The following is a 72,089-nucleotide window of genomic DNA, read 5'->3' on the forward strand; positions in this document are numbered from 1 at the left end:
TTTGTGTTCCTTGAAGATATTTGAAAATCCTTTTGACTGCCTAAAGGTGTGATTCCTTTGGAATTGCTTGGAATCTTCCAACTATTCCTATTGCATGCATGATGTATGCTCAAGTACCTGTTAGATAAAGTAGACTGCCAATCATAGATCTGTAAGTTGGTTGATGTAATGCTGCTGATTCATCATTTGAGCTGAGAATGAATCCTGTTACCATTGGGGTACATACTGGTTTGGAATTTTCCATGCCGTATTTTTTCAATATCTGTTTGAGATATTTAGTTTGTGACAAAAAAATACCATCTTTGTTTTGTTGAACTTGTAGACCAAGAAAATATGTAAGCTCACCAAGCAGGGACATTTCAAATTCTTGCTGCATTACCGAAGCAAAATTCCGACTCATGGCTTCTTCATTGCGACAAAAAATGATATCATCAACATACACAACAACTATTGGCAATTTATTATTGTCAATATTTGTATATAGATTGCTATCAAGTGATCCCTTTGAAAAACCTTGTTGATGGAGATATTTTTCAAAACAGTAATACCAGGCCCTTAGAGCTTGTTTTAGACCATAGAGAGCCTTCCTAAGTTTTCATACAAGTTTTGCATCATTTCCAAGAATGAATCCATCCGGTTACTCAACATAGACTTATTCTTCTAAGTCTCCATTAAGAAAGGAAGATTTTACATCCATTTGGTATACTTTGAATTTCTGAAAACTAGAAAGAGAAAGGAACATTCTTATGGCTTCAAGTCTAGCAACAGGTGCAAAAGTTTGTTCAAAATCTATACCTTCTTGTTGAGCACATCCTTTACAAAAAAGTGTGGCCTTGTTTCTAATAAATTCTCCATTTTCATTCAGCTTGTTTTTGAATATCCATTTAGTTCCTATGATATTCTTATCATGAGGTCTAGGAACTAATTCCCAAGTATTATTCTTTTCAATTTGCTCAAGTTCTTCATTCATGGCCTTGACCCAACATTCATCTTTGCATGCTTCATTTATATTTTGAGGTTTGGTGGAGGATAGCAATGTTAGATAGCTTGAAGCTTCTGTAATAGTTCTTCTTGTCTGCACACCTGCCTCTTTTTGTCCCAAAATTTGAGTCTCTGGATGATTTTTCTGAACATACCTGGACGGAGTCTTTTCTTCTACTGTTATCTCTTCTTTTGGTGCTTCATTGGTTTCTTCTTCAGAATTAGTTTGATTTGATGTGGGAGGATAATCCTCATCTTCTTCATAATCTTTAGTTTTTATTTGTTTTGGATTTTTACATGCTTCATCAACCACAACATCAATACTTTCAACAATATTCCCAAGTCTTTTATTATAACATTTATATCCTTTCCTTCGGGAAGAGTAACCAAGGAGAATACCTTCATCTGCTCTGGGTTCAAACTTACCAGGTTTTTCATTAGTCCTTTTGATGTAATATTTGCTTCCAAAAACTTTTAAGTATTTTACAGTAGGGGTCTTACCATACCAAAGTTCATGTGGAGTTTGGGTGCTATTTACCCGAACATTTGCTTAGTTGAGAATAGTGACGACAACGAATGCAGCTTCACCCCAGAAGGTTGCAGGAGTTCGAGACTCATCTAGCATAGCACGAGCCATTTGTTGAACAATTCTATTCATCCTTTCTACCACTCCATTTTGTTGAGGAGTCCTTGTGGTGGAGAATTGCCTTTTTTATTCCATATTCTTCACAAAAGTCAAAGAATTCAACTGAGGTAAATTCCCCTCCTCGATCATATCTGAGGCATTTGATTTTGTGATCTGGTTCATTTTCAAACAAAGCTTTGAAGGCTTTAAACTTTTCAAATGCTTCCTCTTTATGCTTTAGAAGTCCTATCCAACACATTCTAGAAAAATCATCAATGAACAATATAAAGTATTCTTCTCCACGAGGTGACTTTTTCCTTGATGGTCCACATAAATCAGTATGAACAAGTTCAATAGGCTTACTAGATGATCCTTCCTTTTTAGGGAAGTGCGATCTGATTTGCTTAGCAAATTGGCATGATTTGCATATTATATTTTCTGGAATGCTGATATCAGGAAGATCATGAACAACCCAGAATCTGCATGCTTTTCTTATTTGAGAGAAGCTTAGATGCCCCAATCATCTGTGCCATAGCCAGTGTTCATCATTTTTTCATAGTTAGCACTATTGTTGTCCTCCCTTAAGTATGGATAAGTTGTTTGGAGTTCTTATAACTTTGATCATGGTTTCTCCTATATCAAGCTCACGAACAACACATCCATTTGATCGAAATACTACTTCATTTCCTTGATCACACATTTGACTGACACTCAACAGGTTATGCTTTAGACCATCAACATACATAACATTCCAAGCTTTAGATTTTTCTTTTAAGAGAATAGAGACTTTACCTTTTATGACAGCAGGAGTGTCATTTCCAAATGAGACCTTCTTTTCCTTATCTAAGGCATTATATGAATGGAGTTTTTCTTTGTCACGTGTCATGTGTTTTGAGCATCCACTGTCGATGTACCACTAATTTTCTTGTCCTTCTGCATACAAGGCTATACCACATCTTTATGTTTGTGGTTCTTTCTTTTTCCATATTTTGGGACTTAATGGAGTTTGCTCCTTCTGAGATGTTTGCTGAAATTTACTCCTGCATTCAGATTCTTCATGACCGAAGTTGTTGCAGATAGAGCATTCTATTTCATTTTCAAGAAGAGAAAACTTATTTTAGGACCTTTTCATGATCCTTGTCACATTCCTTCGTGCTTCTCTAGTCATGATGGTCTTGTAAGCAACACATTGAGCATCTTTGTGTCCAAAGTTATGACATGAAAAGCATTGACCATTAAAGAAGTTCCTGCGATTATTGAATCTACTGACTTGGTGATTGTAGTTTCTATTAATATTCATTCTTGAAGCAGATTGAGTATGATTTACTTAAGGTTGGTTGTAGCTTCTATTCATCCTTGAAGTAAATTGAGCCTGATTTACTTAGTGATCTGCTTTATGCCTTTGCTGACAATTGTCAAACTATTCATTGCTCTTTGCTGCTTCAAGATATATTTTAGTGGAGGTTAACGACTTCTGTGCTTGAGATGCTTCTTTAATATATCCAAGACTTGTCTTTATCAAAGGAGAATGCTGCACTTTGATAATTTCATTTAAGGTTTCTGATCCTTTAGCAAATATAATATTAAGAGCTTTTGTTTTCTCAATATCCTTTCTTAGACCCACAATTTCACATTCTAGTTTTTCATTGTGTTTTTCTCTTTCAGCAAGTTGGAATGTCAAAGTATCTATAATCATATTCTTTTATTCTAAACAGATTTTGAGTTCAGAGATTTCTTCATAAAGGTCAACTTCATCTGAAGCATCCAAGAAATCATCATCTTCAAAAGCCATCATAAGTCTATAACCATTACTATTTTCATCTTCATTACTAATTGATAAACTATCACTATCTTCAAGCATATAGTAGCTCTTCTTACTTACACTTTGTCTTCTATTCCATTTTTCAGATTCCTACCTTTATCAAACTTATCTTTATGAGGACATTTGGCAGCATAATGACCAACTCTTCCACAAGCAAAACGTTTGAAAGTTAGTTTACCTCTGAATCTTTCGGAACCTCGTTGAAGGTTCTTGACATAGTTTTCTTCTTCTTCTCCTTTTGAAATATGTCCTGATTCATTGAGTTCTTCTTTTCCTGAAGCTTTAAAATGCAGATTCTCTAAGATCTGATGGACCTTCTTTTCTCATCTTGAAAGAAGTTAAGATTATGTGCAGTTGTGTCATAGTAATAGTCTGAATATCCTGCTTTTCTTCTATGGCAGAAACTTTTGATTCAAACTTAGCAGACAAGGATCTTAAAACCTTTTCAACTAAAGTAACTTCTTTTATCTCTTAACCCAAATTCTTCATGCAAATAACAATCTCATCTATACATAAGAAGTAACTAGCTATACTTTCATCATTGTGCATTTTGAGAGTTTCATATTGAATTATGAGAGTTTGCAGTTTTGCACGTTTTACCTGAGAGTCTCCTTCATAGCTTAGAACGATTTTGTCTCATATTTCTTTGGCAGATTTTAGCTGCATTACTTTGAAAAATTATGATTGTGACAGACTTCCCAATAATGTATTGATAGCTTTGGCATTGGTTTCATATTGTTTTTTACCTACCACATCTGTAGGAATTGTTGATGGAAATGTATATCCTCCTTCCACGATTTCCCAGACATTTGTTCCAAGAGATTGAAGATAGGCTGTGGTTTTTACCTTCCAATAAACGAATTTGCTTCCATCAAAGATTGGTGGTATGATGGATCCCCCTCTTTCTTGATTACTCATGATGATGGATCTTCCTTCAAGCGATCAAGCTTCTTCTGAAGGACCTGCTCTGATACCAATTGTTGGAAATAATACGGAGAGGCGGGGAGGTGAATCAGTATTAGAAAGTCAAACAATTTTTCATTTCCATAATCATATTCATATACGCTACTTCAATTATGTAACTCGCATGTATACGCCACTGTGTTCAAGGAAACTAGCGTATATCCTGCAAATTTATGATTCAGTTAATTCATCATATGTTGATCATTAATCAGTGCATCAAAACCACATAAATAGTAACTAGGTGCAGTAAAAACAGAACAGACAATCACACACATAAACACAAGATATAAGGTGGAAACCCAATGTGGGTGAAAACCACCTGATGCAATCAGCTCTATCTTATTTTAATAATAAGAAACTTCTTTTTACAATTTTTGTACTGGTGCAGACTTATACCAGTACGTAAGCTTCTACCTGCAGAAGGCCACAACCTTCTCTTTTCTTCCAGGGACCACGTTTCATAAATTTTTAGACTGGATCCATCAATAACATCATTCAATCATCAAATATATCTGCAACAACCAATCTCCTTTGCACCAATCACAACTGAATCAATCAATCACTTTGACAACCCTTCTATCTGATCTTTAAGAATGCTGTAACCAGAATATAGTAACCAGAACCCAAGTCAGAACCTAAAACACTGCAATAGCAAACAGAATCAGCTAAAACATATTTTATAAGGTATATGCTACTTCCATGTCTATAACCTGCGTGCATATGATCTTTTCTCAAGGTGAACTTGTGTACAGATCTGCAAATCAATTTTAAGATGTATACATTGTTTTGATATGCAGAACAAGCATGTATATGCGCCTTTTCTAAATTGATCCTATGTACATATTTGTAATGATGATTTAAACATTACAACAATTCCAGACTTCAGTTATACCCAGATCATCATATTTACAGACTACAACATGCACAAGTTATTCAGATAAATGATCAAACCACATAAAGATACTTCACTTTAGGCCTTAAGGTCCTGACCCATCATTAGATCTTATCCTTCATTAAGCGCTAAGGTTCCTACTTGGTTGAGATCTAGCTATGCACCATAACCCAATAACCTATACACTAGATCTTGCTCTTAATCAAATATTCAATACTTGAGTGTCTTGGCCTAATAATCTTCCCCTCCTTCGATAGTCTTAGGCCTTACTCAATACCATGGAACAAAACCAATTAGGACCAATACCTTGGACCCAATACCTAGGGTCAATACCTCTGACCAGATACCTTGGACCAATACCATGGATCAAAATGGACCAAATAACTTTGACCAAAACATAGTTTTCGAAGATATACACGCCTTGCATTATGTGAAAGTGCATGTGTATGTATACGCGACTTGTATATAGTGAACCTGTATGTATACGTGGCTTGGCCAATGGTGAAATTGCATATACCTCTCTTTCTTCATTCTGCTTTGAACTTTGTACTATTAACCTGCTAAACTGTGATCTGTCATCTGAGTGAGTTGCCATCAAGGACAACACCTATGACATAATGCCAACAATAGTAATAACATAAGGGCACACAAATAACAATAGTGGGTTTCTATGGGGCATACTAATAATAATATGGGGACAATAGGGGCACAATAATAACAATAAGGGATACAATGACAATAGTAATGGGGGAATCACTAGTATTATAGGGGCCTAACATGCCCCTCTCCTTCCGAAAAGCATTGTCCTCAATGCTTGAGTAGTTTTGGATGCTTCTGTATAAAATTCTCATCATCCCATGTGGAATCTTCAGCGGATAAGTTCTTCCACTTGATGAGATACTCTGAAATTGATCGATTTCGTAGCTATCGAGTCCTTGTTTCTGTGACTGCTTCCGGTTCCAATATTATTTTTCCTTCCTCGTCAAGTTCTGGCCATATTGTTTGAGCTAGGAGCTTGTCACTTATAACCTTCTTTAAACATGAAACATGGAAAACTGGGTGCACTCAGAAAGCTGCAGGAAGCTCCAATTTGTATGCCATAGACCAATCTTTTGCAACACCTTGTACGGACCATAATACTTTGGTGCTAATTTATTATCCTTCTTAGCTTACTTGAGGGACATTTGTTTATATGGTTGTAGCTGTAGGAATACCCAGTCACCTACATAAAAACTTCTTTCTGTGACAACATGAGGTTATCCTTTAGGAGTTAGAGAACTTGTTTTTGATGCTCGATGTGATGTTCCACTGCTTGAACCTTAGCATTTTCTCTTAAATATGATGTGATGGATGGTGGATGATATCCATAAAGTTCCATAAATGGGGTCATTTTTGCTGCAGTATGGAAGGCAGTGTTATACCACCATTCAACTAGAGGCAACCATTTGACCCATTGTCTCTATTTATCATATACAAAGCAACGAAGATATCCTTCCAAACATTTGTTTACTATCTTAGTTTTCCCATCAGAGTGAGGATGATAAGATGAGCTATGAGCTAACTGAGTACTGAGACAAGAAAGTAATTCTGTCCAAAAATTTCCAGTGAAAATGGGATCTCTGTCGCTTGCAATAATCTTTTGGTTTCCATGTAGATTTTGAATTGTTTCCATAAATGCAGTAGAAATTGTATTGGCTTTAAATGGATGTGATAATGCACAAAAGTGTGCATACTTGATAAGTCTATCAACTACCACCATGATGACACTCTTTCCCTCAGACATGGGTAAACTTGTGATAAAATCCATTGAAACCTCCTCCCAATGCTGGTTTGGAATGGATAAAGGTTGTAATAAAATTGGGGTCCTAATTGTTTCAACTTTATTTTGTTGAAAAACCAAATATTCCACCACAAACTTTTGAATATCCGATTTAAGGCCATCCCAAAAAATTCCTTCTTAACCCTGTGGTAAGTTTCTAAAAATCCTTAGTGCCCCCCTAAGAGAGAAGTGTGCAATTCCATAATAATCTTTTGTTTGAGTTGGGAATTCTTACATAGGTATCAGCGATCTTTGTACCATAACAAATCATTTTTCCAGCTAAATGTATCAAATGTACTGGGGTTTTGTTGTAAATTGTGAATGAGTGCCCACACTTCTTCATCATTCTTCCATTCCTCCCTTGCTTCATTTATGCAATCTTGTTGGATAATAGAAATGGTGCACAACAATGCTTCCACATCCCCATATTTTCTTGAGAGTGCATCTGCCACAACATTTTGCTTCTCTTTTTCGTAGATTATTTCAAAGTCATAACCCAACATCTTTGTGACCCATTTTTGTTGTTCTTCAGAGGATAATGTTTGTTTTGAAAAGTATTTAAGACTATCATGATCCGTTTTTACCTTGAAGTGTCTTCCCATTAGGTAGGGTCACCATTTCTTAAGTGCATATAGTATTGCCAACATTTACTTTACATAAATAGTTTTGTGTAAATAATTTCCCTTAATTGGATGATTTTCGAAATAAATAGGTCATTCATCTTGCATTAAAACAACACCAATTCCATTTCCTGATATATCACATTCCACAATAAATGTTTTTGTGAAGTCTGGTGTAGCTAACGCTGGTGCTTGGCACATTGCCTCTTTAAGATGTTTGAATGCCTTTGTTGCTTCTAGAGTCCATGAAAATGCATCTTTGTTTAGTAATGTTGTTAGAGGTGCTACTATTATCCCATAATTCTTAACAAACTTGCGATAATACCTTGTCAACCTGAGAAATCCTCGTAGATGATTTATGGATGTGGGGATTTTCCATTCCTTAATGGCTTTAATTTTGCTAGTGTCTACCGTAACACCTTCATGGGATACAATATGACCTAGATATTCCACCTCTTGTACCCCAAAGAAGCATTTGGAGCTTTTTGCATATAATTGTTTCTCTTGCAATAGTTTGAGAACCCTATCAACAAGTTCAACATGATCCTTCCCAGACTTGCTGTAGATTAGTATATCATCAAAAAATACTAACACAAATTTTCTAAGGAAGGGTTTGAAAATGGAATTCATCAAACCTTGAAATGTAGAAGGTGCATTGGTAAGGCCAAAAGGCATGACCAAAAATTCATAATGACCATCATGAGTTCTAAATGTTGTTTTTAGAGCGTCTTCAGTCTTCATTATGATTTGATGATATCCTGAAACAAGATCCAACTTGGTGAAGTAAATTGATCCATGCAATTCATCCAATAATTCATTAATGACAGGAATGGGAAATTTATCTTTAATAGTGAGCTTGTTGAGCTCCCTATAATATGGACACATGCGCCATGATCCATCCTTCTTGTGCACCAATTCTACTGGAGCAGAGAAAGAACTTTAACTAGGTTGAATTATACCAACCTCTAGCATTTCTACAACCATACGCTCAATTTCACTATTTTGGGCATAGGTATATCTGTACGGCCTAATGTTTGGAGGAACATTTCCTAGAATCAAATGAATAGCATGATCATGATCACGAATAGGTGGGATTCCTTTGGGAGTCTCAAATACCTTGGAATGATTGTCCAAGACTTTTTGGAGATCTGGAGAAATAGATGATTTTGATGTGGGAACCTCTAGCGAACATAATTGTGCAATTACATCTTGTTGTTCCTTCTTTAGAAACTTTGTCATACTGTGAGAGTTGATTATCTTTCTCAGTTTCCCTGCAATAACCGTTAATTCAACCTCCTTTCCTTCCACACAAAATTTCATGAAAAGTTCTTGAAAAGTAAAAGCTATTGTACCAAAGGATTGTAGCCATTGGACTCCTAGTACAACATCAACACCACCCATTGGAATGGGAAGCATTCGGCTTTTCAATAAATTTTCTCCCATGGATAGCTTGATATTATGGCACTTTCCAAAGCATTTTATGGTTCCTCCACTTGCAATCATCACTTGACACTCTCATGCTAGATATAGGAAGCAATTCAATTCCTTTGTTATCTTACAAAGAATAAAATTACGGGTACTTCCCAAATCAATCAACACTATTACCTTTTTCTTCTTGATATGTCCTTCTATCTTGATAGTTTGAGGAGTGGTAATTCCAGCCAATGCATTACAATATATGGTCGGATTCATTTCTTCTTTATCTAGCCTTTGTTCTTGGAGTATATCCTCTTCTTTTGACATTTCTTGTTCCTTTTCTTCCTCCTCTTCACAATCTATGTAGAATAATTTCTTCTCAGCACACTTACGACCTTTAGTGTATTTTCTATCACAACTGTAATAAATCCCTTTTTCTCTTTTTTCTTCCAATTGTTGTGGTGTCAACCTTGTAGGTTGTGGAAGGCTAGGCGCAACAACACTTCCATCTTTATAGTTGTGAGTGGTAGGCTACTTGGTTGCCATAATTTTGCTTTCCATTTTTCTTGCTAACCTAAATGCCTTCTCCAATGAATGAGGTTCCCAAAGTTGAACCTCATGTTGGATATTATCCTTTAAAGTCCCTATGAACACATCAATCCTATGTTCCTCTAGAATATCTCTTACCCTTATGTTCAATTTTTGGAAGTCCTCAATGTGTTCCATCATTGAACCCTTTTGTTTGAGATTTATCAATTGGCTAAAAAAGGTGTTGCTTTTTGTATCCTCATAATGTGCTAGCATTTCTTACGTAAAAATTTCCCAAGTGAATTTGTTTATGAGAGCAAAGCCATCGATACCATACAAACTGATTTGGTTCTAAATATAAAGTTGCAATGCGTACCTTTTGTGTGTTTTGCACATTATGGAGATCGAAAAATTTCTCCATCTGTAGTATCCTTGTTCCGGGATCCTTGCCATCAAAATTCCTCATATTTATTTTTGGAACCTGGTGGGTCTTCAATCCAACATTAGAGTATATGAAATCATGATTAACATTTCTTTTGTTGTCATCATGAGTTTCCTTTACTACCCTTTCACCATTAGTGACCATTTCTTGTAGCAACTTATTCAAATTTATCTTCAATTCTTCCATCTTATTGTCCATGCCATTCATCTTAGCGTCCATGCCATACATCTTAGCTTCCCTGCCATCCATCTTAGCTTCCATATTAACTTGTGTGTCATTCATATTAGCTTCCAAGCCATTCAACTTGGCTTCAGTTACCTTTAGTGAGAGTGAAATTTGTTGTACTTGGTCTTGTAATTTTGATATATCATCTTGCATTTCTTCCTCTTCTTCACGAGTCATGCTAGAGATTTTAGGTTGTTTACTAGATGTTTCCATTTCTTTCTTCAGGGCATTAATTAATGCTAATAATTATTCACTATTCCCTTTGAATTCCTTCAAACTAATTTTTCAAACCAATCTTATGCAAAACTTAAAAAAAAAACTACACACCTTTTTTTTCACTTTGTAAGAGTTTGATATTGAATCTATTGTATCTCTATAATTGCGGATATCAAATATCTAAAATATCATTCTACAGTATCCCTTTGGGTCCTATTTCTAAGCTCACAAGTTTGATCAATACTGGATTCTCCAAGGAAGTGTTATGCCAAATCTCCCACGGTGACCTAATTATAAACTAGTTCAGTATAGCGAACTTGTACGATGTGACACATGCCTCTGTTTCGACCTTAGTACCTGAAACTAATACACAAAAAACTAAAGGCCATCCACGTTCTGAAACTTCTTACAAAATTTCAATATGATTCTCAAAACAAAAGTTATGACAATTTTCCCCAGGTCACCTGTTTGGAATGTAATTCGGGAGTCTGCAAAAACGTTAACTTCTGTAGATCATATCTCTGAAAATATAGCGTGACAAGCTCTAAAATTTGGACCCAAATTTTAGAATGATTTCATCTCAAGTGGGTTTTTTTGTAGCTTCTCAAACATCGTAGAAAAATGGTTATAGCGAAAATGTTATGATGACCTGTTTGGAGCAGCAAAACCCTAGAATCCTAAACTCTCATACCAAATGTTAGGAATCCAACTCACAAAAAGATAGAAAAGATAGATCAACGCCTTAGAATTTAGCCTCTTCAATGGGGAAACCTCCTTTACATTACACAAATCAACAATTCTTGGATGATTTAAATGACTAAACCTCCCTCCTATATATAGGAGTCTAAGGGGTCACAATATAATCAAGCCGACATAATAGTAATAACATAAGGGCACACAAATAACAATAGTGGGTTTCTATGGGCCATACTAATAACAATATGGGGACAATAGGGGCACAATAATAACAATAAAGGATACATTTACGATAGTAATGGGGGAATCACTAGTATTATAGGGGCCTAACAGAACAAGATTTATTTTTATCTGATTTAGCATCTTCTACTAAAATTTCACTTTTGTACTCTTAGATGTTGTTGAATGGATTGAAGATAGATCAATATTGCTGAAACATAATGAGTAGGATGTATTATAAATGGTACTTTTATCTCGTAATCCTTTTTACTTGTGTATTAAGCAATCATTTCTTTTTCAAATTATTTATGTATGAAAGTCTGAATTTTGATTATCATTATTGCACTTCTATATGATGATGATCTTTATTTTATACTGATTATATGAATAACTATTTAGGCGATATATTTCTCACAATCATTTTGCCTAAGTTTTTATACGAAACGATTATTGTTAAAAAGGATTGACTTCTAATCATAATTGAATGATGTTTATTACCAATTGCTTTTAGAAATTATTGTAGATCGCATATGTCAAGTTTATCCTAGGTATATTATGATTAGATAAGTTTTAAAAAATAGAAGTTCAATGCATTTGTGATTGATTAGTTTAGACTAGATTACCATTAGCTTAAACGTTACTCTAAAAACATCACAAATCACCCCATTTAGCACAAGCATTAAACAGATTGGGAAATTGGTCCCATTATCCTTAATCGGAGCCACTACTCCAAATGGAAAAGGAGCTACCAACCAGGGTTTGCACTGGGTGGTTTTCCCCCATGTTGAGGCAATGGTTTTCGACGCTTCAACATTTTTGCGGTAGAAGGAGGGCCTGAACTGTGAATGGCAAGTAAATCCAAATTAACAGGCCATTCTAAGAGTAAAACTCCCTCACCCTCACCTCCAACTTCTTGGAAGTCTTCTAAATCCCCTAATCCTAAGCGAGAAGTTGCACAGGATATTATACAACCCGTTGTTGAAAACCCAATTGATCTGGAGCTGTGTTCTCTTACCAAAGCCCCCGAAGTTCAATATTTGATTCACAAATTACAAGGGATTTTGCTATCACAAGAAGAATCTGAGATATCTACGGATAGTATTACTTCTCAGTTCACTCCATCTCGGGCGTTAACTAGAGCACAAAGTGAAAATTTCGGAATACCTTTCTTCAAATTTCCTCTTCCAAGCCAGAAGAAAGCTCAGAAGACACCATCCGAATCTCACAGTGAGGTTTTATCACCATCTTCATCCATCCCATCTATACCCTCACAAGATCAATCATCCATCCCACCACTCCATATTGTGATTCACACAAGTACAGGAGCTATATCATCCTCTACCCAATCACCTTCAAACCCTACTGTAACACCTCCCCTACCCACATAAAAGAAATGCACAAAATCCTCCAAGGCCATGGACAAACCCAGGGGCTGTTAGGATGGCTGGTCCTTTACATCAATTACCAGCACATCCAGAAAAATGGCTGCCCAAATTCAATCTTGATAATGGCCTATTGGCTGAGGAACATATAAATAATTTTATGTTGTCCATTAACTTGAATCAAGTAGAGGAGGAAGACGCAGTTGTAAGACTATTCCCATATACTTTGTAGGGAGCAGCAGGATCATGGTACTTTTCATTACCATCAGGTTCTATTAACAGTTGGGATGCTTTTCAAGAGCAATTTTTAACAAAGTTTGGAGATGATAGATCTACAACTACCTTAATTAATGATCTCTCCAATTTGAAAGTTGAGCCAAGAGAACCCATCAAGGACTTCAACTCTTGCTTCAATAAACTATTGAATAAAATACCAGCGGCATCTAAGCCTAGCGATGAGGTCCAAAATGAGTGGTACATATTTTCTTTGCCATCAAACACAACTATCTTTGTTGATAGAGCTGCCAAACCAACCTTGGCAGAAAATATGAAAGAGGCAATAGCTGTAGAAAAACACATCCTAGCTGTCGAAAAGAGAAACGCATTAGAAGAATGAAAATCTAAGAAAGTAACCTTCAGAGATGACTCTAAGAAGAAACCACTGAAAGATCCTTTTGATCTTGAAGGGTTACAGAAAGTCCTCAAGACCATGTCTAATGAAATGGTTGATATTAAGAAACAGGTAGCATAGACTTCCTTTAAAAAACCTTTCAGACCATTCAGAAGGAATTTGTTAGGTCCCTATACTACTAGTGTAACCCCTTATTGTTATTAGTACAACCCCCTTATTATATTGTTGTGACCATGTAGTCCCCATATTGTTATTAGTGTGTCATTACATTATTATTGTTATTTCGGCTTTGATTATATTATGACCCCTTAGACTCCTAGATATAGAAATGAGGTCTTGTCATTTGTATAATCTAAGAATTACTCATTTGTGTAATGTAAAGGAGGTTTCCGCCTTGAAGAGGCATATTTCTAAGGTGTTGATCTATATTTTCTATCATTTTGTGAGCTGGTTTCATAACATTTGGTATCAAAGCTTTAGATTCTAGGGTTTTGCTGCTCTAAACAGGTCCTCGTGGGATTTTTGCTATAACTTTTTTTTCTACAATGTTTTAGAAGCTAACAAAAAAACACATTTGCAAGGAAATCTTGCTAAACTTTTGGTCCGAATTTCAGATCTTGTCTCGCTATATGTTCAGCTATATGATCTGAGGAAGTTAGGGTTTTTTCAAGCTCCAGAATTTCATCTAAAACAGGTCATCGTGGAAGTTTCGCTATAACTTGTTTGCTACAAAGTTTTAGAAGGTAAAAGAGAAAACCCATTTGAGAAGGAGGTTTGAACCTTGGGTCTGAATTTCAGATCTTGTCTCACTATATTTTAGGATATATGGTCTGAGGAAGTTAGGGTTTTTGCAGACTCCTTAATTACAGCTTAAACAAGTGACCTTGGGAAAATCGTCATAACTTTCTCTCTAAGAATCACAATGAAATTTCGTAAGAAGTTACAAAAATAGGATGGGATTTAGCTTCCTTTTTATATTTTTTAGATCCGAAGGTCAAAAGAGTGACACGTCATGCTTCATACAAGTTCACTCTTCTAAAAAGGTATATACTTAGGTCATGTTGGGAGATTGTGCATAACTCTTTCTTGGAGAATTCAATTTTGATCACACTAGTGGCATTGGAAAGAAGACGTAGAAGGCTACTGTAGGTCATGTTCTTAGAACTGGAAAATCTAAAATTACAGAGTTACAGTCATTTCAAGATCAAGCTCCTAAAATCAAGAAAAGGCAATGTGAGGAAGTTTGATGGCAAGGATCGAGTAAATTGGATACTACAGATGGAGCAATATTTTGATCTACATGAGGTGCAACTGTTATAAAAGGTACATATTGCATCTTCATATTTAGAACCAAATCAATTTTTATGGTATAAAGGGTTGTGTTCTCGTAAAGCACTTGTCACTTGGTCAATTTTCACTGAAGAAATGATAGCACATTATGAGGATACAAAGAGTAACACCTTCTTTAGCCAATTGATAAATCTCAAACAAAATGGTTCAATGGCAGAGCGCATTGAGGAGTTTTGAAAATTGAATATAAGGGTAACTTATATTCCAGAGAAGCAAAGGATTGACGTCATCATATGGACTTTAAAGGATAACATTCAACATGAGGTTCGTGTTTGGGAACCTGATTCATTGGAGAAGGAATTCAGGTTGGCAAGAAAAATTGAAAGTGAAATTATAGAAACAATGAATCCCACCACTCACGACTATAATTATGGAAGTGTTTTTTCTCCTAGCCTTCCACAACCTATAAGGTTCACACCAAAACAATTGGAAGAAAAAAGAGAAAAAGGGCTTTGTTACAATTGTGATAGAAAATACACTAAAGGTCATAAGTGTGCTGAGAAGAAATTATTTTACATAGACTATGAAGAGGAGGAAGAAAAGGATCAAGAAACATCAAAAGAAGAGGATATATGCCAAGAACCAACCCAAAATAAAGAGGAAATGAATCTGACCATATCTTGTAAAGCATTGGCAAGAATTACCACTCCTCAAACTCTTAAGATAAAAGGACATATTAAGAAGAAAAAGGTTCAAGAAGTGAACAATGACATCGAGAAAGAAGAAATGAATCCGAACATATCATGTAATGCATTGGCTGGAATTACCACTCCTCAAACTATCAAGATAGAAGGGCATATCAAGAAGAAAAATGTTCAAGAAGTGAAAGATCACATTGAGCATCATGAAATTAATCCGACGATATCTTGAAATGTATTGGAAGAAATTACCACTCCTCAAACTCTCAAGATAGAAGGACATATCAAGAAGACAAAGATTCAACAGTGAAAGATCACATTGAGCATCAACAACAAGTTCTCCAACTTTTAAAGGATAACACCACTTTGGTGCAGAATCGAATGAAAGAACAGGCAGATCAACATCGCAGTGAAAGAATTTTTGACGTAGGTGATTGGGTATTTTTACGGCTACATCTCAAGCAAGCTATTTATGAGAAGGAAATGTTGACAATACTACATGCACTTAATAAATGGTGACCTTACCTAATGGGAAGACACTTCAAGGTAAAAATGGATCGTGATAGTCTTAAATACTTTTTAAAACAAATATTATATTTAGAAGAACATAAAAAATGGGGCACAAATATGTTGGGTTATGGCTTTGAAATCATCTACAAAAAATGAAAGAAAAACGTTGTTGCAGATGCACTCTCAAGAAAGGATGAGGATGTCGAAGCATTATTTTGTGCTATTTATATTATCCAAATAGATTGGATAAACAAAGAAAGGGACAAATGGAAGAAGGATGAAGAAGTGTGGCCACTCATTCAAAAGTTTCAGAAGGTCCCAATTCAAACAATATTGCTAGAACTTGACAAAGAAGGAAAAATCATATTGGAACCTAGAGCAGTCACATAAACAAGAACCCGAAAGCTACGAAATCGATGAATTTCAGAGTATCTCATCAAGTGGAGGAATTACCCGGTGAATATTCCACATGGGAGGACAAGAATTTTATATATAAGCATCAAGAACTACTCAAGCGTTGAGGACAACACTTTTTGAAGGAGAGGGGCATGTTAGGTCCATATACTACTAGTGTAACCCCTTATTGTTATTAGTACAACCCCCTTATTATATTGTTGTGCCCATGTAGTCCCTATATTGTTATTATTGTGCCCTATAGAAGCCCACTATTTTTATTATTGTTCCCTTACATTTTTATTGTTATGTCAACTCTGATTATATTATCACCCCTTAGACTCCTATATATAGAAAGGAGGTCTTGTCATTTGAATCATCCAAGAATTGTTCATTTGTGTAATGTAAAGGAGGTTGCCCCCTCGAAGAGGCTAGTTTCTAAGGTGTTGATCTATCTTTTCTATCTTTTTGTGAGCAGGGTTCATAACAGAATTCCCCTACTGATCCTAAGCCTCCAAATGCCATATCAAATACCAAGTCAGATGAGGATGAAGTTTCACCTAGCGAAAAACAAACGGATGATGAGGAAGTAACATAGTTACAAGGGATGTGGGATTTTATACTTCTTAATGAAGAAACTCAAGAAGCCTTACATGTCGCTACCTGAAGTAAAAATCCTATCGAATTGTCAAAAACAAATACGAAATAGAAGGCTTCAATGCCACCCCTAGGGATAAAGCAATAGGTAAGAAATCTGTACCAAAATCCACTCAGACAACACCTACTCAATTGGATCCTTCTCCTTCATCTAAAACTTGGATAGTTTATGATGAAATTAAATATAATATTATCGATGATATGAAGAAAAATAGGGCAAACAATACATTTCATGAGATTAGAAAATTGAAACATCAGCAGAAGTTACTTCTGAAAGAACTTAAAGCAGTACCTATTGCACCACTTCTTGATGTTGTAATCTTGCAAGCTACCCAAGAAATGGGAAGACCCCCTAGTGTTTCTTTGAATAAGATAGATCCAACTAATATAGCTTTATTTGGAGGAAGATCAAAATCCCACACTCCACCGTTTCTTCTTACTTTTGAAGTCTTTAACGAAAACTTACGAAACTGTCTGGTTGATTCTGGAGCTTCATCTAACATCTTTCCCAGAATAGTTTGTGAGAAGTTGAATGTTTAGCCTCAGAAATATGTTGTACGAATAGTTTAGTTAGATCACTCTCAAGTCGAAGTCGTCGAGGAACTTAATCAAGTAACCATCAGACTTTCATGAAACCCCAAAGTTTTCCAAGTCATCAAAATACTTGTAGCTGACATTCTTGAGTTATATGGTTTAATCCTTAGGAGAGACTACTCAGAAAAACTTCATGGTTATTTTGCAACTGACTGGTCTCAGTTGTGGCTTCCCGATAATGGTAAACCAAATCAAATAAGGGTTGATCTTTAGAAACATCACAACTTCATAGTCACCAAATTAGAAGGAGAAAACAAACCAGTTGCGTATAGCAACAATATCATTGGAAATTATTCTGTAGAATAATTTATAGGGAATTTCAATGCTCATACTTCACCTTTCTTAGAAAACTCTGTTGTCTCTCAAATTGAAATTTTTTTCCCAAACAGACAGTTATACATGTGCAAATTTTGTAGATAAACCTGTAGTTAAATCTTTATTTTGGAAATTATTTTTTGATGGATCTAAATCCAATGATGGAGCAGGAGAAGATTGCATCTTAGTTAGGCTAGAGGGGGAGAAAATTATGCTAGAATGCAAGCTTGGATTTGATTGCACCAACAATACCGTTGAATATGAGGCACTAGTTCAAGGTCTGTATAAGGCAATTAACCTTAATGTAAAATACCTCCAAGTGTTTTGGGATTCAGAAATTTTCATAAAAAAGGTAAGAAACACTGTACATTATTTATTAGGACACTTGAAACATTATCAGTCATTAGTTCAAGATATGACTCTCCACTTTACTGTGTTTAATATTTCCCCTATCCCAAGACTCCAGAATGTTAGTGCTGATCTTCTAGCTAATGTCACTTCCAATCTTATCCCTCTAGAAGATTATAGCCTAGATTGATTCTTCATCAAATTAATTGTTAGGCCTCCCATCCTTGATAATATCACCAACTGTAGAGTCTTTAATATTGATCTGGATATCATAAGCTTCCTAACCTTAGAAGGCTTATACAACGAGGATATAGATGAAGAAGACCAACATGATAACCAACTTAAACAAGAAATGGTCATTAATGCTATACCAAATTCCGTAGTTAAGTTGGAAGATTTATATGACCTTAAAGACAGATTTAAACGATCTACTAATTCAAAACTTCAGAGTTCAACTTTGAGATTTGAATTGATCAATCTTGGGACTAATTTAAAACCTCAAAACATTAACTTAGGTCTAGGTCTTACATCAGACGAAAAATAAGCTTTTATAAGTTTGTTAAAAAGATATAAGCATATATTTTCATGGAACTATGAAGATCTCAAAACATACGACACCTCTATTATCCAACACACTATTCCTATGATATCTGACGAAAGACCTATTCAACAGAAATTGAGGAAAATCCATCCTAATTTTGAAAGTCAAATTAAATCTAAGTTGAATAAACTGTTGAAAGAAAAAAATAATTTTCCTGTTAAACACTCCCGATGGATTTCCAATCTTGTCCCACTCAGGAAAAAGAACAGTGATACTATGATATGTATAGATTTCTGCAACCTCAATAAAGCTTTCCAAAAGGAAAATTTCTCATTACCTCCTATGGAACAGATTTTGCAATCAGTAGCGGGCTTTAAACTAATGTGTTTCTTGGACGGATTCTCAAGTTATAACCAAATCTTAGTACATCCAGATGACTAGCTGAAAACTACATTCATGACAAAGTGGGGCACTTCTACTTATTAGAAGATGCCATTTGTACTAATCAACGATGGTGCTACTTTCTAGAGAGCCATGGATATAGCCTTCAAAGGTTTGGTAAATAAGTCAGTAGTGATCTACTTAGATGATATAGCAATATACTCCAAAAAACATAGTAATCATCTAAGAGACTTGAAACAAATATTTGAATGTTGCCAAAGGTATGGAATTTCTCTAAAACCAAAAAAGTATTTTTTTGCATTAAGTGAAGGAAATCTCCTTGGATTCATTATTTTCGAAGAAGGAATTCATATCGATTCTGATAGAATTAGAGAAATTTCTGAAATAGCTTTACCACATAACAAGAAATCAATGCAATCTTTACTAGTTCAAATAATTTTTCTTAAAAGATTTGTCCCTGACTTCTCAAGAAATGTTTTACCTCTTCAATCCATGATAAAGAAAAATTCTTTGTTTAAATGGGGACATTCGAAACATGAAGCTTTTGGCTTGACAAAACAAGCAATTATTAATGCCCCATCTCTAGCGACCCCAAATTTTTCCAATCATTTCATTTTATATACTTTCACTTCCGAGAAATCATATGCAGCCATATTGACACAAGAAAATCAAGATAAGGGTGAAGCTCCAATGTCTTTCTTTAGCTCCAATTTGTAAGGAGCTGAATTAAATTACTGAGCTATTGAAAGATAGGCTTTTGTTGTTTTCAAATCTACAAAAAACTTCATATCTTTTCTCCTCAAAACCCACACTAAAGTCATAATACCCTTCTCAGCAGTAAGAAATCTTTTAATACAAAGGGACGTAGGTGAAAAGAGAGGAAACTAGGTCATTGCCCCGTAAGAAAATGACATAGAAATTAAACCAACTAAAATTGTAAAAGGTCAAGGTTTTTGTAGGATGTTGGCAAGCACTTCAAATCTATCAGAGTTGCTGCATTCAGGTGATGATGTACAAATTTATGAGGTAAGTCTCAATGACACATAATCAAGGTATGATGATATCATATTTTACTTAATAAATGGATATGCACCAGCCCAATTGAACTACACAAAGAAAAGACCCTCAAGGTTAAATGCAAGGAAATATCAGATTGTCAATGATGTACTTTTCAGAAGAAATTATGATTTTGTTTTACTTAGATGTCTTGAAAAATATGAGGCAGAGAAGGTGTTGTAGAAACTTCATGATGGACCAGCTGGTGGTCACTTTGGAGGTGACACTACAGCATATAAAATCCTGCATCCTAGCTGTTACAAGCCAACTCGGTTCAAAGATGCACACAGTTATGTAAGAAGATGTAAGGTTTGTCAAATAACTATTGGAAGACAGATAAAACCTGCGCTACCATTACAGCCCGTCAACATTGACCAACCATTTGAACAATGGGGATTGGATGTAATAGGTGAGATCGTTCCTCATTCTTATAAACAACATAGAGACATTATTACAACCACCAATTATTTCACCAAATGGGTAGAGGCAATCCCAATGGAGGTAGCCAATTTAGAAAATATTATTGAATTTATTTATCAATTTATCATCACCAGATTTGGCTTACCATCTTCTTTAATGTTTGATAATGCATCTTATTTCCTAGGCAATGCTATGACAAAATTTTCTCTTAAAAGAGGTTTTAAGCTTAAGTATTTGACAAATTATTATCCGCAAGAAAATGGACTAGCTGAATCCACTAACAAAAATATCATCAGGATCATTAAACATACTGTTGACCAAGGCCAAAAGAATTGGCATAAGTATTTAGTGTTTTCTCTATGGGCAGACTGAATAACTCACAAAGCCTCCATTGGCACCTCTCCTTCAAATTTGGTATATCAGAAAGAAGCGGTCTTACCAACAAGCATAGCCATTCCATCCTTAGACTTAGTTCAATTCATTGGAGAAACCCCCTCCTTATCTATGCAAGTTAGACAATTACAAATTCTCAAGCTTGAAGAGGAAAGGGAAAACGCTAGGACCACGTATGCACATCATCAACTGTTAGTCAAAGCCTCCTTTGATTCAAATTTTGCAGCTTCAAAATCTTTCCAACTCGAAGACCTAGTAATAAAATGGGATAAAGCCCGTGAAGAGAAAGGTAAGCATACTAAGGTCCAACAAATATGGATGAGCCCATTTCAGATTGTGGAATAGTTAGGCCCATCAACTTTTTTGCTACAGGATTTATTAGGTAAGAGATAATCTCTACCTATTAATGGAAAGGTCCTAAAGAAACACTTTCCATAGAAGATGATCTCTTCTGTTCACTGTATATTATTGCCCATAGTTAAAATTTTCATTTAGAAATAATAATACCAATTCAAAATCATTCACTTTTGGTTTTACAAAGGATAATCTCTTTTTAATTTTGACTTTTCGCTTGTATAAGTATAGATTTTTTATGAAAGTAATCTTCACATATGAAATGTATAGTTAATTTTGATTGCTCTTAAATTGACTGTCTTCCTCCTTAATTATCTTATTTTGGTGAAGCTTAACTTTAAAAGAGAAACTGCTCCTTTATATTAGTCTAGAAAAGAATATATACAAAGCAAAGTGTCTCTCTAGAAAGGCATCTCTAAAAAACTCTACAATTGTTGTCTAGAAGCTCTTAGGGGGCCAAACGATCCTCCCCACTTAGTCAGTTTTCATTTTTATAGTTTAATTCTAAAATATACCTAAACTTAAAGGATAATAGGTCTCATCAAGAGTCGGCTTACCATGATCATAAGATTATAGCTAAACTCAAATTACCAAAACTGCATATCAAAATAGGGTAATGGCTTATGATTATAATAATCAAAAGACAAGGGGTCTCATCACGAGCTAGCTTGTTCAGTTAGGTTACGAATCAATTGAATGGCATTGTCAATGTTGGTCACCAAACCAAAACATTGTCCTTTAGGAAATATAGATAAAAAGATGAAGAAACAAATGAATTACTTTAGAAAATAAAGAAATAAGTAAGTAACTTATGAGCTTATCTTTAGAATTGCATTTTGATTTAAGTGGAATGTTGGGTCATTGCTAGTTAAAAGGTGACCCTGTTGAGGCTATGAACATCTGTTGACAGCAGAGGCTCTACCTACGACAACGGAGTAAACCGAAAACCAATTTGGGGAGAGACTCATGGCTTTTATCTTCAAAAACCAAGTAAAGGCTGATGTAGACAATGTTACTTTCTTTAAGAAAAAGAATAGTCAAAAGAATGATCGTTAGGAAGATGATTGTTTTATTACAAAATCAGTATTTCTTACCTTATATTCCATATAATTTGTTTTACTTTCAAAACTATCTTTATTTTGGAAGTTTTAGAAATTTCAAAAAACTCTCAGAGATAACTGGTTCTTCCAAGTGAATCACCAATTGTTGTGGTATTCAACAACCTCCCATTTGTCAATGATAGCAGTTAATGTTACATTAACTATATGGGGACCCTTTAAAAAGTTTCATCCAGAAAACAAAACTTAGCTTTTAGTCATTTCTTCTATTTTTTGAATAAAGAAAAGATAACAATCAAAACCTTTTTGGGAACTACTAAAAACTTACCTTTTCATATATAGCATGTCTAAAACCCACCAAAGGACCTTTCTAAAAAACCTCCAAAATCAAGCAAAGTAATTAAATAAGGGCTCCATGGTCTAAATTATCATAAAATCCAATGAAAACAGAAATCCTTAAGCTTTTTAGGCTTAAGTCTCGCATCACATATCAGGACTTACAAACAACTCTCTCTTAAAAACAATATAATAAGATTTACGAGTTGCGAAACTGCAATGGCGCTTTAACTTTTATTGCATCACATTTCGAGCATTCAAGCAAACGCTTTGCACTTACCATCACCTGATATTGCAAAATGTGACTCGTGCCCAAACCCACACCTTAGAATATTAAAAGTAAATATATCAAGTCCGTCAAGTCTATTGCATAGGATCATGTTAGTTTCCACATGAGCCTAGTGGATATGCTATTGGGTGAGAGGAGGCCTTACTCGTCAAGTCCACCTAGCGGCCCCCACCCTAGGGTGCTATAGCGGTGCCTAAGGAACATGCTAGGATGAAATAGGTGGGGTGGCATAGGTGCAGTATTTTGGTAGGCACGTCTGCTTGTTTACTCCACCATTTGTCAGAAGTGACCTCATTATCCATGTAAGCCCGATGGAGTAGCCTGATGAATAACAAAGCTTAATTGCAGTAAGCTTTGGATGGTGTGACAACTTAAGTGCTAGACCAGTCCCTCAGTTTAGTGTCATAGTGAATTATTTTATTTGTTGTTATAGTTTGGATTTCACTTTCTTTTATGTGTGCATCTTGAATGAGTGACGATTTTAAAGAGTGTTGTGAGAGTGGTTGAATTACATATTCCATAAATATTTCTCTATTATGTGATTTTTGTTACTACTACTACTACAATCAATTTTTTGTGTAATTTAATTAGTTGCAATAAGCTTTGGATGGTGTGACAACTTCAGTGCTCGACGAGTCCCTCAGTTTAGTGTGGTAGTGAAGTATTTTCTTTGTTGTTATAGTTTGTATTTCACTTCCTTTTATTTGTGCATATTGAATGAGTGATCCCTTTGGGTACTTGGTAGATCTGAAGCTAATAGGATTATTTTAAAAATTTCAGTTGGCTTGAGAGGTGCTCTCCAACAGATTATAGAAAAAGTGGTGTAATGTCTTGCCATATAAATATTTTGAATTAGTGAAATTACATAAACACAAAATAAAATAAAATAAAATAAAGTAAATAATTAAATATTATGGAACTCTATTTTCACAACACATGGCTTTTTTCATGGTAATATTAACCCATGGATTTTACCATGGTATTCTTAGGCCCTCAACATGAGATATGCTTATTCCCATGAAAAATATACAAGCAACATTTTCAATTTGTTCATGTTTCTTTATACCATTTTTTCATTCAAGGTGCAAACTCATGGGTCTACATTTCTCTTTCATTTAAAGTGACATTCATTTCAGAATCATGGTGAGAAACTATCAAGAGACACTTCATGAGGATAAAGAAGGCTTTACTTTTAGATAAAGTGAAAAAATTGACTATGGTTCAAAGAAATAGAGATAAATTTAACAATTTATTTATTCATTTGTATTTAAAGAGTTCATAAAATTTTAAATGAACTTAATGTGTTTGGGGGAAAATTATTCCTCAAAAATATATTTGCAAAAAAATTCAAAAAATAAATATAATTAAATATTAATTTAAAAATAAATTTAAACAAATAATTATTTAATTAAAAAAAATTATATTAAAAGGTAATATATGAAAAAAAATAAGTGAAACAGTTATCACTTTATAAAAATAACAAGGCATTGATTTCTTTATGGCATATAACATGAAAGTAGCCTTGATCCATCTTAATTCATAATCTATGAAGTTCCTAGAGGGATCAAATGTGTAAGGTGCTATTGTGGTATTCAACAACCCCCCATTTGTCAATGATAGTAGTTAATGTTACATTAAGTAAATGTGGACCCTTTAAAAAGTTTCATCCAAAAAACAAAACTTAGAATTTAGACATTTCTTTTATTTTTTGAATAAAGCAAAGATAACAATAAAAACCTTTTTGGGAACTACTAAAAACTTACCTTTTCATATATAGCATGTCTAAAACCCACCAGAGGACCTTTCTAAAAAATCTCCAAAATCAAGCAAAGTGATTAAATAAGGGCTCCATGGTCTAAATTATCATAAAATCTAATGAAAATAGAAGTCCTTAAGCTTTTTAGGCTTAATTTTCACATCACATATCACGACTTACAAAGAAATATCTCTTAAAAATGATATATAAAGATTTGTGAGTTTCGAAACTGCGATTGTGCTTTGACTTTTATCGCATCGCATTTCGAGCGTTGAAGCAAACACTTTTCACTTACCATCACCCAATATTGTGAAATGTGATTCACGTTCAAATCCACACCTTAGAATATTAAAAGTAAATATTTCGAGTCTGTCAAGTTTATTGCATAGGATAAACCTAGCGATTAAGTATATGTGAAACAGCTAATGGACGGCTTGCATCTCACATCTCGCATATACACAGTAGGAGATAAGAATACTAAAAGGTGCATCTTGTGATATTATGATCTGAGATATTGCTTCGTAAATCACACAATTTCTATCATCGCAGTACAATGGCTCACCACCCTAGAAGCTTTCATCCTGTTTATGAGCAATAAAGCTAAGGATAATGAATCATTAGTGGGAATTAGTGGGAAATAACTGCATTTATGTGTGAAAATCCATTCAGCCTGATATGATATCTTGTTACGTGCATTCGAATAATGCTTCTTTTAACACCTTTACAAGCTATCTACATTATTTCAATTTTATGTTCATCTTTGAGTGTTCGATAGCTGTTGTCCTTCATTTCAGGAAAAACTCGTGGAGAAGAGCGTTGAGAACAATGGGGAATAAAGGAAAGGTTGTAGCCTCTGAGAAGACAAAGATGACTCCCCTATTCACAAATAGCACATGTAGCAGAGAGGGAGGAACCTCTACATGGGAGACTATGTACAACATACTGGAGGAGGAACAATCGAGGATTATGGAAACAAATGTTACAGTTGACGGACGAGATTCCTCAGATGCTTCCATCCTAGATATGGCTTGTTCATTTTTTCACCACATAGCCGCTCAGCCGAAGATAATCCCTTATACCAACATGGTAAAATGGGTTATTGATGAAGCTGGCATCTCATACAGAGAATTCAAGACAAGAAGCCAAGGGGTCATCGGATCTTTCACCCCAGACAAACTACGCCTTATCTACCACCTACCAGAACCACAAGTAATCTACAATAGGCAATTTGTAGAGAAGTTTGCTAAAGAGAGTAGCAACCCAGCGGTTGCACCCGTGCCTCATTGAATAATGAAGAGAAAATCAAGAAAGACAAAAATGGCATGCACACTACTATGTCTATTTGTTCCCCTTATAGTTTTGTTCTGGCTATGTTATGTAGATTGTTTGGCAGGCTTGATAGTAATAAGTTCTCCCAGAGTGGTTGTCATTAATAGATGCAGTCTTTAATGCAACTATAATGAACTGGGCCCAAATCTTGTCAGACAATTTGACAAAAAAAAAATTATTGAGTATAGAAGGAAAAGAAGTGTTTCTTCGAGGCTTTACCCTCCATTTTTTATCAGCACCTATGTTATGGATGTGATTTGTTTTAGTCCAAATTTCCCCATCATGGGATGGAAATGGACTGTTTGAAATCCACTTCCCATTAACATGTACCACAAAGTCATGTGGGAATCCAATTTTCAACCACATTTTTTTAAGATTTTCCATGGAGTTATGCTCCCTATTCACAAGCTTCTTTATGATCGAGATGCCCCCAGGTTCTCCCAAGAAGCTAAAGTTGACATTCTCCCAGTGGCCAAATGGTTCAGGGAGGAAACATTTACATATATCAAAGTTTTTAGCAGAAACACCTACCCCCACATCCTCCCATACTATGTTCCAGATAAATTGATGGCTAGGGAGATAGCCTATCAGACAACTAGTGAGGGAGGAATAAGCCATACACTAAAAGAGTCAAAGAAGGTCATTTGACCTGCATTCCTTGTAGAATGTCGAGCATTTGTACTACACAACCTGGGACATGTGTTCAAAGAATCAAAGAACATGCTATCTCTACAATTACCCAATTTCCCTGGACGACAGTATGACCCATTCGACACTGTCAAGAATTTCACCACTTTGGTGAAAATAAAAGTATTCGCTAATGAGGAGGATGTTTTTGATGATATATTTTTGCAGAAAAACACCTTTATAGAGGTGAAGTGTATGGCACAGCTACTTTTTGACCATGAAGACCTGGAAAAGTTTTATAGTTATAGAGAAAGAAGGCTAGCAATGGTCCCATTGGACCAATTAATAAATGAACCAATGAGGGAGCCAACTTCCAGTGTGACTATAGAAGGTAACTCCAAAGAAAATTCCAAATTTGATGTTGGGGTAGAGTCTCAAGAAAAATCTATCAGGGAATCGCGATAGCCATCACAAAATGGCAAAAGCAGAAGCATTGAGGATATGACCCAATCTACACAAAAGATAACTGAAGAAGCTTCAGCTAGAAAGCAGGTTGAAATCCCTACTACCTCTGCACAAAAAATAAAACCCATGGTAATTGACTTAGACGAAGAGTGGGATAATTTTAATAAATGTCTCAATATAAAGGAATAAGTGCTAGAGTTGCAAACTCCACAACAGAAAACAACTCTGGAAATTATAGTGGAAGAAACTGCAAATGAACCAGAAGTAGAGCATATCCCTGTTACCCCCACCTTCGAAATAATTATGAGAATTAAAGAAATACCCCCTCTAGATGTATTCTATAGCCCATCACATAAGGCCTTGGTGAAAAGGCAAAGAAAGAACAGAATATTGGACTCTATAGTTGTTACTACCCTTGAAAATGAGCTAATGGATGTTCTATGGAAGGACTCGCCTGTCGATCCATCTGCCAACCTAACTAGACTCTCAGAGTTTGCAGGTGCTTATGGTACAGAGACCATAGACAAAGAAACAAAAGCCAAAATGTTTCTTAGAGAAAAGGAAAATAAAATAATGTCGCTTGAGAAACAATTACAACAAGTCAAATTGGACTAGTAGGTAGAGATATAGTTGGCCAAGCTTTAACAGGAATTTGATCAAATGCAAATAAAACATTGAATCAGATTAGCCAAGAAAGAAGCACAGGTGTAGGCAATAACTAATCTACATAAAGACGATCCAAAAATTGGTCAGTTTATTACTGAAGCACTCGGACTTAATTCCCAATTGACACATCAGAAAGAATTACTATGCGAGAAGATTTCACACTCGAAATCTTATTGCAAAACAAGTGATAAACTAACAAGTCAAGTCGTAGAAATGTGACTTGAATATGATGAGATCTTTAAGAAGCTCTCTGAATTGATCACCTAGGAAAATACAGAGGAGGGGAGAAAATCCGACCTGCCGAAGCTAGAAGAATCACATAAGGAAATTTTGTTTGCAAGCTGGGATTCTCAGCTTAAAGAAGCAGAAAAGGAAAGAGCAGATGTGGTGGTAGCAAAAAACATTACCATAGAAAATATCAATGAGATTTTTCATGGTGCCAATCTAGTGGCAGATTGCATTCCAGGGTTCCTTCCAGATGCGAAAGAACTTGAACAACAATGGAAATAGGTAGTGGAAGAAAAATCAAAAGTGATAAGGCAAACAACTAGGCTAGACTAGGAGGCATACTGGAAACATTTGGTCAAGTCTCACAGCCAATGGATGACCTTGTGATGCCTAACAACTTCTGTCGAGAAAATGGCGCTAGCACTGACCGACGCCATATTCGATGGACAGTTGAAAGTTGAAGTTGGCCAACCTACACAGCTGAAGCCTATGGTGGATATTTGTGATCTAAAGGATCGAATGCAACATAGTTAGTCACCCTGTTTACTTTAATTTTGATTTTATTTTTGCATAAATTGAGGTAGGTCATTTAAACCTCCTCAACTATTTTTGTAATAATCTATTTTTAGTTTTATAGTTTTAGTATTTAAACTCCTCTCATGCATTTAGAGAGGGGTCCAGAATTTTATCAGAAACTCTCTTCAAAACATGCACTTTTGTCCTTTTGAGGAAGTTATGGTGAAATATATGGAACATGTTAGCAAACCAGCGCACAAAAAGATAGAAAAGATAGATCAATGCCTCAGAATTCAGCCTCTTTGAGGGGGCAACCCATTTTACATTACACAAATGAACAGTTCTTGGATGATCAAAATGACTAAACGTCTATTCTATATATATGAGTCTAAAGGGTCACAATATAATTAAGCCGACATAATAGTAATAACAGAAGGGCACACAAATAACAATAGTGGGTTTCTATGGGGCATACTAATAATAATATGGGGACAGTAGGGGCACAATAATAACAATAAGGGATACAATGACAATAGTAATGGGGGAATCACTAGTATTATAGGGTCCTAACATGCCCCTCTCCTTCTGAAAAGCATTGTCCTTAATGCTTGAGTAGTTTTGGATGCTTCTATATAAAATTCTCATCCTCCCATGTGGAATCTTCAGCAGATAAGTTCTTCCACTTGATGAGATACTTCGAAATTGATCGATTTTGTAGTTGTCGAGTTCTTACTTCTGTGACTGCTTCCGGTTCCAATATTATTTTTCCTTCCTTGTCAAGTTCTGGCCATATTGTTTAAACTGGGAGCTTGTCACCTATAACCTTCTTTAAACATGAAACATGGAAAACTGGGTGCACTTGAGAAGCTGCAGGATGCTCCAATTTGTATGCCACAGTACCAATCTTTTGTAACACCTTGTACAAACCATAATACTTTGGTTATAATTTATTATCCATCTTAGCTTAATTGAGGGACATTTGTTTATATGGCTGTAGCTGTAGGAATACCCAATCACCTACATCAAAACTTCTTTCAGTGCGATGTTAATTTGCTTGTTGTTTCATTCTATTCTGTGCCAACGTGAGGTTATCCTTTAAGAGTTAGAGAACTTGTTGTTAATGTTCGATGTGATGTTCCACTGCTTGAACCTTAGAATTTATGATGTGATGGATGGTGGATGATATCCATAAAGTTCCATAATTGGGGTCATTTTTGCTGCAGTATGGAAGGAAGTGTTATACCACCATTCAGCCAGAGGCAACCATTTGACCCGTTGTGTTTGTTTATCAGATACAAAGCAACAAAGATATCCTTCCAAACATTTGTTTACTATCTCAATTTGCCCATCAGATTGAGGATGATAAGATGAGCTATGAACTAACTGAGTACCGAGAAAAGAAAATAATTCTGTCCAAAAATTTCCAGTGAAAATGGGATATCTGTCGCTTACAATAATCTTTGGGTTTCCATGTAGCTTTTGAATTGTTTCCATAAATGCAGCAGAAATTGTATTGGCTTTAAATGGATGTGATAATGCACAAAAGTGTGCATACTTGGTAAGTCTATCAACTACCACCATGATGACACTCTTTCCCTCAGACTTGGGTAAACCTGTGATAAAATCCATTGAAACCTCCTCCTAATGTTGGCTTGGAATGGATAAAGGTTGTAATAAAATTGGGGTCTTAATTGTTTCAACTTTATTTTGTTGGAAAAAAAAACAATCCACCACAAACTTTTGAATATCCGATTTAACGCCATCCCAAAAAAAATCCTTCTTAACCTTGTGGTAATATTTTAAGAATCTTGAGTTCCCCCCTAAGGGAGAAGTGTGCAATTCCATTATAATCTTTTGTTTTAGTTGGGAATTCTTACATAGGTATAAGCGATCTTAGTACCATAGCGAATCATTTTTCCAGCTAAATGTATCAGATGTATTGGGGTATTGTTGTAAATTTTGAATGAGTGTCCAAACTTCTTCGTCATTCTTCCGTTCCTCCCTTGCCTCATTTACCCCATCTGGTTGGATAAAGAAATGGTGCACAACAATGCTTCCACATCATCATCCTTTCTTGAGAGTGTATCTGCGACAATATTTTTCTTCCCTTTTTTGTATAGGATTTCAAAGTCATAACCCAACAACTTTGTGACCCACTTTTGTTGTTCTTCAGAGGATAATCTTTGTTTTAAAAAGTATTTAAGACTATCATGATCCATTTTTACCTTGAAGTGTCTTCCCATCAGGTAGGGTCGCCATTTATTAAGTGCATACAGTATTGCCAACATTTCCTTCTCATAAATAGCTTTGTGTAAATAATTTCCCTTGATTAGACGACTTTTGAAAGAAATGGGTCTTTCATCTTGCATTAAAACAACACCAATTCCATTTCCTAACGCATCACATTTCACAATAAAGGTTTTTGTGAAGTCCAGCATAGCTAACACCGGTGCTTGGCACATTGCCTCTTTAAGATGTTCGAATGCCTTTGTTGCTTCTAGAGTCCATGAAAATGCATCTTTCTTTAACAATGTTGTTAGAGGTGTTGCTATTCTCCCATTATTCTTAACAAAATTGCGATAATACCCTGTCAACCCAAGAAATCCTCGCAGATGATTTATGGAAGTGGGGATTTTCCATTCCTTAATGGATTTAATTTTGCTAAGGTCTACTTTAACACCTTCACGAGATACAATATGACCCAGATATTCCACCTTTTGTACTCCAAAGAAACATTTGGAGCTTTTTTCATATAATTGTTTCTCCTACAATAGTTTGAGCACCCTATAAACATGTTTAACATGATCCTTCCAAGACTTGTTGTAGATTAGTATATCATCAAAAAATACTAACACAAATTTTCTAAGGAAGGGTTTGAAAATGGAATTCATCAAACCTTGAAATGTAGAAGGTGCATTGGTAAGGCCAAAACGCATGACCAAAAATTCATAATGACCCTCATGAGTTTTAAATGTTGTTTTTGGAGTATCTTTAGTCTTCATTTTGATTTGATGATATCGTGAATTAAGATTCAACTTGTTGAAGTAAATTGATCCATGCAATTCATCCAATAATTCATCAATGATAGGAATGGAAAATTTATCCTTAATAGTGAGCTTGTTGAGCTCCCTATAATACGGACACATGCACCGTGATCCATCCTTCTTGTGCACAAATAATACTAGAGCAGAGAAAGAACTTTGACTAGGTTGAATTATACCAACCTCTAGCATTTCTGCAGCCATATGCTCAATTTCACTCTTTTGGGCATAGGGATATCTGTACAGCCTAATGCTTGGAGGAACACTTCCTGGAATCAAATGAATAGCATGATCGTGATCACAAATAGGTGGGAGGCCTTTAGGAGTCTCAAATACCTTGGAATGTGTTAGTGTCGGTATCTTCATCGCTCTGTCAGAGATCAAATCCTCTTGTTGCATTGCATATTAGGTGTCCTGCCCAATCAGCTGCATTCCATTAGGCGGATGGATCATCTGACGGTAGTGGCTTCTCCTACAATTTCCCCCATGTCATTTACCTGTTGGCTCGTGTGTATTCATCAAAATCATGTACAGTCACCGTTTTGTCTTTAAAATTTCGAGAGTCATTCTTCTAAGGTTTCATTGTCATTAGGTCTAGGGTTTCATTAGGTTTTCATCAAAAAGGGTTTCAAAATGTCCAATAACAACCAGCAGGCACATGAGCAGGTTCCTGTATCAATAAATCTTATAACCAATTGTTCAGAAATGTATTTGTCCTCAAAACTCTGTTTTGAGGAAAAACAGAGTATTTCAGGTTTTATTGTATAAATTCATGTAATTTTATTTCCTTCATGTGTAAATCATTTCACCTGCAACCCTAGTCACTTCCCCTAGCCTCAGTAGCTCCAACCCCTTGCAAAGCAAACAAAACACAAGTCATTCAGCTCATCAAAAGCTCAAATAAAGTGAAAAAGATCAAAAACAGAGTTAAAAAATAAAGTCATATTCCAAACATTATAAAAGTGGGTTTGTATGAATCAAATATTTAAAGCTTCTTGTATATAAATTATGTTTTCAATTTGAAAATCCCATTTTCATTCAAGCAAAAAAGTGTGAATAAGAGAAAAGCTGTGTTCGAGCAAAAGAAGAGAAATTGGGAGAAATTGCTCGAAATCAGAGGCGCGTCACACTGAGCAAGTGGTGTGGCACACATAGCAGGCGCGGCGCATAGGGCCATGATTTCTAGTCTTAAAGTGAACGGGCGCGGTGTGTTGGGTTTGAGGTGCGGCACATAGAGCTGACAAGCCTGAATTCTTCAACAACTCACTCCAAATCGCCCAAAACGCTTGGATCTTCATTTGTGCAAGTAGGTTGAGCCTTTATCACTGCTGGTAAAATAGTTTTTCATACAATTTATGGTGGTTGTCTAAAAGAAAATCAAACCCTACCCTCTTTCTATTTCCCAAAAATCTGCTACCTAGGGTTTGTATTGATTATTTAGCTACCAAGTCCATCTTCCCATTCCCTCACCTTTCCACTCCCTCACTCCATTTTCCCTGATTCCCCTATTCCCTAAACTCACATATTCCTAAAACATCATTTATTCCTATCCCAATTCCCATTTCCCAACTCCTAAATACAAATTGCCAAACCCTAGTGCTATACCCAAAACTCCTAAATTACTCCCTAATCACTTGTTTCCCTAACTAAACCCTATCCCAACAGTCCCAAAAATCCCTCATTGTTTCCTCCCTCCACATTCCCTCACATATTTTTCCCTTGGTGGCAGAAATCAAGAACATCATAAATCACCTACTTCTCGTCAACACAGCTCACCCACTAGCAAAGATGGAATCTGATCCCTCATATGATTATGAAGAGGAGACACACAGTGACTCACCTATAGAGGTACATGCACCTAGGAGGCCTCATAGAGGAGGCAAACATATTCAAGAAGAACCTACTACTCTTGCTGAGTTACAGGCCTGCCCTCTCGCCATGTCATGTTTCCAACACCAGTCCTGCTATGAATTTTGTGAGCTAGTTCCTAGAATTCAATTGCATCATGTGTTGGCTTGTTTTTTTGTGCTTCATCTACATGATGGTCAAGCCACTCTAGTTGGTGTCACATTCGCTTTAATACCAGAATCTATTTCACTAGCAACCGGTATTCCTAACATTGGAGAGCAATGGAACAAGAGGCAGCAAATTGACCAGTAACATTATGAACCATACATCAAGCTCAGTTATTTGAGACAGCTCAGTAGAGTTTTTCCTTTTCAATACCTCAAAGATTCTTATGCTCCTTTGATGAAATTGATAATAAAGTATTTCGGCTGTGAGGGCCGATTTTCCTGTTTATATGCTTATCATATCAGGCTACTGATGTATTTTACCAGGGTGAGGATGATGAACCTCCCCTACTTCATGTGCCGAAACATTTAGAAGATGACCACCCTAGTACAACACAAGACTCCTCAGCAGAAGTTCAACAATATATATCATTTTTCTCTCATTAAAATTGTGGTCATCCATCAGCTTGGCTTATAGGGCATCACTTGGGAGGACTTCATTTCTCATGAGCTTTTCATAGCTCCACAGGGACCTTCAGAGACTTTGCAATAGATAGGTGGACCTTCTTATCAGCATTAGGGTCATGAGACGCAGACCGCTAGTATGTCGGTGTTTATCACTTATCAGAAGGGCACTAGACGGTTGTTCGCAGCAGCAAAGCGAGTATTATCTCCACCTGGGGTGGAAGGGGTCTCGCTTCCATCATCAGCACAACAGGTTCAGGACAAAGGCAAGAGGCCATTACAGGATGAAGGACCATCAGGTGAGTGGGAGACTGATTTCATTCTCATTGAGGGTGATGATACCGATGTGGGCCCGCAAAGCACAAATCTCAAAGAAATCATCCAAGAGCAGCGGGCGAACATCAATGCCTTGTCCCTCAACTTGGAAAGGGCTAAATGGATTATAAAGTACCTAGAGCAAAGATATAAGCAACTTGAAGATTAGCAAGTGATTATGGAGTTGCAAAACATTTGGGAGAATTGCCAAGCTGCCCAAAGGAGGAGGGTGAAGCTCACTTCACTTGAACAAGAGATCAATGCTGATCAGGAGTCATGGCTTGAAAGAGCCAATATCCACTTAGAGAGGTTGTTGGAGAAGGCCAACAAGGAGAATACATTGTTGAGAAATATGGCATATCATTACATGGTGAGAAACAAAGTTTGCAAGGCGAGAATCAGGAGCTTAAAGGTAAAATTGAAAAGGGCATCGAGGAGGCGAAAGGAGCAAGATAGACTTCAGATATTGGCTGAGGCTTCCTTGGCCTGACACAATTCTTTATGGAGAAGACTTAGCCCAAATTTCAAAAAATTTGGGGTAATTTTTGCATTTTTGGAATTTTTGGCACAAAAAACAGGATTTTCTGGTCTATGCGTCGCGCCACTTGGCGCTCGCTTTTGATAGGAGCCTCCAAATGACAAAATTTCAGTATTTTTGGGTTTGGCATGGAAAAATATGCTTTCCTACCAATGGCCAAGAAATTTGGATAGGTTTTGAGCCCTCAAAATGGTCGAAAGCACTCAAAACATGACCTTATTGCCCCTATTTTGACACACAAAGAAGCAGTGTTGGGAAAATTGACTTTTGGAGGGGCAAATGGAGGTCAAATTGGAAAATTCCACTTGGGTTGGAAAGTAGACAGGCAGAACTTTCTAACAAGCACACTTGGAGTGAATTTGGACACCGAGAAGGCCTCCAAAAGTGGCTTCAAACAGGCGCTACACATAGAGAATTTGGCGCGGCGCATAGAGGAAATTTGGCCCAGTTTGACCAGGAATGCTCTGTTTTTCGCCTAGCTTTGCCAGTTTGAATTTTTCATCTTATTAATGTCAAATTTTTGATGTAATTTAATGTACATGGATGGATCATGATGTAAATATGTCAAATTTTCACTTATGGAGGTAGATTCATCTATTAAAAAGTTGTTTGAAACTGAATGAATCAATTTCCTTGTTTCTAAAGGCATGCTATTCCATTGCTTAATTTCTAGTTCTCAGTTTAGAATTAGTTGAAACAACTCCTAAAATAGTGAGCTCGACCCCTAGAGGCTAGGATGAGCTATGGTTTGTTTATATTATGTGGTTTTTCAGTCATTAGCATGGTTGGACTCTTGAGAAAGCAAGGAGCTTCATTGTAAACTCATATCAACATTTTGGCTAAGGAATTGAGACTAGGGTTTGCAGCACTCTTTGGGATCCCTGTGGAATTTTGTTTTGGTACAATGCTTTTCTTTGTAATTTTGAATTTACTTATGTGTTATGTATGACATTATCTATCTTATTTCTTCCTAACTAAATCAAATAAGAGTGAAAGTAGAATCCATTGAAATTGCAGTGCTCTACTTGAGGTTTGCCTTAGTTTCTTGATGTTTTCAGTTGTTTGGAGAGGATCCATGGCTTCTCTTGCCCTCTTCAAATTCTTGCCTGTCTAATCCCTCCATCTCATTCGATTTGAAGTGCCAAAATCAGTTACCTACCTTGCCCCATTGAGATCTCTGCAAGTCTGAGCCTCATCCATGCACCCAAAATCTGCCTTTCCATTAGAACCAACAAAAACGTTATTTTATTCAATCAAACTCTTTTGCACACATACATAGCCTAAGATCAGTATTTATATCAGTCATCTCAATCCCTCGTTGATCATATTTTTGCTGAGATTGACCAGGAGAGAGCCCTCTCCCGACCTGGTAGGGCTAGCTACCAGGTTAAGTGTGGTTTGATGTTGCCCCTGGATCCTACCTTTCTGAGCCTGAGGTAAATCTAGGAACTAACAGAAAGAATGTCCAAGAATTTTTGGATATCTGGAGAAATAGATGATTTCGATGTGGGAACCTCTAGCAAACATAATTGTGCAATTACACCTCGTTGTTCCTTCTTTAGAAGCTTTGTCATACCGTGAGAGTTGATTATCTTTCCCAGTTTCCCTACAATACCCCTTAATTCAACTTCCTTTCCTTCCACACAAAATTTCATGAAAAGTTCTTGAAAATTAAAAATTATTGTACCCAAGGATTGTAGCCATTGGACTCCTAGTACAACATCAACACCACCCATTGGAATGGAAAACATTGGGCTATTAAATACATATTCTCCTTTTATGGTTCCTCCACTTACAATCATCACTTAACACTCTCGTGCTGGATATAGGAAGCAATTCAATTCATTTGCTATCTTACAATGAATAAAATTATGGGTACTTCCCGAATCAATCAACACTATTACCTTTTTCATTTTGATATGTCCTTCTATCTTGATAGTTTGAGGAGTGGGAATTCCAACCAATGCATTACAATATATGGTCGGATTCATTTCTTCTTTACCTAGGGTTTGTTCCCAGAGTATATCCTCTTCTTTTGACATTTCTTGTTCATTTTCTTCCTCCTCTTCACAATCTATGTAGAATAATTTCTTCTCAATACACTTATGACCTTTAGTGTATTTGCTATCACAACTGTAACAAAGCCCTTTTGCTCTTTTTTCTTCCAATATTTGTGGTGTCAACCTTGTAGGTTGTGGAAGGCTAGGGGCAACAACACTTCCATCTTTATAGTTGTGAGTGGTAGGCTTCCTGGTTGCCATAATTTTGCTTTCTATTTTTCTTGCTAACCTGAATTCCTTCTCCAATGAATCAGGTTCCCAAAGGCAAACATCATGTTGGATATTATCCTTTAGAGTCCCTATGAACACATCATTCCTATGTTCCTCTATAATATCTTTTACCCTTATGTTCAATTTTTGGAAGTCCTCAATGTGATCCATCATTGAACCCTTTTGTTTGAGATTTATCAATTTGCTAAAAAAGGTGTTGCTTTTTGTATCCTCATAATGTGCTAGCATTTCTTACGTAAAAATTGCCCAAGTGACAATTTATTTACGAGAGCAAATTCATCGATACCATACAAACTGATTTGGTTCTAAATATAAAGTTGCAATACGTACCTTTTGTGTGTTTTGCACATTATGGAGATCGAGAAATTGTTCCATCTGTAGTATCCATGTTCTGGGATCCTTGCCATCAAAATTCCTCATATCAATTTCTGGAACATGGTGGGACTTCAATCCAAAATTAGAGTCTATGAAATCATGATTAAAATTTCTTTTGTTGTCATAATGATTTTCCTTTACTACCCTTTCACCATTAGTGACCATTTCTGGTAGAAACTTATTCAAATTTATCTTCAATTTTTCCATCTTATTGTCCATTCCATTCATCTTAGCATCCATGCCATCCATCTTAGCTTCCATGCCATCCATCTTAGCTTCCACAACATCCATCTTAGCTTCCATATTAACTTGCATGCCATTCATATTAGCTTCCAGGCCATTCATCTTGGCTTCATTTACCTTTAGTGAGAGTGAAATTTGTTGTACTTGGTCTTCTAAATTTGATATATCATGTTGCATTTCTTCCTCTTCTTCATGAGTCATGCTAGAGATTTTAGGTTACTTACTAGGTGTTTCCATTTTATTTCTTCGGTGCATTAATTAATGCTAATAATTATTCACTATTCCTTTTGAATTCCTTCAAACTAATTTTTCAAACCAATCTTATGCAAAATTAAAAAAAACTACACAACTTTTCTTTTCACTTTGTAAGAGCTCGATATTAAATCTATTGTATCTCTGTAACTGCAGATATTGAATATCTAAAATATCATTCTACGGTATCCATTTGAGTCCTATTTCTAAGCTTGCAAGTCCGATCAATATTGGATTCTCCAAGTAAGAGTTATGCCAAATCCCCCACGGTGACCTGATTATAAACTAGTTCAGTATAGTGAACTTGTACAACATGACACATGTCTTTGTTTCGACCTTAGTACTTGAAACTAATACATAGAAAACTAAAGGTTGTCCTATTTCTGAAACTTCTTACGAAATTTCAATTTGATGCTCAAAACAAAAGTTATGAAAATTTTCCCCAAGTCAGCTATTTGGAATGTAATTCGGGAGTGTGCAAAAACCTTAACTTCCGCAGATAGTATCTCTAAAAATATAGCTTGACAAGCTCTGAAGATTGGACCTGAATTTCAAAACAATTTCTACTCAGATGGGTTTTTTTTGTAGCTTCTAAAACATCGCAGAAAAAAGGCTATAGCAAAAATTCTATGATGACCTGTTTGGAGCAGCAAAACCCTAGAATCCAAAACTCTAATACCAAAAGTTAGGAAACTAACTCACAAAAAGATAGAAAAGATAGATCAATGCCTTATAATTCAGCCTCCTCGAGGGAGAAACCTCCTTTACACTACACAAATCAACAATTCTTGGATGATCCAAATGACTAAACCTCCCTTCTATATATAGGAGTCTAAGGGGTCACAATATAATCAAGCCGACATAATAGTAATAACATAAGGGCACACAAATAATAATAGTGGGTTTCTATGGGCCATACTAATAAAAATATGGGGAAAATAGGGGTACAATAATAACAATAAAGGATACAATTACAATAGTAATGGGGGAATCACTAGTATTATAGGGGCCTAACAAAACATGATTTATTTTTATCTGATGTAGCATCTTCTGCTAAAATTTCACTTTTGTACTCTTAGATGATGTTGAATGGATTGAAGATAGATCAATATTGCTGAAACACATGAGTAGGATGTATTATAAATGGTACTTTTATCTCGTAATCCTTTTTCTTGTGTATTAAGCAATCATGTCTCTTTCGAATTATTTATGTATGAAAGTCTGAATTTTGATTAACATTATTGCACTTCTGTATGATGATGATCTTTATTTTATGTTGAATATATGAATAACTCTTTATGCGATATATTTCTCACAATCGTTTCGGCCAAGCTTTTATGTGAAACGATTATTGTTAAAAAATATTGACTTCTAATCGTAATTGAATGATGTTTATTACCAATTGCTTTTAGAAATTATTGTAGATCACATATATCAAGTTCATCCTGGGTATATTATGATTAGATAGTTTTTTAAAAAATAGAAGTTAAATGCATTTGTGATTGATTAGTTTAGACTAGATTACCATTAACTTAAACATTACTCTAAAAACATCACACATCACCCCATTTAGCACAAGCATTAAACAGATTGGGAAACTAGTCCCATTATCCCCAGTTGGAGCCACTACTCCAAACGGAAATGGAGTTGTCAACCAAGGTTCGAACTTGGTGGTTTTCCCCCATGTTGAGGCAACGATTTCCGAGGCTTCAACATTTTGGTGCTAGAAGGAGGGCTTGAACTGTGAATGGAAAGTAAATCCAAATTAATAGGCCATTCTAAGAGTAAAACTCCCTCACCCTCACCTCCAACTTCTCGAAAGTCTTCTAAATCCCCTAATAGTAAGCAAGAAGTTGCACAGGATATTATACAACCCGTTGCTGAAAACCCAATCACACTAGACCTTTGTTCTCTTACCGAAGCCCCTGAAGTTCAATCTTTGATTCAAAAATTACAGGGGATTTTGCTATCACAAGAAGAATCTAAGATATATAAGGATAGTGTTACTTCTCAGTTCACTCCATCTCGGCCGTTAACTAGAGCACAAAGCGAAAATTTCGGAATACCTTTCTTCGAATTTCCTCTTCCAAACTAGAAGAAAGATAAGAAGACACCATCCGAATCTCACAGTGAGGTTTTATCACCATCTTCATCCATCCCATCTATGCCCTCACAAGATCAATCATCCATCCCACCACTCCAAATCGTGATTCACACAGGTACAAGAGCTATATCTTCCTCTACCCAATCACCTTCAAACCCTACGATAACACCTCCCCCTACCCACATTCCAACAATGACACAAAATCCTCCAAGGCCATGGACAATCCCAAGTGATGTTAGGATGGCTGGTCCTTTAGATCAATTACCAGCATATCCAGAAAAATGGCTACCCAAATTCAATCCTGATAATGGCCTATTGGCTGAGGAACATATAAATAATTTTATGTTGTCCATTAACTTGAATCAAGTAGAGGAGGAGAACGCAGTTGTAAGACTATTCCCATATACTTTTTTGGGAGCAGAAGAATCATGGTACTTTTCGTTACCATCAGGTTCTATTAACAGTTGGGATTCTTTTCAAGAGCAATTTTTAACAAAGATTGGAGATGATAGATCTACAGCTACCTTAATTAATGATCTCTCCAATTTGAAAGCTGAGCCGAAAGAACCCATCAAGGACTTCAATTCTTGCTTCAACAAACTAGTGAATAAAATATCAGCGCCATCTAAGCCTACCGATAGGGTCCAAAATGAGTGGTACATCATTGCTTTGCCATCAAACACAATTATCCTTGTTGATAGAGCCGCCAAACCAACCTTGGCAAAAAATATGAAAGAGGCAATAGATGTAGAAAAACGCATCCTAGCTGTCGAAAAGAGAAACACATTAGAAGAACGAAAATCTAAGATACTAACCTTTAAAGATGAATCTAAGAAGAAACCACTGAAATATCCTTTTCATCATGAAGGGTTACAAAAAGTCCTCAAGACCATGTCTAATGAAATTGTTGATATTAAGAAACGGGTAGCAGAGACTTCCTCTAAAAACCCTTTCAAACCATTCAAAAGGAATTTGTTAGGTCCCTATACTACTAGTGTAACCCCTTATTGTTATTAGTATAACCCCCTTATTATATTGTTGTCACCATGTAGTCCCCATATTGTTATTAGTGTGCCCCATAGAAGCCCACTAATGTTATTATTGTGCCCTTACATTATTATTGTTATGACGGCTCCAATTATATTATGACCCCTTAGACTCCTATATATAGAAAGGAGGTCTTGTCATTTGTATAATCTAAGAATTATTCATTTGTGTAACGAAAAGGAGGTTTCCACCTCGAAGAGGCTTATTTCGAAGGTGTTGATCTATCTTTTCTATCTTTTTGTGAGCTGGTTTCATAACATTTGGTATCAAAGCTTTAGATTCTAGGGTTTTGCTACTCCAAACAGGTCCTCGTGGAATTTTGCTATAAATTTTTTTCTGCAACATTTTAGAAGCTAACAAAAAAATGCATTTGTGAAGAAATCTCGCTAAACTTCAGGTACGAATTTTAGATCTTGCCTCGCTATATTTTCTTCGATATGATCTGATGAAGTTAGGGTTTTTTCAAGCTCTAGAATTTCATCTAAAATAGGTCATCATGGAAGTTTCTCTATAACTTGATCACTACGAAGTTTTAAAGGATAAAAGAGAAAACCCATTTAGAAGAAAGTGGTCTGAACCTTAGATCTGAATTTCAGATCTTGTCTCACTATATTTTAGGATATATGATCTATAGAATTTAGTGTTTTTGTAGACTACCGAATTACAGCTTAAACAAGTGACCTTGGGAAAGTCATCATAACTTTCTCTTTGAGCATCGGATTGAAATTTTGTAAGAAGTTACAAAAAGAGGATGCACTGTAGCTTCACTTTTATATTTTTCAGATCGAAGGTCAAAAGAGTCACACGTGGCACTTCATACAAGTTTGCTCTTCTAAAAAGGTATATAATCAATTCATGTTGGGAGATTGTGCATAACTTTTTCTTGGAGAATTCAATTTCGATCAGACTGGTGTAATTGGAAAGAGGATGTAGAGGGCTATTGTAGGTCATGATTCCAGAATTGAAAAATCCAAAATTGCAGAGTTACAGTCATTTCAAGATCGAGCTCCTAAAATCAAGAAAAGGCAATATGAGGAAGTTTGATGGCAAGGATCGAGTAAATTGGATACTACAGATGGAGAAATATTTTGATCTACATGAGGTGCAACTGTTACAAAAGGTATGTATTACATCTTCATATTTAGAACCAGATCATTTTTATGGTATAAAGGGTTGTGTTCTCGTAAAGAACTTGTCACTTGGTCAATTTTCACAGAAGAAATGGTATCACATTATGAGGATACAAAGAGTAATACCTTCTTTAGCCAATTGATAAATCTCAAACAAAAGGGCTCAATGGCAGAGCACATTGAGGACTTTAGAAAATTGAATATAAGGGTAAATGATATTCTAGAGAAGCAAAGGATTGATGTCTTCATAGGGACTTTAAAGGATAACATTCAACATGAGGTTCGTGTTTGGGACCCTAATTCATTGGAGAAGGCAATCAGGTTGCCAAGAAAAATTAAAAGTGAAATTATGGAAACAATGAATCCCACCACTCATGACTATAATTATGGAAGAGTTCTTTCTCCTAGCCTTCCACAACCTATAAGGTTTACACCACAACAATTGGAAGAAAAAAGATAAAAAGGGCTATGTTACAATTATGATAGAAATTATTTGACATAGACTATGAAGAGGAGGAAGGAAAGGATCAAGAAACATCAAAAGAAAAGGATATACACTAGGAACCAACCCCACATAAAGAAGAAATGAATATGACCATATATTGTCAAGAATTGGCAAGAATTACCACTCCTCAAACTCTCAAGATAAAAGGACATATCAAGAAGAAAATGGTTCAAGAAGTGAAAGATGACATCGAGAAAGAAGAAATGAATCTGGCCATATCATGTAATGCATTGATTGGAATTACCACTCCTCAAACTATAAAGATTGAAGTGCATATCAAGAAGAAAAAATTTCAAGAAGTGAAAGATCACATCGAGCATCAAGAAATTAATCCGACCATATCTTGTAATGCATTGGAAGAAATTACCACTCCTCAAACTCTCAAGATAGAAGGACATATCAAGAAGAAAAAGATTCAACCAGCGAAAGATCATATTGAGCATTATGATGCAAAGTTCTCCAACTTTTAAAGGATAATGCCACTTTGGTGCAGAATCGAATGAAAGAACAGGCAGATCAACATCGCAGTGAAAGAAGTTTTGATATAGGTGATTGGGTATTTTTACGGCTACATCTCAAGCATGCTATTTATGAGAAGGAAATGTTGACAATACTACATGCACTTAATAAATGGTGACCTTACCTAATGGGAAGACACTTCAAGGTAAAAATGGATCATGATAGTCTTAAATACTTTTTAAAAAAAATATTATCTTTAGAAGAATATAAAAAATGTGTCACAAATATGTTGCATTATGACTTTGAAATCGTCTATAAAAAGTGGAAGAAAAATATTGTTGCAGATGCACTCTTAAGAAAGGATGAGGATGTCGAAGCATTGTTTTGTGATATTTCTATTATCCAAAAGGATTGGATAAACGAAGCAAGGGATGAATGGAAGAAGGACAAAGAAGTGTGGCCACTCATTCAAAAGTTGCAGAAGGTCCCAGTTCAAACAATATTGCCAGAAATTGACAAAGAAGGAAAAACCATATTGGAACCTAGAGTAGTCATAGAAACAAGAACCTGACAACTACGAAATCGATCAATTTTAGAGTATCTCATCAAGTGGAATAATTACTCGATGAAGATTCCACATGGGAGGATAAGAATTTTATACATAAGCATCAAGAACTACTCAAGCGTCGAGGACAACAATTTTTGAAGGAGAGGGGCATGTTAGGTCCCTATACTACTAGTGTAACCCCTTATTGTTATTAGTACAACCCCCTTATTATATTGTTGTGCCCATGTAGTCCCTATACTGTTATTATTGTGCCCCATAGAAGCCCACTATTGTTATTATTGTGCCCTTACATTATTATTGTTATGTCGGCTATGATTATATTATGACCCCTTAGACTCCTATATAGAAAGGATGTCTTGTCATTTGAATCATCCAAGAATTGTTCATTTGTGTAATGTAAAGGAGGTTTCCCCTTGAAGAGGCTAGTTTCTAAAGTGTTGATCTATCATTTCTATATTTCTGTGAGTTGGGTTCATAACATAATTCCCCTGCTAATCTTAAGCCTCCAAATGCCATATCAAATACCGAGTTAGATGAGGATGAAGTTTCACCTAGCGAAAAACAAATAGACGATGAGGAAGTAACATAGTTACAAGGGATGTCGGATTTTATACTTCCCAATGAAGAAACTCAAGAATCCTTACCTGTCGCTACCCAAAGTAAAAATCCTGTTGAATTGTCAAAAACAAATATGAAAAAGAAGCCTTCAATGCCACCCCCTAGGGATAAAGCAATAGGTAAGAAATCTGTACCAAAATCCACTCAGACAACACCTATTCAAATGGATCCTTCTCCTTCATCTAAAACTTGGATAGATTCTGATGAAATGGAATATAATATTATCGATGATATGAAGAAAAATAGGGCAAAAATTACATTTCATGAGCTTAGAAAATTGAAACATCAGCAGAAGTTACTTCTGAAAGAACTTAAAGTAGTACCTAATGAACCACTTCCTGCTTCTATAATCTCCCAAGCTGCCCAAGAAATGGGAAGCCCCCCTAGTGTTTTTTTGAATAAGATAGATCCAACTGATCTGGCTTTATTTGGAGGAAGATCAAAATCCCACACTCCACCATTTCTTCTTACTTTTTAAGTCTTTAACAAAAACTTACACAACTGTCTGATTGATTCCGAAGCTTCATTTGACATCTTGCCTAGAACAGTTTGTGAGAAGTTGAATGTTCAGCCTCAGAGATATGTTGTATGAATAGTTCAGTTAGATAGCTCTCAAGTCGAAGTCGTTGGGGAACTTAATCAAGTAACCATCAAACTTTCATGAAACCCCAAATTTTTCCAGGTCATCGACATACTTGTAGCTAACATTCCTGAGTTATATGGTTTAATCCTTAGGAGAGACTAGTTAGAAAAACTTCATGGTTATTTTGCAACTGATTGGTCTCACCTGTGGCTTCCCTATAATGGTAAATCAAATCAAATAAGGGTTGATCGTGAGAAAAAACACAAGTTCATAGTGACAAAATTAGAAGGAGAAAATGAACCAGTTGCATATAGCAACAATATCATCGGAAATTATTTTGTAGAATCATTTCTAGGGAATTTCAATGCTCATACTTCACCTTTCTTAGAAAGCTCTGTTGTCTCTCAAATTGAAAATTTTTCCCAAACAGACACTTCTAAATGTGTAAATTTTGTAGATAAACCTGTTGTTAAATTTTTATTTTGGAAATTACTTTTTGATGGATCTAAATCCAATGGTGGAGCAAGAGCAGGTTGCATCTTAGTTAGCCTAAAGGGGGAGAAAACTATGCTAACATGCAGGCTTGGATTTGATTGCACCAGCAATACCATTGAATATGAGGCACTAGTTCAAGGTCTGTATAAGGCAATTGACCTTAACATAAAATACCTCCAAGTGTTTGGGGATTTAGAAATTGTCTTAAAACATGTAAGAAGCATTATACATTGTTTATCAGGACACTTGAAACATTATCAGTCATTAATCAAGATTTTACTCTCCACTTTAGTGCATTTAATATTTCCCCTATCCCAAGACTCGAGAATGCTAGTGTCGATCTTCTAGCTAATGTCACTTCCAAGCTTATCCCTCCAGAAGATTATAGCCAAATCTATTCTTCATAAAATTAATTGTTAGGCCTTCCATCCCTGATAATATAACCAACTGGAGATTCCTTAATAACAATCTAGATATGATAAGCTTCCTGACCTCAGAAGGCTCATACGATGACCAGATAGTTGATGAAGACCAACATGATAACTAACTTAAACAAGAAACAATCGTTAATGCTATACCAAAGTCCTTAGCTAAGTTGGAAGATTTATATGAGCTTAAAGATAGATTTAAACGGTCTACTAATTCAAAACTTTAGAGTTCAACTCTGAGGTTTGAATTGATCAATCTTGGGATTGATTTAAAACTTCAAAACATTAACTTAGGTCTAGGTCTTACGTCAGATGAAAAAGAAGCTTTTATAAGTTTGTTGAAAAGATATAAGAATATCTTTTCATGGAACTATGAAGATCTCAAAACATATGACACCTCTATTATCCAACACACTATTCCTATGATATATGACGAAAGACCTATTCAATAGAAATTGAGGAAAATCCATCCTAATTTAGAAAGTCAAATTAAATATGAGTTGAATAAATTGCTGAAAGAAAAAATTACTTTTCCTGTTAGACACTCCCAATGGGTTTCCAATCTTGTCCCAGTTAGGAAAAAGAACGACGATACTCAGATATGTATAGATTTTTGCAACCTCAATAAAGCTTGCCAAAAGGAAAATTTCCCATTACCTCCTATGGAATAGATTTTGCAATCAGTAGCGGGCTCTAAACTAATGTCTTTCCTGGACAGATTCTCAGGTTATAACCAAATCTTAGTACATCTAGATGACCACCTAAAAGCTACATTCAGGACAAAGTGGGGCACTTCTGCTTATCAGAAGATGCCATTTGGACTAATCAACGCTGGTGCTACTTTCTAGAGAGCCATGGATATAGGCTTCAAAGGTTTGGTAAATAAGTCAACAGTGATCTACTTAGATGATATAACAGTATACTCCAAAAAACACGGTAATCATCTAAGAGACTTGAAACAAATATTTGAACGTTGCCAAAGGTATGGAATTTATCTGAAACCCAAAAAGTATTTTTTCGCATTAAGTGAAGGAAATCTCCTTGGATTCATTGTTTCCAAAGAAAGAATTCATATCGACCCTAACAGAATTAGAGAAATTTCTGAAATAGCTTTACCACATAACAAGAAATCAATGCAATCTTTCCTAGGTAAAATAAATTTTCTTAAAATATTTGTCCCTGAATTCTCAAGAATTGTTTTACCTCTTCAATCCATGATAAAGAAAAATTATTTGTTTAAATGGGGACATTCGAAACATGAAGCTTTTGGCTTGATAAAACAAGCAATTATTCACGCCCCATCTCTAGAAACCCCAAATTTTCCCAATCATTTCATTTTATATACTTTCACTTCTAAGAAATCATATGCAGCTATATTGACACAAGAAAATCAAGATAAGGCTGAAGCTCTAATCTCTTTCTTTAGCTCCAATTTGCAAGGAGCTGAATTAAATTACTTAGATGTTGAAAAACAGGCTTTTGTTGTTTTCAAATCTATAAAACACTTCATACCTTTTCTCCTCAAAACCCACACTAAGTCATAGTACCCTTCCCAATAGTAAGAAATCTTTTAATACAAAGGGACGTAGGAGAAAAGAAAACAGACTAGGTCATTGTCTTGCAAGAATATGACATAGAAATTAAACCAGCTAAAATTGTAAAAGGTCAAGTTTTTGCAGGATGTTGGCAAGCGCTTCAAATCTATCGGGGTTGCATCATTCAGGTGATGATGTACAAATTTATGAGGTGAGCCTCAACGACAAAGAATCAAGGTATGCTTATATCATATTTTACTTAAAAAATGGATATGCACGAGCCCAATTGAATTACACAAAGAAAAGAGCCTCGAGATTAAAAGCAAGGAAATATGAGATTGTCAACGATGTACTTTTCAGAAGAAATTATGATTCGATTTTACTTAGATGTCTTGAAAAATCTGAGGCGGAGAAGGTGTTGTAGAAACTTCATGATGGACCAGCTGGTGGTCACTTTGGAGGTGACACTACGACATATAAAATCTTGTATATCGGCTATTACTTGCCAACCCGGTTCAAAGATGAACACAGTTATGTAACAAGATGTAAGGTTTGTCAAACAGCTGTTGGAAGACATAGAAAAGCCGCGCTACCATTACAACTCGTCAACATTGACCAACCATTTGAACAATGGGTATTGGATGTAACAGGTGAGATCGTTCCTCGTTCTTCTAAACAACATAGATACATTATTACAACCACTGATTATTTCACCAAATAGGTAGAGGAAATCCCACTGAAGGTAGCCAATTCAAAAAATATTATTGAATTTATAGATCAATTTATCATTACCAAATTTGGCTAACCATCTTCTTTAATGTTTGATAATGCATCTTATTTTTCAGGCAATGCTATCACAAAATTTTCTCTTAAAAGAGGTTTTAAGCTTAAGTATTCAGCAAATTATTATCCACAAGGAAATGGACTAGCCGAATCCACAAACAAAAATATCATCATGATCATTAAACGTACTATTGACCAAGGCCAAAAGAATTGGCATAAGTCTTTAGTTTTTGCTCTATGGGCAGATCGAATAACTCACAAAGCCTCCATCGGCACTTCTCCTCCAAATTTGTATATGGGAAAGAAGTTGTCTTACCAACAAGCATAGCCATTCCCTCCTTAGCCTTAGTTCAACTCATTGGAGAAACCCCCTCCTCATCTATGCAGGTTAGGTAATTACAAATTCTTAAGCTTGAAGAGGAAAGGGAAAAAGCTAGGACCACGTATGCACATCATCAACAATTAGTCAAAGCCTCCTTTGATTCAAATTTTGTAGCTTCAAAATCTTTCCAACTCGGAGACCTAGTATTGAAATGGGATAAAGCCCATGAAGAGAAAGGTAAGCATACCAAGTTCCTACAAATGTGGATGGGCCCATTTTAGATTGTGGAACAGTTAGGCCCATTAACTTCTCTGCTATAGGATTTATTAGGGAAGAGAGAACCTCTACCTGTTAATGGAAAGGTCCTAAAGAAATACTTTCCATAGAAGATGATCTCTTCTGTTCACTGTATACTATTTCCCATAGTTAAAATTATTCCTTTAGAAATAATAATACCAATTCAAAATCATTCACTTTTGGTTTTACAAAGGATAGTCTCTTTTTAATTTTGACTTTTAGCTTGTATAAGTATAGTTTTTTTATGAAATTAATGTTCACATATGAAATGTATAGTTAAGTTTGATTGCTATTAAATTAACTGTCTTCCTCCTTAATTATCTTATTTTGATGAAGCTTAACTTTAAAAGAGAAACTGCTCCTTTATATCAATCTAGAAAAGAATATATACAAAGCAAAGTGTCTCTCTAGAAAGGCATCCCTAAAAAACTCTACAACTATTTTCCAGAAGCTCTTAGGGAGCCAATGATCCTCCCCGCTTAGTCAGTTTTCATTTTTAGAGTTTAATTCTAAAATATACCTAAATTTAAAGGATAAGAGGTCTCATCAAGAGCCAGCTTACCATGATCATAAGATTATAACTAAACTGAAATTGCCAAAACTGCATATCAAAATAGGGTAATGTCTTATGATTATAATAATCAAAAGACAAGGGGTCTCATCACGAGCCAGCTTGTTCAGTTAAGTTACGAATAAATTGAATGGTCAATGTTGGTCACCAAACCAAGACATTGCCCTTTAGGAAATACAGATAAAAAGATGAAGCAACAGATGAATTACTTTAGAAAATAAAGAAAGAAATAAGTATACTTACGAGCTTATCTTTAGAATTGCATTCTGATTTAAGTGGAATGTTGCATCATTGCTAGTTAAAAGGTAACCCTATTGAGGCTATGAACGCCTGCTGGTAGCAGAGGCTCTACCTACGACAACGGAGTAAACCAAAAACCAATTTGGGGAGAGACTCATGGCTTTTATCTTTAAAAACCAAGTAACGACTGATGTAGACAATGTTACTTTTTATAAGGAAAAGAATAGTCAAAAGAATGGTAGTTAGGCAGATGATTGTTTGATTACAAAAGTAGTATTTCTTACCTTATATTCCATATCATTTGTTTTACTTTCAAAACTATCTTTATTTTGGAAGTTTTAGAAATTTCAAAAAACTCTCAGAGATAACTAGTTCTTCCAAGTGAATTGCCAATTGTTGTGGTATTCAACAACCCCTCATTTATCAATGATAGTAGTTAATGTTACATTAACTAAATGGGAACCCTTTAAAAAGTTTCATCCAAAAAGGAAAAATTAGCATTTAGTCATTTATTTTATTTTTTGAATAAATCAAAGATAACAATCAAAACCTTTTTGGGAACTACTAAAAACTTACCTTTTCATATATAGCATGTCTAAAACCCACCAAAGGAACTTTCTAAAAGACCTCCAAAATCAAGCAAAGTGATTACATAAGGGCTCCATGGTCTAAATTATCATAAAATCTGACGAAAACAAAAATCCTTAAGCTTTTTAGGCTTAAGTCTCACATCACATATCACGACTTACAAAGAACTCTCTCTTAAAAATGATATAGCAAGATTTATGAGTTGTGAAACTGCGATGGCGCTTTGACTTTTATCACATTGAATTTTAGGGATTCAAGCAAATGCTTTGCACTTACCATCACCCAATATTGTGAAATGTGATTTGCGCCCAGACCCACACCTTAGAATATTAAAAGTAAATATTCTGATTCTGTCAAGTCTATTGCATAGGATAACCTAGAGATTAACTAAACGTGAAACAACTAATGGACGGCTCACATCTCACATCTTGCAAATACAAAACAGGAGGTAAGAACACTAAAAGGAACATCTTGCGATATTGCAATCTGCAATATTGCTTTGCGAATCACACAATTTCTATCATCGTAGTATAATGGCTCGCCACCCTAGAAGCTTTCATCTCGTTTTACAATGCAAACAGTTATGAGAAATAAAGCTAAGGGATAATGAATCAATAGTGAGCATTAGTGGGAAATAACTGCGTTTATGTGTGAAAAGAAATTTAGCTGGATACGATATCTTGTTATGTGCATTCAATTAATGCTTCTTTTACCACTTTTATAAGCTATCTGCATTATTTCATTTTTATGTTCATCTTTGAGTGTCCAATAGCTATTGTTCTTCATTTTAGGAAAAGCCTGCAGAGAAGAGTGTTGAGAACAATGGGGAAGAAAGGCAAGGTTGTAGCCTCTGATAAGACGGAGATGACTCCTCTATTCACAAATACTACATGCAGCAGAGAGGGAGGAACCTCTACATGGGAGACTATGTATAACATACTGGAGGAGGCACAACCGAGGATTATGGAAAAAATGTTACAGTTTACGGACGAGATTCTCAGACACTTCCATGCTAGAGACAGCTTGTTCATTTTTGCACCGCATAGCTTCTCGGTTGAAGATAATCCCTTATACTGACATAGTAAAATGGGTTATCGATGAAGCTGACATCTCAGACAGAGAATTCAAGACGAGAAGTCAAGGGGTCATCAAATATTTTACCTTGGACAACCTATGGCTTATGTACCACCTACCAGAGCCACAGGTCATCTACAATAGGCAATTCGTAGAGAAGTTTGCTAAAGAGAACAATGACCCAGCGGATTTCACCCATGCCTGGTCAAATAATGAAGAGAAAATCAAGAAAGACAAAAATGGTATGTACATTACTGCGTCTATTTTTCTCCCTTATAGTTTTGTTGTTTCTATGTTATGTAGACTATTTGGCAGGCCTGATAGTACTAAGTTATCCCTAGAGTGGTTGCCATTAATAGACGTAGTCGTTAACGCAACTATAATGAATTAGGCCCAGATCTTGTGAGACAATTTAGCAAAAATAATTATTGAGTATAGAAGGAGAAGAAGTATTGCTTCGAGGGTTTACCCTCCATTTTTTTATGAGTGCCTATGTTATGGATGCCATTTGTTTTAGTTCAAATTCCCCCATCATGGGATGGAAATAGACTATTCGAAATCCACTTCCCATTCACATGTACCACAACTACTAACTTCTCACTCAATACATTCTCACTATGCCCTTAACAATATAGAAAAATATATAGATAAGGGAAAAAAACACAAAACTTCACTTCATTTGTTGGTTAATGGTGCATGATAAACAATTAAAAGCATAAATTCAACCAAAAACAAGAATTTATCTGCCCTCTATTTTTATGCTTTGTGCAAAGAAAATGTTGAGACTCTCATCCATCTATTTGGGCTCGTGGAGTTACAAAATTGACTTAGAAAATCGACATGCTCCTTCATTATAATAATTTAGATTTAATAGGAAATCATTGAGACAAATACTCAAGGAATAATAATATGGTTATCGTGATAAAAAATGAGAACAAAAACATACAATTGAAGGCACATTAATCATTGGCTCAAAAGTATATATCTAAACTATAAATATTGAAATGGTTTCTATAAAAAAGGTTCGTTCCTAAGAGAGAATAAGTAGATAATATATTTAATACACTTCCCAATTCTTATATGCTTGCTTTCTTTCAATACTAATATATCTTAGACATAAAATCTCACTTGAAAAAAAGAAATTTCTGATAATTCAAATTCGTACATGTCATAATAAGACTCATTTTTTGATGGCGTTGTTTGAAGCAAGCTATGAAAACCGATCAAATTAACCAATAGATTGAAGCTTGATATTTATGCATATTTTTTTATTGAGAAGTTTTTTGTTCCAAATAAAAAATGCAAGATCACATGTCAAGTTGTATGTTGTGATCTAACTAGCACTGTCTTGGTGACAATAATAACCATATATAAAGTATTTTGTCATATTTGAAATATAAACATTATTTCTTGTCTTCCAACAATGTCCAAATCAATAGTGATATACATGTAGGTAGCTTTATCTAATTTTAACCTTGTTGTAGCTAAAACATGGAGGAACTAGAATGAATGGTTGGTGTAAGGGAATGATAGCTCTATTCTTGCTCCTACCTTTTCACTTGAGTTATTTTATAAATTTCATTGTTTTCACCATCTTGTTACATTTTGTCTTTATTGTTCTATTCTAGTGGATACATTCTACTTTTAATGCATTTAGAGCATACTCCCCTTTTCTTGTGAGTATGATCTCAAGAATATTTGGGATGAAATGAATTTCAGTCACTATGGGCATTCTAATTGATTGGAAATCAGGCTTCAATAAGTGAAAGATAAGATTAATAGCTTAACGTTTCAAATTGAAGACATCAATAAGATATTGCTATGGGTAATCATTCCTTTGTTTTTATATTTGATTCTAACAATGTTAATGAGTTCCTAGTTTTAGATCTGCATGTATTAACTCTTGCTATAGAGTAAGTTCTCTCTTAAGAGGAAGTATTTTTTTAAATTTATTTACTATATGAAAATTTCTGTTTTTTTTTTAATTTATGGATTTTTTGTTGAGTATATATTAATGAAATTGGAAAATTAAAAATATGAGTTAAAATTTTGTCAGTGAAATGTTTTATAATTTTTTTGACATGTGTATTTATAAATAGTCTTGATAACTAGCTCAATTAATTGAGTCCCTATATTGGCAACTCAGAAATTCTAAGAATCAAAATTGCTTATAGATAAAGGTAATGATGGATAGGTGGGAGCTATCAATTTTCCAACACTGGAATTTAAAAAAAATGGTACTCCTATCCAGAACATAGTTACAATTGGCACATAATCCATGATTAGCGTGTCCACATATCTTAATATTCTACAATGGTAAGTGGAGTTCAAAGGTGGTGAGAACAATGCTACTAAGACCACATTCAAATTGAGTTATACTGGCATTAATCCTCCATCTCCTTTGTATGAGCTCGCAATCTTTGTAGGGAAATCAGAACAACGTAGACATGGATCCCCTTTGTATGAGCTCGCAATCTTTGCAGGAAAATCAGAGAAACTTAGACATGGATGCACATTCAATTTTATTGACTGGCATTAATCCTCCATCCCCTTTGTATGAGCTCGCAATATTTGCAGGAAAGCAGAGCAACTCAGACATGGATTCCACGACATTGCAATCAAATGCTCCAGGATGGATGAATAATGGTCAAGGAGGACACGACAAGCAGGTGCAATAGAGTATATATATTGTTGTGTACCCATCATCGAGCTCTGTGGAGGGCAATGAACAAAGAAAATTGTCGGAAAGGTATGGTGCATTCTTGAGCCTGCATCACCTTGGTTCTAATATTTTGCAAGATTATTGTGAAATTGTAGAGCTGCGATGGTGAAATATTTGGGGTGGAGACGAGGGTGGTATCGACTTTAGGCATCATAAAGAGGATAATGGGTGATTTTGGTACCTCTGGGCATATATCTTATCGGAATTCCCGTATATCCTCCGGGCATCCTCTGCCTCTTGTTTCTGCCAAGATCTCTTGTCCCGTTATTCAATATTACAGATACCATGTTCTTCATGCTCCCACTACATCGCTTGATCCTGTCAAAACGTGGGATGAGGAGTTCGTGAAAGCTCTCGTAAATGATTGTGCCACACTGTTTAAAGCTACAAATGTTTTTCAGAAATCTTTTGGACTTCATGTGGCGAAGTATTACTTATATGATGATAGAGAAAACCACTGAACAGATGCGCGAGCATTTCAGCGTTTAGAATGTAAATTAATGGTTAAATCACTCTGCAATTAGAGCGTAGCTCGGTGTATTTATCTCGCTTTGTTTAGGTTTCCTTTAAAAATTCTCTTATTGTATGGAATATAGTTTTTTTTTAGCACTTTGGCAATCTATTGCAATTTAAGGTAAGATTATATTACTGTACGAAAACTTTTATAATATAAAATTGCTCAATTCTATCAATATCATCCAATTATTTCTATCTCGCCCACTTTTGATACTATTTTTTTTAATTTAATTGTAAATCTAATAATAGTTTAAATATCTCATTATTTTCTTGTGTGCGAATTTCATCATTATAATACTGAAATAGAGCATTACATAAGATAGTTTTCTGTACTACTAATTTTCCTGCCAGGAAGCACAAACTAAAATGTTTAAGATTGTGTATATCTGGATTAATCAGCCAAAATGAAAGAGTTACAAAAATTGAGATGGAGTTATAAGAATTCATAAACAAAGAGGCTACGTTCTATAGAGCTATATAGATAAGCCATGAAATAAACTTGTTGTAATGTGTAAGTTCCACGAATAGATCAATAAAAGTTGAGCAACATTGAAGATCCCTTGTGATGGAATTCGAGTAGCAGTAGCCCACTAAATTCGAATAGTGGTGGCCCATGAACCTAAGGCCGACTTGTCTAATAGTAATCGATGAAGAATTACATGAGGCTTTGATAAATTGCTTTGATCCACTTTGATGTCCATAGCTAGTGAGATGTAGTCAAAAACCAAATTGAGAGAAATGAACCAAATTGAAAGCTCATTGGAAGAGAACGAAGAGTTGAGAAACATAGAGGGACACCGCAGATGAACCTCTGGAAATAGTAAAACACTAACCGAAGCCCTTGACAACCCATGGGAGACAATGAAGAATGGAAGGAGGCTTTGGTGAATGGTATTCACTGAGAATGTGATGCAGAAAACCAAGAAAATGGAGTCAAGTCCTAAATTGGGAAAAAGGAACCATTGAAACCCGGCAAGTAAACTACTTTGAGCCCCAGGGACCCCTAACCGTTACAAAATTGATCAAAATTGGACTGGAAATTGATCAAAATTGACTGATGACAAAGAGGAAGTAGAGTACTCTCTGTGAAAGTTGAAACATGAATGAGAACCTTGGGGGTCAACTAAGATCCAAAAGTCACCATACAAACGTTCTACATTGCAAATTTCCAACCGTTGGGAGGATGGTTATGCTGACTCTCTAGTTTTAGGAAATCCACTGCAAACTAGGATATAGGCCTATCAGAGAATGCATGGAGACTATTAGAATTGTAGGCATGAAGGCCATATGTAGGTAGGAGAAGGCATAAGTCATAGCTCACATCAATAAAATATTTATATTACTAATTAATAGGTCCAAAGACAATCTTGAAGAAAGACACTAAGGAGCCATGACAACATCTCCATTCGTAGCCATGGTAAGCCTCTCTAAATAATGATTAATCAGCATGATGAACCAACGAGCCACGTGAGGGACGACGTATGACAACTAGAGGTAAGTTAAAGAAATCATCATATGAGGATTAATCGAATATGAATGCTGGAACACGTGGCCATCTGCTCCATACAACATCATCATAACATCACCAGGCGTTGAGTTTAGGCACACTATGTGGGGGAATAATCTTGGTGTTCAATTGAAAGACAAATAATTCTCAATTGAGCAAAAACTACTTGAGACCATTACACATCCAGTGAAGGGTTGTTCAAGTCAAGAGAATTATTGGAAAGGAGATTCACGAGCTTACTATTTTAATAAAGAATATGAGATAGTAGGGGATCATGGACGCACATGATTAGAGAGGCAAATGTGGAGATGTCAGATTCAATGAGAGAACTGCTAGATATTTTGGAGATGAACAAACCACATTAAATCTGGTTTAATATAGAGATGATAGGTAGTGAATCCCTTTCTATAAAGAAAGTGATAATTGTTCCTTAGAGTAATGATTAGACCATTTTCCAGTCCCCAAATCTTTGCTTCATTATTGGTGGTGAAAATAGGACTACTTGCAAAGTTGTCAAGAATCTGTCCTGAGTTGTCCCTGAAGACCCCCCCATAACTATCTAGCCGCTCCTCAAAATTGATTTTGATGAATTCTGGTGGAGGGGGTGACCAAGTCATGTTGCTGACAGGCTCGGATGAGATGGTTGGAACAAGGGGGATATTCTGAGGGTTGATGCCAAGTTGAGTCAAAATGTTTTATTGAGTTGGGGGAAATCCCAATCATAAGTAGCCCATTATGAAGAGGCTATGGTCCCTTTAAGTTGGAAGAAGGAAAGATTCCAGAGTATCTCCAATGGATATGGGTAGTTTTTGAAGCTTCTAGAATTATTTTCTTTCCAAATATCCTGTTAGTGTCAGTCTTTCCAGCCTTCCTCCAGTGATCAAATATGCTCTTACAAAGTGGTCTCAGAGTGTCAAGGTCAAATTTTGTCATTTCAGTGAGTCTTCAAGCAAAATTTGGTCACTAGGCATTAGATTTAGGGTTTGCTTTCACTCCTTCTAAAGTTGTCCAAATGTCAGTCTATGTCACTATTCAGTTGAGTCTATCATCATTCATATTGTTGTTATCATCATGTCAAGTTCCATTGGGTCATTTTACAACTTATTCATGCTTCAGTTGTGCCTAGGCAAGGTCATTTCCCTCTCCTAGGGTTCTGAAAGCTAATTTCTCTTGGACGGCCAAATCATTAGCAAAACTTGTATCCAGATGTTCATACACCTTCCCCTATACTTAAAGTACCTTACCAAATGCTTCCCATCACTGAGATCCCCCAAATGCCTCATTTTCGCACAAACCCTAGTTTCTTGCCACAACTTGGCAACTTTCTAGGTTGGGCCTGTGTTTTGCCCTTTTGGACCCCTTCCCCTCACTCAATCTCTGAGATTCCACTTTCCCCTGCTTCCTAACATCCCTCCATACTTCCAAAAATTTCCCCAAGAATTTAGAAGCCCCTTATCCCCTTCATTTCGCTTCATTTCGACAAAATCCCTTGTTCCACACATCGGGATAAGTTTCACTAAAATGATGTTTCTGAGAAATCAAAGATGAATTTTGGAAAAATGAGAGAGTTTTTTGTTCAAAACATGCCAAGGAAGAAAAACCTCCTTCAATTTTTACACAGGTGTCATGGTTTGAGAGAAATGTCAAAAATACCGTTGCCTCAGGAGAATCAAAGGCACCTCTGAAGTGACCTTGGGAAAATCAAGTTTTCTCCTAGCCTGGTTGGTCAAATGACTTGTTTGATGGATAAAATGATAACTAGACACAAAGAGCTTTCCAATGAGCTATCATGAGCTCAATTTGGGGTTGAGGAAGGCATTCAAAAGTTGACTGCAACAGCACTCTTCCTTGAGGCAGCCTCATTTGGCACATTTTGACCAGTCTTGGGAGATTTGATTTTTGACAGGGCAAATGAACTCCAAATTAAAAAGTTCTAATTGGGTTGGAAAGTAGACTCAAATACCTTTCCAACGAGCTATCCTGCGCCCGATTTCGACACCGGGAAGGCCTCAAAAAGCCTCCTGCAAAACACGACCCGTTGAGCCTGGCGCGCGACCCATTGAAGGCGCGCGACCCATCAGGGTGCCTTTGCCAGTGCAAAAATTACACTGGTGCGACCCATTGAGGGCGCGCGACCCGTTGGGCAGTGCACGCGACCCATCAGGATTCACCTACAGAAAGTTTCCAGTGAGCCACAAATCAACTTCTTTCTCCTAAATTTCTTCAGGTAGGCCTCTAAATCATGGTGATTTTGCTTGGTAAAGAAAAAATGAGCATGGAAGATGTGTCAAATGCCATCAAGATGACATGGGAAATTCATGTGTATTGTGCTTAAAAAGGTCAAAGTGCAAGTAAAGCTAGGGTTTTTTTTTGCTGTGCTCAAGGTCATCCTTTTCATCCCCACTTTTTCCCCACATCCCATTACCACCTCCCTTATCATTTTTACCCAATCTCCCTACCAAAAATACTAAAAGCCCTAAAACCCTACCCCTACCCCTAAAAATCAATAACATAACCCTAAACCCTACTTCCCATAAAACCCTTGCATATTATGATTATGTGATGTTGTATATGTCATAATTTCTTCCCTAAATTCCCTCTTACATATATTTTCCCTAAGTCCCCTCAAAAGTCCCCCTCCCTAACTTCTCCCTTGTGTTATTTGTCCCCTTGAAACAACATCTCAAACAGTCAAAACAGCAGGGCATCCCATGGGAGGAGTTTATCTCTCGTGAGTTTTTCACAGCGCCATCATCACCCCCTGAGATTGTTCATAAGGAGGGAGGACCATCACAGCAGCATGATATCCCTGAAACCAGATATGTCAGCCCTCCTCCATTGGTCACTTATCAGAGAGGCCATAGGGCCGTATTTGCAGCAGCTCGGCAAGTATTTTCTCCACAGCAGGTGGAAGGGGTCTCGCCTTCTTCATCAGCTCAGCGTGTGTTATCTCCACATCAGGTGGAAGAGGCCTCGCCTTCTTCAGCAGCACAGGCAGCACAGAGGGGCAAGCAGCGCATGATCGAGGAGGGATCGTCAAGTGATCCTGACATTGACATCATTGATCTTGACATCCACTCTCCTAGCACGGAGCTTCATGAGGTCATTCAGCAAAAGGAGGCCAAGAACCACTTGTTGCAGCAGAAGCTAGAGATGGCACAATGGACAATTACATATCTAGAGCAGCGCAACAAGCAGTTGGAGGATGAGCAAACTCTTGATGAGTTGTGGAGGATTCGTAGTGACCGCAACTTGAATCGAAGAAGACCCGGTGATTTAGTGCCAGTTGAGCGAGAGGCTATGCTTCTCCGGCTCAATGCTCATTTGGAGAGGCTGTTGGCCAAGGCCAACCAAGATAAGAAATTGCTTAGAAACATGAAAAATCATTATTGGGCAAGGATGCACGTGTGCAAGGCAAAGATGAAAGTGCTCCAAAGGCAGTTGGCCAAAGCACAAAAATGAAGAAAAAGGTCCAACCCCCTCCACATTTTGGCCGAGGCTTCTTTGAAGCAGCATGGCACTAAATAGTTCAGCCCCAGCACAAATTCCAAGAAATTTTGAGCATTTTGGGTGATTTTTGGTTTTTAAGGCAAAAAACAGGTTTTTCCACTTGACGGGTCTCACCCCCCGCACAACCCTTTCATTTGGCAACTCCGTTCCAAGAAAACTCAGCATTTCTGAATTTGTCATGAAAAGTTACACATGCTCACCCATTTCCAAGCGATTTTATGAAGTTTTGGGCCTCCAGAAAGTCAAAAAACAAGCAAAAAATGACTTTCTGCCACATTTTTGGCACACAGAAGGCAGTCTTGGGAGATTGTAATTTTGGAGGGGCAAATGACCACCAAATTCAGAAATTCCACTTGGGTTGGAAAGTAGACATCCGTACCTTTCCAACAAGCCTACTCTTGCCTCATTTGAACACCTAGAAGTGCCCCAAAAGGGCTCTCAAAGGCGCGCGACCCGTCAGGCAAATTGCTCTGGATTTCAGCCTACAGCGCAGCAAAACGCAGTTTTGACTGTGTTTGACTTTTTGGAGTTGATTTTTATCCTTCTTGTTGTAAATGATGTAAATTTATGACACTTTTACACTTATGTATCTCTTCTAGAAGATTCATTCATGAGATAGGTGAAAATTAAATGAATGAATTGGTTTCCTAGTTTATAGAGGCAAGTTGTTTTGACTGCCTAGTTTTCAGTGCTTAGTTTAGAAGTGGTTGAAACAGCTCCTAGGATAGTGAGCTCGACCCCTAGAGGCAGGGAAAGATGTTAGATGATCTATATTATGCACTCTCTTTTTCATTTTCATGGTTGGACTCTTGAGGGAGAAGCTCTTATTGTATTATTCACTGTATCTCTGCAATTTTTGGCAAAGGAAGACCAGGGTTTTGCAGTCCTTTTTGGGATTCTTGTGGACACATATGTTGATGGTGTGTTTCTCTTTGTACTTGTAAGTGTGTTATGTGAATCATTTCCTTACTTTTCCTTCTGCACATTAGGCAAATGAAGTGTTAAAGTAGAACTCATGACTGTCATGCTCTGCTTTTAAGTTTGCTTAATATCAATGTTTTCTACTGTTTAAGGAGAATTCAAAGTTATTGTTTGCTCTCCTTAGCTCCTCACCTGTCTTTCTCATCCATTCACCTCTATCAAAGGCATCAATATTGTCTCCTACCTCGCCCCAAAGAACCCCCTGCAGAAACTGTGTCCAATCCCCGCACCCAAAATTGCCATTTCCCCAATTTTCCACCAAAAACCCTAAAAATCCCAAATCAACCCTTTTGATCAGTTTACTAGCCTAAAATCAGTGTTACCCTATTGGTTATCTCGTCCATTGAAGATTTTGACCGAGATAGACCGGAGAGAGCCCTCTCCTGCCCCGTAGGGCTAGCTACGAGGCTAAGTGGTTTGATGTTGCCTTGAGGTTTACCTTTCTCAGCCTGAGGTGAAATTTCAAGCGCTAACATATTGGCGACCATACTGGGGAGAACAAGTTGTTTGCTCACTGATGTGTTTAATTCATAAGTCTTAGACGGAGTCTGAAGATACGCCAGGTAGCCTTCGAAAACGCTCTTGCTTTGCATCAGCGCAAGTAGATAAACGCTGCTTCAGTCGACCTCCGTGAGCTTGTGAATGTAACACTTCATCTGCAATTTACCCCAGCACATGTATCAAGTTCAGATCTGATTGTTGATAGTGGACAACGATCAGACACTTGAAAGGCTGAAATCATTCACTAGGCGACTCTAGATCATTTTCGAGATCAGATCCAAAGACTCCACTAGAGGATGATCCCGACCAGCAAAACCATGAAAGGAGAATATGGCAAGATCAGGTACTCAAGTTGGAATTTCATCCAAGACATTTTGTCCTTTGTCATAAATTATTTCTTCTCTTTTCCCAAGAATGTCAAAACTTCTTTGCAAAGTATACTATGCTTGAGAAAAGATCCCAGGCCTGCAGTTGATTCTTTCCCTCTGAAGATTGTAAATACTAAAGATTTGCATGCCTTTGAGCTTGATCAGGTTCCTTTTTCCGAATTTTGTGATGACCATCTTCAAATTGATGAACCCCAAGCAACCAAGACTAAATCTATACCTGCTGTACATACCCCTACACCTTGTAAAATTCCAGATCGGTATAAACCTCTTGTTTTACCTTCTGTTCTCCATGATTTCCCCAAAAACTATGATCTATACTTGTCGAGGTTTGATGGTGAAAGTAAGAATGTCAACGCTGAGCAACATGTGCAGAATTTTGAGAATTTTCTAGACCTTTTTGAAGTTGATGAAGAAGATGTTAGTATAAGGATTTTTGCTCTTTCTTTGCAAGCCAAAGTGAAGAGTTGGTTCAAAGCCCTACCTGATGCGAGCATCTCAGATTTCCAGCAGTTCGTCAAAGTTTTTCTCGACAGGTGGATGATCGGGCAGAACCTTTTCTTGATTGTAGAAGAGTATAACCAGCTGAAAAGATTGCCAGGGGAGACAGTACAACAGTTTTCAGCCAGATTTAATCAAGTTTATTATTCAATGCCAGTTGATATAAGGCCTACTCCTAGATCTGCCCTCTTGCACTATCCGGGTGCCTTTGATCCGGAGATGGAGTTTCAGCTGAGAGAAAGGGATATTGCAACACTTCACGAGATGCAAAATAGTGCAATAAATGTAGAGGCGCATTTGCTGATCCGACGGGCAAGGTTGAAAGAAGAAGAGATGAAAAACATAGATCCGGAAGAATCAAAATCTCTAGAGGTAAAGCTTGACATTTTGGTAAGTGCAGTGGAAAAGATGATGGACAAGATAAACGCAAGAAATGATTATGATGTTCAAGATCATGGCTCGCTGATTGAAGAAGAACAAGTTGCTGATCTAAAACATTTTGTTTCATATCCTAGTTGTTATAGATCTGATAATGATTGTTTTGTAGATCACCTTGGCGAAGAAAGAACTGTTGAAATGACCTGCATGCTTGATGATATGTTTTATACCGATGATTTGCCTCAGTATGATCAGTATGATGATGATTATGTTCTCCAAACAGAAGCTAATCTTATAGACAAATCAGCAGCTAGTTTGTGGGAGGAAGAGGTTCATTTTCAGCAGCTCGAATACAATGTTCAGCCATCACATATCAGCTATGACAGTGACGAGGAAAGTGCAGCAAAGTTTGAAGTAAGTGAAGGATCTTTGCCTTTTTGTTTTGATTCGTTTCAGTTCATCAGAGATAACTACCATGCAATCAGAAATCAAATGTCAACAAGTCTTGATTTGAAGCATCTTGAGAGCAATGGAAATTTTGTTCAAGACTTCTCATATTCAGATTTGCAACCTTCGAAAGCCATTGATTGTCAAGTTGCAGCTGAAGACTTGGAAGTGCACACACATGATTTAATGATTCAAGGTGACTCCGTACCATTCTGTTTTGAATCATTTCAGTTTTTGAAAGGTAGATTGCATAGTAAATCTTCAAATGAACAGCCTATAACAAATCAGCAATCTCTCAGTGTTAATGTTGAGGATGAGACAGATAACAAAATTCTTGAGCAGCCTGTAGCATCAGATTTACAGCCACCAAATGAAATTGAAGGACAGATTACAGATGAAGTTGTGGAAGACGAAATAAATGATTTGATGATGCAGGAAGATTCTATACCCTTTTGTTTCGAAGCATTTCAGTTTATAAGGCAGAATTCTCGTAAAATCTCTCAAGAACAAGATGAACAGCTAGAAGGATGTCATGCATTTTCAATGGATACATTACAACAGTCTTTTCAAGTTTTTCATGATCCAATAGCTGATGTTTTGGATGAGGTTTGCGGTCAAAGTCTTTCTCCATTGACTACATGTGAGCTTGAAACATGTGCTGATATGAATTTGATCCGGCAGCCGGTTTCTTTGTCATTTTCAGCAGAGGTCTCGTCACAAGGCTCAGATCAAAATTTGCATTCATGGTATGAGGAAAAGAGAAGTAATCCATTGGATGAGCTAAGTTCCAGTGTGCTTGAATTTCAAGATCCTTATGCAGTGTTTTTGGAGGTGGATAGAGAATTCATATCTTTCAACGGATCTGTTTCTAAGTTGTCATGGGAGTTGCATTTTATTAGTTCCCTCTTGTTTTTCATGAGTGAGCACTTGCAGAGAATTCTAAGCAGACGAGATACTTACTTGGTTGCATTGGTTGTTTCATTTCACTTGATCAGGTGATGAATGAAACTGTTAGAGTAGGTTGTGATGAATAAGCTCCCCTTGAGCATCATTTTCAGTTTGTCGGTTGTGTTTAAGTATTGAGTCAATTTTTAGTTGAGTGAGAGTCAATTTGTGTTGTCAAGTCATCAGTTTTCAGTCATGCATTTCAGCTTGAGTTTTTGACTCCATTGCCCAATGGATGAAGGCACTGTCTAGCTCTTCCAGAGATCTGTCGTTCTTGGCACCTCCAAGGAGCTACCATCCCCATTGGAGCCAATGTTAGTGTCAGTCTTTCTAGCCTTCCTCCAGTGATCAAATATTCTCTTACAAAGTGGTCTGAGAGTGTCAAGGTCAAATTTTGTCATTTCAGTGAGTCTTCAAGCAAAATTTGGTCACTAGGCATTAGATTTAGGGTTTGCTTTCACTCCTTCTAAAGTTGTCCAAATTTCAGTCTATGTCACTATTCAACTGAGTCTATCATCATTCATATTGTTGTTATCATCATGTCAAGTTCCATTGGGTCATTTTACAACTTATTCATGCTTCAGTTGTGCCTAGGCAAGGTCATTTCCCTCTCCTAGGGTTCTGAAAGCTAATTTCTCTTGGACGGCCAAATCATTAGCAAAACTTGTATCCAGATGTTCATACACCTTCCCCTATCCTTAAAGTACCTTACCAAATGCTTCCCATCACTGAGATCCCCCAAATTCCTCATTTTCGCACAAACCCTAGTTTCTTGCCACAACTTGGCAACTTTCTAGGTTGGGCCTGTGTTTTGCCCTTTTGGACCCCTTCCCCTCACTCAATCTCTAAGATTCCACTTTCCCCTGCTTCCTAACATCCCTCAATACTTCCAAAAATTTCCCCAAGAATTTAGAAGCCCCTTATCCCCTTCATTTCGCTTCATTTCGACAAAATCCCTTGTTCCATACATCGGGATAAGTTTCACTAAAATGATGTTTCTGAGCAATTAAAGATGAATTTTGGAAAACTGAGAGAGGTTTTTATTCAAAACATGCCAAGGAAGAAAAACCTCCTTCACTTTTTACACAGGTGTCATGGTTTGAGATAAATGTCAAACATACCGCTGCCTCAGGAGAATCAAAGGCACCTCTGAAGTGACCTTGGAAAAATCAAGTTTTCTCCTAGCCTGGTTGGTCAAATGACTTGCTTGATGGGTAAAATGATAACTATACACAAATATCTTTCCAATGAGCTATCATCCGCTCAATTTGGGGTTGAGGAAGGTATTCAAAAGTTGACTGCAACAGCACTCTTCCTTGAGGCAACCTCATTTGGCACATTTTGACCAGTCTTGGGAGATTTGATTTTTGGTAGGGCAAATGAATTCAAAATTAAAAAATTCTAGTTGGGTTGGAAATTAGACTCAACGACCTTTCCAACGAGCTATCCTGCGCCCGATTTCGACACCGGGAAGGCCTCCAAAAGCCTCCTGCAAAACGTGACCCGTTGAGCCTGGCGCGCGACCCATTGAAGGCGCGTGACCCATCAGGGTGCCTTTGCCAGTGCAAAAATTACACTGGTGCGACCCATTGAGGGCGCGCGACCCGTTGGGCAGTGCACGCGACCCATCAGGATTCACTTATAGAAAGTTTCCAGTGAGCCACAAATCAACTTCTTTCTCCTAAATTTTTTCAGGTAGGCCTCTAAATCATGGTGATTTTGCTTGGTAAAGAAAAAATGAGCATGGAAGATGTGTCAAATGCCATCAAGATGAAATGGGAAATTCATGTGTATTGTGCTTAAAAAGGTCAAAGTGCAAGTAAAGCTAGGGTTTTGTTTTGCTGTGCTCAAGGTCATCCTTTTCATCCCCACTTTTTCCCCACATCCCATTACCACCTCCCTTATCATTTTTACCCAATCTCCCTACCAAAAATACTAAAAGCCCTAAAACCCTACCCCTACCCCTAAAAATCAATAACATAACCCTAAACCCTACTTCCCATAAAACCCTTGCATATTATGATTATGTGATGTTGTATATGTCATAATTTCTTCCCTAAATTCCCTCTTACATATATTTTCCCTAAGTCCCCTTCCCTAACTTCTCCCTTGTGTTATTTGTCCCCTTGAAACAGCATCTCAAACAGTCAAAACAACAGGGCATCCCATGGGAGGAGTTTATCTCTCGTGAGTTTTTCACAGCGCCATCATCACCCCCTGAGATTGTTCATAAGGAGGGAGGACCATCACAACAGCATGATATCCCTGAGACCAGATATGTCAGCTCTCCTCCATTGGTCACTTATCAGAGAGGCCATAGGGCCGTATTTGCAGCAGCTCGGTGAGTATTTTCTCCACAGCAGGTGGAAGGGGTCTCGCCTTCTTCATCAGCTCAGCGTGTGTTATCTCCACATCAGGTGGAAGAGGCCTCGCCTTCTTCAGCAGCACAGGCAGCACAGAGGGGCAAGCAGCCCATGATCGAGGAGGGACCGTCAGGTGATCCTGACATTGACATCATTGATCTTGACATCCGCTCTCCTAGCACGAAGCTTCATGAGGTCATTCAGCAAAAGGAGGCCGAGAACCACTTGTTGTAGCAGAAGCTAGAGATGGCACAATGGACAATTACATATCTAGAGCAGCGCAACAAGCAGTTGGAGGATGAGCAAACTCTTGATGAGTTGTGGAGGATTCGTAGTGACCGCAACTTAAATCGAAGAAGACCCGGTGATTTAGTGCCAGTTGAGCGAGAGGCTATGCTTCTCCGGCTCAATGCTCATTTGGAGAGGCTGTTTGCCAAGGCCAACCAAGATAAGAAATTGCTTAGAAACATGAAAAATCATTATTGGGCAAGGATGCACGTGTGCAAGGCAAAGATGAAAGTGCTCCAAAGGCGGTTGGCCAAAGCACAAAAACGAAGAAAAAGGTCCGACCCCCTCCACATTTTGGCCGAGGCTTCTTTGAAGGAGCATGGCACTAAATAGTTCAGCCCCAGCACAAATTCCAAGAAATTTTGAGCATTTTGGGTGATTTTTGGTTTTTAAGGCAAAAAACAGGTTTTTCCACTTGACGGGTCTCACCCCCCGCGCGACCCTTTCATTTGGCAACTCCGTTCCGTGAAAACTCAGCATTTCTGGATTTTTCATGAAAAGTTACACATGCTCACCCATTTCCAAGCGATTTTATGAAGTTTTGGGCCTCCAGAAAGTCAAAAAACAAGCAAAAAATGACTTTCTGCCACATTTTTGACACACAGAAAGCAGTCTTGGGAGATTGCAATTTTGGAGGGGAAAATGACCACCAAATTCAGAAATTCCACTTGGGTTGGAAATTAGACATCCCGACCTTTCCAACAAGCCTACTCTTGCCTCATTTGGACACCTAGAAGTGCCCCAAAAGTGCTCTCAAAGGCGCGCGACCCGTTAGGCAAATTGCTCTGGATTTCAGCCTACAGCTCAGCAAAACGCAGTTTTGACTGTGTTTGACTTTTTGGAGTTGATTTTTATCCTTATTATTGTAAATGATGTAAATTTATGACACTTTTACACTTATGTATCTCTTCTAGAAGATTCATTCATGAGATAGGTGAAAATTAAATGAATGAATTGGTTTCCTAGTTTATAGAGGCAAGTTGTTTTGACTGCCTAGTTTTCAGTGCTTAGTTTAGAAGTGGTTGAAACAGCTCCTAGGATAGTGAGCTCGACCCTTAGAGGCAGGGAAAGATGTTAGATGATCTATATTATGCACTCTCTTGTTCATTTTCATGGTTGGACTCTTGAGGGAGAAGCTCTTATTGTATTATTCACTGTATCTCTGCAATTTTTGGCAAAGGAAGACCAGGGTTTTGCAGTCCTTTTTGGGATTCTTGTGGACACATGTGTTGATGGTGTGTTTCTCTTTGTACTTGTAAGTGTGTTATGTGAATCATTTCCTTACTTTTCCTTCTGCACATTAGGCAAATGAAGTGTTAAAGTAGAACTCATGACTGTCATGCTCTGCTTTTAAGTTTGCTTAATATCAATGTTTTCTAATGTTTAAGGAGAATTCAAAGTTATTGTTTGCTCTCCTTAGCTCCTCACCTGTCTTTGTTGGCATTATGATTCAGGTGTTGTCCTTGATGGCAAACCCATTCAGGTGATAAATCAAGAAGGACGCAGGAAATATGTTCAGCAAGTGCGTCCCCGCAGGTATACCATACAGAACCCGCGTCCAGGGATGCAGGCCAGCCGTTCAGGAGGTGCGTCCGCCCAGTGCACACATTTCAAGGCAGAGAAAAGCACGTGGGGGTTTCTTGTGTGGTATCTAGCCGACGGTTTTGTGTTTCTATGGTGTCGGCTCGTGGTTTTGTTCCATGTTTTGGGGAGAAGCTTGCCTATATAAAGCAAAGGAGTTCATTTGGATTAGGCATCATCTTGGTTGAATATCTTTTGGTGAGATCTAGTCCAGATCTATGAAGGCGAATCTTCTAATGGACTGTGATCTCTATGGCGCATGATCAGATCTGTGGATCTGAGTGTTTGGGTTGGTTCTGAAGTCCTCATATCTTTTATATCTGAAGGGACGCAGGTTCAGTGAAGGGAAAGTGCGCCGGGACGCAGTACAGTAAAGGCTCAGGTGCGTCTCTGAGGCAAAGGACGTGGCGCGACTGTGTTATTGGGTGCGTCTCTGAAGCAAAAGACGCGGCGCGATAGTGTTTCTGGGTGCGCCGGTCGCAGCAAAGCATAGAGGAACAGTGCATCGGCACGCAGAACAGTGGAAGGTAGACTGCGTCCAGTCGCAGGTCACAGAAAGAAAATATGCGTCCCTGTCTTAAGATGATCTGTTGACTGTATATTTCTGTTCATAAGGTGTTCTGGGTTATTTCTGTAATTACTGATCTGATATCTGTAGTGGACTGTATCTGTTGTATTCTTGTTGATCATTTGATTCTTCATAAAAATAAGTAGGGGGTTGTAGCTCCCTTCCAGGAGAGACTGGAAAACGAGAGAGAGTTGTAGCTCTCTGCAGGTTGCAGCCTGCGTGCTGGTAAAGGACTGCACCAGTACAAAATCATTGTAAAAAGAATTTCTTGAAAGAAGATAGAGACATATTGCAGCAGGTGGTTTTCTCCCGCATTGGGTTTCCACCTTACATCTTGTGTTCTTTGGTGTGACTGTCTATTTTCTTTATTCATGCTCATTATTTTATGGTACTGATATGCAAGAATAATTCAAAAGATCAAATAAGGAAGATTTGGTAAATTGCTTGATAATACTGATTCACCCCCCCTCTCAGTATTATTTCCAACAATTGGTATCAGAGCAGGTCCTTCAGAAAAGCTTGATCGCTTGAAGGTAGATCGTTCATCATGAGCAACTACGAGAGAGAAGCATCAATCAGGCCACCAGTTTTTGATGGGACAAACTTCAATTATTGGAAGGTAAGAGTTACTGCATATCTTCAATCTCTTGGTACTGAAGTTTGGGACATTGTAGAAACAGGCTATGCTTTTCCTTCAACTACTCCTACAGATCCAGCTGAGAAAAAGAAGTATGAAACAAATGCAAAAGCAGTCAGTACTCTATTAGGAAGTATATCCCAAACAGAATTCATGAAGGTAATGCACTTCAAATCAGCAAAAGAAATATGGGACAAAATGATCACAAGCTATGAAGGAGATGAACAGGTAAAACAAGCCAAACTTCAAACTCTCAGAATTCAATATGAGACTCTCAAGATGTATAATGATGAAAGTGTGGCTAATTATTTTCTTCGGGTAGATGAGATTGTAAATTGTATGAAAAATTTGGGTGAAGAAGTAAAGGAGTCTCTAGTAGTTCAAAAGATTCTAAGATCATTATCCCCCAAGTTTGAATCCAAAGTATCTGCTATAGAAGAAAAAGAAAATCTCCGTGTTCTTACTATGTCTCAGCTACATGGAATTCTAACTGCTTATGAAATGAGAAAGGGAGGACCATCAGACAGAAGGGAGGCTGCTTTTAAAGCATCAGGCAAAGAAGATTACTATGAAGCAAGCCATGATCCAGAAGAAGAGGAAGAAGAATCAAATTTTGTCAGAAATCTTCAAAGAGGTTCTGGAAGGTTCAGAGGTAAGCTACCTTTCAAATGCTTTGCTTGTGGAAGAGTAGGTCATTATGCTGCAAAATGCTCTTATAAGGATAAAGGAAAGGAACCAGTTAGATGGAACAATAAACAAAGCGCAAATAAGAAAAGCTACTACACCCATGAAGATAGTGATGGCTTATCAAACAGTGATGAAGATGAACAAGGTAATAAATATAGGTTGTTAATGGCATTTGAAGATGATGATTATGAGGATGCTGTAGATGTGGATAACCTTTATGATGAAATTACTAGACTCAAGAGATGCATAGAAGAAAAGAACATGATTATTGATACTCTACAATTCCAAATTGATGAAAAGGAAAAACATCTTGAAAAATTAGAAGGTGAAATTGTTGGTCTTAGAAAAGAAATTGAGAAAACAAAAACTATTAATCTCAAGTTTGTCAAAGGATCTGAAACTTTGGATGAGATTATCAGTGTGCAGCGGTCTCCACTAAATAAGACAGGTTTGGGCTATAATGGAGAAACTTCTCAAGCATCCACTTCAAAAAGTTATCTTGATGCAGCAAGAAGAAATGAGCAAGAGCACAAGGAAGATCATCAGGTAAAGCAGGGACAAATGTCAAGCAGAAACTATCAGGGGCAATCCAGCTTAAGGGTGAACAAAAGCCACAACCAGCCACAGGTAAAATCTTCTCAATTTGGTTCAAGAATAGATGAAAATAGAAATTACAATCAGTTGGCTGGTAGATCCAATAATCGCAGAAGCTTCTTCAATGGACAATGCTTTTCTTGCCATAACTTTGGTCACAAAGCAGCTCAATGTGTTGCGTATAAAACAATCATGACTAGGGAAGCTCAAAAACAAAGAAGTATGACAGGGATTACAAAAAGGACCTATAACAACTTTTCAGCTCTTGAAAATGAAGTTGAATGTTCTATTTGCAATAATTTTGGACATAAAGACTTTGAATGCAGAAGCAGGTTTCCGGAAAGAAAGGTACAAGAGCAGAAAAAGGAACAAGCCTCAGGCGCCAAAACATGGAGAATAAAGGAACCTCAAACAGAAAGATGTGGGATAGCATTTTATGCAGAAGGACAAGAAAATCTATGGTACATTGACAGTGGATGTTCGAAGCATATGACAGGTGATAAAGAAAAACTTGAGTCTTATTCTAATTTAGAAAAGGGAAAGAAAGTCTCTTTTGGAAATGATACTCCTGCAACTATAAAAGGAAAAGGTATTGCTCCTTTAAAAGAAGATGTTAAGGCTGGAAATGTTTTGTTTGTTGATGGATTGAAGCATAATCTACTAAGTGTCAGCCAGATGTGTGATCAAAGAACCGAGGTTATATTCAGATCAAATGGATGCCTTGTTCGTGATCTTGATACAGGTAAAACAGTTCTCAAAGGAAAGAGAACTCCAAATAATCTATACATATTTGATGAAGGACAACAACAATGCTATCTAAGCAAGAATGAAGAGCACTGGTTATGGCATCGAAGGTTGGGACATCTAAGCTTCTCACAAATAAGGAAAGCTTGCAAATATCAGGCAGTTCGCGATCTTCCAGATATCAAAATTCCTGACAACACCATATGCAGATCATGTCAGTTTGGAAAACAAACCAGAACTAACTTTCCAGAGAAAGAAGGATCAGCCAGCATGCCTCTTGAGCTAGTACATACAGATGTATGTGGACCATTCAGAAAAAGAACACCTAGAGGAGAGGAATACTTGATATTATTTATTGACGATTTCTCCAGGTTTGTTTGGTTAGGTCTTATGAAGCACAAAGATGAAGCATTCGAAAAATTCAAAACCTTCAAAGCCTTGGCTGAAAATGAATCAGGTCACAAAATTAAGTGCCTCAGATCTGACAGAGGTGGGGAATTTACTTCAAATGAATTTTTCGATTTCTGTGATGAACATGGGATAAGGAGAGAATTCTCTACAGCTAGAACGCCTCAGCAAAATGGAGTTGTTGAAAGAATGAACAGAACAATCCAACAAATGGCTCGTGCTATGCTT

This window comes from Pinus tabuliformis, chromosome 7, assembly GCF_031772625.1.
Source record: "Pinus tabuliformis cultivar Carrire ecotype Pingquan chromosome 7, CPIR1, whole genome shotgun sequence".
Classification (NCBI taxonomy): domain Eukaryota; kingdom Viridiplantae; phylum Streptophyta; class Pinopsida; order Pinales; family Pinaceae; genus Pinus; species Pinus tabuliformis.